The 72089-nt window shown below is 39.2% G+C and overlaps 4 protein-coding genes across 6 annotated transcripts in view; 2 read left to right on the forward strand and 2 right to left on the reverse strand.

The window, feature by feature from the left end:
- LOC115003923 (poly(A) polymerase type 3-like) overlaps positions 1-678 on the forward strand; it is a 6656-nt gene extending 5978 nt beyond the window's left edge. Inside the window, exons 17-18 of the mRNA XM_029425861.1 lie at positions 112-393; positions 550-678. Coding sequence (XP_029281721.1) covers positions 112-393; positions 550-678 — 411 coding nt within the window. The remainder of the gene's footprint in view (positions 1-111; positions 394-549) is intronic.
- A 9924-nt stretch (positions 679-10602) lies between these two features.
- Positions 10603-15804, reverse strand: vrtn (vertebrae development associated). Its single transcript, XM_029425372.1, is given in 4 exon segments — positions 10603-12837; positions 12839-13912; positions 14510-14831; positions 15552-15804. Coding segments are annotated over 3 exon segments (2076 nt in total). The 5' UTR covers positions 14822-14831; positions 15552-15804; the 3' UTR covers positions 10603-12147.
- An 8239-nt stretch (positions 15805-24043) lies between these two features.
- LOC115003717 (mitochondrial basic amino acids transporter-like) lies at positions 24044-30945 on the reverse strand. Of its 3 annotated transcripts, none has more exons than XR_003831696.1 (5): positions 30475-30945; positions 28055-28098; positions 27878-27961; positions 25962-26782; positions 24044-25509 (listed from the first exon to the last, which is right to left on the reverse strand). XR_003831696.1 is itself a non-coding variant. In XM_029425617.1 (4 exons), exons 1-4 carry the CDS (start codon positions 30500-30502, stop codon positions 26012-26014), a joined length of 927 nt encoding a protein of 308 aa, XP_029281477.1. In that variant the 5' UTR covers positions 30503-30945; the 3' UTR covers positions 24044-26011. The 3 variants fall into 3 exon arrangements, 1 of the variants encoding a protein (XP_029281477.1); XR_003831695.1 differs by having other exon boundaries at positions 24044-25805; XM_029425617.1 differs by having other exon boundaries at positions 24044-26782.
- Positions 30946-31218: 273 nt separating this feature from the next.
- LOC115003778 (solute carrier family 25 member 47-A-like) lies at positions 31219-37650 on the forward strand. Its single transcript, XM_029425697.1, is given in 7 exon segments — positions 31219-31641; positions 32145-32188; positions 32274-32345; positions 32637-32816; positions 33069-33333; positions 33536-33633; positions 33635-37650. Coding segments are annotated over 7 exon segments (909 nt in total). The 5' UTR covers positions 31219-31604; the 3' UTR covers positions 33848-37650.
- The last annotated feature ends 34439 nt before the right edge of the window (positions 37651-72089 follow it).

The following is a 72089-nucleotide window of genomic DNA, read 5'->3' on the forward strand; positions in this document are numbered from 1 at the left end:
TTTAGCATGCCTAGTACTGGTGTTAAGATTGAAATCAAAAGTGATTGTACCAACCACAGCCGTGCTAAAATTTCACGACAAAATATCAAACATTGTCTTTGTTCTCTGCAGAATTCGGTGTCTGTGACCAGCGGCTCATCTGTCCAAGCATCCACATCCAGAAGACCCACTCCTGTATCCTCCATGAGTTCATGGGCTGCAAAGAGAGCTCGTTCTCCTCACTCAGAAACTTCCATTAAGAAGTTCAAATCTGAGGAGAAGAGAACCAAAGACACCTGCTCTACAAGCGCCTCGCTCAGCAAAAGTCCGTCTCAAAGTGTGAGCTCACCAAGCACCAAGAGACCCCGCACTCCTGAGCGCGAGACACCGAGCAAGAAACTCAAAATTGACCTGGTATGCAAAACTATCTTTGAAAGGGGTACTGTTAAATTGACATTGTCCTCGATAAATTGAGTCTTAAGAGACTGATTTACTGCCCTGTCCCACGTTGACGTAAAAAATTCTGATATTAATATTTTGTGACTTACCTCACTGTCGGTTCCCTCTCAGGATCCGCCCACTGCCGAGCTGTCAGACACGCCTACCGGCCACACCGAGACGGTTGGAGTTGTGAAAAATGGCATCAAACTTCGGCTGATCGGGTACAGCACAGAATCAAGATTAGACACTTCTCCTTAGTTTCCTTGAGCTGCACACACTTCTTCTCCTTCCATGTGCCCCATATGATAGACATCCTCACATACAGTATTCAGGGAAGGCCTCTTGTCAGGTCGACTGATGGAGCTGGATGAATGTCATGTTTTCACCACAAGAGGACAATGATGTTGATTTGCAGAGCAGATAATCGTAGTGAGGTGCTGATTAATAATTTTGTGTTGCATTTGTGAGGATAATTTATCACGCAGTCCTTTTAAAAACGTATTTGTTTTAGTACATGTACATGCAAAAGCCTAAAATAGACTAGCTGATCTCTTTCTACATACCATTTTAATGTGACCCATCAAAACCCACCTTCTGAGGGAGGCAGAGTGACAAACTACTTTGTAAACTTGCAAAAAATTTTAAACCTATTTTTTCTTGTATGTTTTACCACAGGCATACTTAATTCAGCTCCTGACCAAGAGGAAAAACTACATCATCATCCTCCGTCACCAACATTTATTGTATTTCTTTATGTAAATGTGAATATGAACGCTATGAATGTCATGTTGATTTAAGGAGCGATGTCAGGGGATGTCATTCTCCTTGATGAAAAACTTGAAGAAATTCAAATAAAGCATCAAAACCTAAGATACTTCGTCTTGCACACTTTGAATATGGGTTGCCAGATAACATTTTGGTAAAACCAAATTTAGTACACACACTGATTTGTCATCGTAATTAGGTTGTTTTGGTGTCATTCAACAACTCACAGATAGTTTATTTTCTTTGTATGTAGATAAAAAAAAAGCACATATCACAGATGCTAAATGACCACATACACGTTAAAAAAAGTCCAGAATTACTACAAAGACACAAAATAACTAAGATGCAAAAGCTCCTCAAAAATGACTTGAACACCTTCAAACAATCCAAGATGTCTACAAGGAGATGCAAAATGACCAGAAAGAGCTCCAAGGTTACTAAAAGGAGATGCAAAATGACCAGAAGAGCTCCAAGGTTACTAAAAGGAGATGCAAATGACAAAAAATAGATGCAAAACAATCACAAAAACACACAAAAAGGCTAAACATAGATGCAAACCCACCACAAAAAGATTTAAAACAATACAAAGGCATGTTCAAGAACTACAAAAAGGAGGTGCAAAACGACTACAAAAGGATGCAAAAAGTAGACTCTTTGAGTTTTGGTGTCTTGTTATGTAGACACGGTGGGGGGCCTCCTACATGTCTGTGCCCGGGGGCCCATTGTCTCATAATCTGCATGGGTTCTAAGAAGTACATACTGTACTACCTGGCAGAAGGGCGGTCTCTACACAATAATGTGCAGGGCCCGCAAAGTATTCAGCAAGATGTAAGAGAATTGGCTGACCTGGATGTTAATCTGTCAATATTGACCAATGAGGTAGACTGAAGCCTTAAAAAGACGAGTGAAGGAGAAAACATGGGACCACACAAGACTCTTTGAGCGTAACAGAACCAAAGTTAATGAGCATGAAACGAAAATATTAGCTTAGTGATTCTGACAGTTCAAATGTAGAATATTTGTTAAATGTAACCTGATTTAATAAAAGATTGTCACTGGCATGGAAGAAACATAAACATCTTTCATATTCCCCACAATTTGACCTGATGTTCAGATGTAAATGTTTCCTAGGAACGTCAAAGGGCTTTAAATAGAGTTATGTTAATAATCAAACCATTGACTTAGTTTTGATTGACAGGTGTAAATCACTGTCACTTGTTGTGAGAAACACACCTAATGTGTACCGTTTCTGTAAATATGCAACGACTACTCACGTCCAACTGTGCGGATTAGCAACAAAAAACGCACACAGAGTCCTTGTGCTACATTCTTCAGCATCTGGAGTCAGGCGTTCACGTGTGTCAGCAGAAAACATTTAGCTCTGGGCAAAGCACTGAACCCTCTGAAATGTTCCCAATTTGAAAGCAACCTAAAGGATGTAAGTGAGCCCTACGGACACCATAAGCACAACATGGAAGACCACCTTGTTCCTGGATGGCACCCTGCCATGTGGATGTGTGTGGATGTGGATTGGCGGTTTAGATGGTAAGGGGCGGGGCCTGCGTGTGCGTGTGCCTGGGGCTGCTACAGCGAGTGCTGGACTGTGTGTTGTGCAGGCGGTTGTGTGTGTGGTGGTAGAGCAAAAGTGTTTAGGCTCCATATTCTGCAGTCTGCCGGCATGGTGACATGAAATACAGCTGAAGTTTTAGACAAACAACCAGATGATGTTCCCATAGATGCATAGACAAAGTTCAGTGCTGAGTTCGAAGGTAATAGTCTAGACATGGAGGAGTGTGTGTTTTACTCTTTTAGCTCGACATTTAGTGTGTTTGTTGATCGTATAAAATTAAAAGGTCTATCACACAATACATAACATGCTCTGGTATCTGTGTTGGTGCACAAATCCTACAAGTTACAAGTCAAAATTCCCTAACCCCAAAGGTGATTTGTACATGATTAAGTAGAAGCACCTATTAATAAGTAAGGATTTTAGATTAAATGATAATGTCCTAATTAAAAAGGACTTAATTGCATGCCCAGAAATGATGTGCCAATCTTTTCAATGGGATCAATGTTCTTTGCAAGTCATTATTCACAAACCACTTTACTTTCATTATCAGCAATGCAACATACTTTGACTTAATGAGGATCATCTAATCTCCTTTGATTGATTATTTTATCAAATGGACCAGTTATGGCTTGGTTATGGATTATGTAGCAAGGAATATGAAATAGTACAAAAATATTTTTAGTACAAACAATCCATAACCTTGTATGTGAGCAAACCCTAGTAGAAACCTCTCCATACACAACCTCACACACTAATCACTTTAGTAATAAATCTCTCACAAGGGCAGTTGTGTATAATGCTTAGCTTGTAGGTGTATGTCCCGAAGCACACATCTAAGATCTTCTTAGTTCGCTAAATGTCTTTAATTATTACAACCCTGAAGCGGTCTGACTGAAGCTTGAGACGCTGTATGGCTGAAACAGCTGCAATAATTCAAACTAATATACTCAGCGAAGGACTCAAATCTACACAAGGGACGATTTCATTCAGCCGACTCAAGTCGGATTTACAAAGTGTTTTGTTTCGTAAGTGCAGTAATTGTTAAAGCTTTTAATTTGCATTCTGGAGAAATAAGATGATCTCAGAACAGTACACATCACTATCGATTACCTGAAAATATCAGGTCTTTTACAGCTTTCTTTCTCTAAACACCCGCCAAGAACAATAGAAATAATATAATTAGGGCTGTCAAGCGATTAAAAAAATTAATCTAATTAATTACAAGCTTTGTGATTAATTAATCGCGATTAATCGCATATAACAATATTAATCCGCGTTAATATTTTTAACATGTTATTTTTTCTGTGATTAATTAATCGAAATTAACGCGTTAATTCGATAGCCTAAATATAATATAATAATAATAATGATATTATATAATAATAATAATATATAATAATAATAATAATATATAATAATAATAATAATAATAATAATAATATATATAATAATAATAATAATAATAATAATAATAATAATAGAATAATATAATAATAATAATAATAATAATAATAATAATAATAATAATAATAATAATAATAATAATAATAATAATAATAATAATAATAATAGTAGTGTGCTTGTGTAATCCTTTATCTATGATATATCTACTGTTACTGTCTTGCTGTGACGAGAAGGAGGTGCAGCAAAGACAATTACACTTTCAGTGGCGTGTCCTCTCGGGTCATAAAGTAAATTATTCTGGATTATTTCACATTCTCTACAGTCCATTAAAAGGCCACAAGATAATTCATATTAAGAAGCATGAGGTTGTATAGACACTGGCAATCAAATCTCTGCTGTCACAAATGTGAAAGCTCCCATTTAAAGTGTTATCTCTGAGTTACTCATGCAGACAGCCAGTTATTACCCAAACTCTAATTTTCTGTCCTTCCTTCATAGTTATTCTCATGTATGTCGCTCTTCTTTTCTTGCTCTGAAACTAAATCTAGTAATTAGCGCCTATCTTCTCATTTTGCAGACTGCTCTGGCTGAAGTGAGTTAATGGTTCATAGTCGCCGTGCTTTTAATCACAACCCCGGGCAAAAGACATCAGGGAATCCAACAGCTGTGCTTACAAATGCCCAGTTCACAATAGAGCCCACATGGTCATTATGGGAGATTCATTGATGTTACTGATAAGGCTCTCTTATTAACATAGGGGAATCAAAAGAGGGCATTAGTAGTGGATATGGATGATGGTTTTCCATTTTGAAAAGCAGGGTTATCCGGCCTTCAGCCTTCACTTAGAGTAACATTTAGGCACCCTTTAGGCAGCCGAGGACACGTCATATGATTGGTATGCTGGCATTTGCTCTGCCTGTTTCACATTATTTAATCATGGAAACCAGTGATCAGGTAAAGGCCTCATTGGAAGCTGATATCTAATTTAAGTGAAAGCAATAGTTCCACATTTTGAGAGATGCGTCTTTCCGCTTTCTTGCCAAGAGGTAGGTGAGAACATCACTCCAACGTCTGTGTGGTGAATTTGAACCTACATTCAATAGATGATTGGAAACAGGGGGGAAACAGTTAGCCTGCCTCTGTCCAAAGGTAACACAATCCACATCTTAGCACCTCAATAGTCATGGTAAATCTTGTTTCTTTAATGGCTACCAAAAGATTATGTGTAAAAATTACAATTTGTGGTGTTATTATGGTTATGTGCGGAGCTATTTCTCATCAGGGAGCCGTGACTTCCTGGAGTCTCAGCAGGATGCCTGGAAACCTTTGTTTCAAATTAAACAAATGAGCTTCAAGGTGTGTTAACTCATGAGCTTAAGAAGGACTGGGTTGTCTTCATTGTTTCATTGTTCCAGTCTCAATGCGAAGCTAAGCTAACTGAATGTATCTTGATATTGAACACATTGACTGGTAGGAAAGTGGTATAAATTTTTTTTTAAATCTAACTCTCAAAATATGAGTATACATTTAGGAGAAATTCAAACTATAGCAACAAACCTTGTTTGCAACACACAGTAGGTAATTGTCTGCCTCTTGACTCAACTCCACTCAAACTGGATTTGTTTCCAAAGACTCAAGATGGATGGATGAACAAATGGTAACAGATGTTTCCTTCCTTCCGCTTGCTTATCTTTTTTTCTTATCTGACTTTATTGAACTCCGCAGTCCGACTGTTGCTCTCTGACTCGCAGTTTGGATGTTGCATTGAGGTAAAAAGTCTCTGGCGTACACAGGCTTGTGTGGAGTCGAAATTAAACAGGTTGTACAGCTTTACAAGACCACAAAACCAACACGCGTTTAGGATTACGTGACCACAAACGAAGATCACCTACCAAGGCCTTTATTTACCTGACCTTTGGTCCCGATTACCATCTGTCGACATGCGGTCTGGTGCTTTAGCTGTAACTGAGATCAGAGTTGCAATAACTGCTCTTGTTAGTACACTGAGAATCCCTCATGGCTCTCTTGCTCACACACACATTGTCACTTTCTCTGTCTCTCCATTCATCAGGAAAACAGAATCACAGAATTATTGATTGAGTGCAAAAAATGAGTGAAACAATTAATGCAGGAAAAACAAGTCAGTAGTTGTCAGTCATTGATTTACTTGTCAGTGCGGGTCTCTGATCAGCATGCGTAGTATGAGTGTGTGAATGTGTGTGTTTGATAAAATGGGAGGCGCTGGACGCAACAACAACAACAACAACAGCAAAGCTACAGTAAATCACTTCAGAATGAATGCCAGAGGAAATTTACCGGAGAAATATGAGGCAGCAGTAAGTAAATAATAGTTTTGTTTTTTTATTGAATTAACTAATGCTTTCCTCCTCAGGTTTGCATTAACAAAATGCCTTTAAGGTCTGAGCAATGCTCACAGGCACAGCATTATGCATAATTAAGCATAGAAATTGTACATTACTCATGGAAGATTCTGAAAAAGCTTCTTGTCTAAACAATTTAGAAGCCCATTTCACAAGACATACACCTTGAGGGGAATTCATTCACACCAGCGTCATTCTTTAAGTCAAATATCTGGGAAAAAAGGTGCATCTGCTTTATACAAACACAAGCCTAGATGCACTGCGTTCTGTTTTTGCCAGCTAATGTGACATGATTCTGAATCACATTACGCTGTGCCAGCTGGTAATGATGAAAATATGGATATTATTTTTGATGATTGAAATAAATTGGGGACTCACACTATGAGCAATCCATTGAAGCTCAAATAATAACAATGATGTCGATAAACAAACAAATAAACAAAAATGTTAATGTGTCATTAAATGACTACTTAGTGAGTCCCAATGTTTTCTTCTCTTGGATCATAGAAATGTATTGACTTGATTTTACAACGCACAAAACAAGTTTTGTTTGAGGGATGGAAAATAAACAAATGGGGGGGTTATGAGACAGGTGGGCTGCTGCACATCCTGTGTGCACAGGTTGGACCTATAATAGGCTTTGTATCTAACACACATACACACACACACACACACACACACACACACACACACACACACACACACACACACACACACACATATATATATATGCTGTATATATATACAGCATATACATGTATATATATATATATATGTGTGTGTGTGTGTGTGTGTGTGTGTATGTGTGTGTGTGTGTGTGTGTGTGTGTGTGTGTGTGTGTGTGTGTGTGTGTGTGTGTGTGTGTGTGTGTGTGTGTGTATGTATCCAACACAAATCCTGGTATTTGATGCAAATCATTATTTTAGTTTGTTGTTATTTATATTTAAGGGGACACTACAGGTGAATAGGGTAACCTGTTTAACTAATAGATATCACCAAGAAACTTCCCCAGTTTTTTGAAATGGTATGTTTGAATACGCAAATGAGGCATTATCTTATTAAATATGGGCTAATGTGCATACAGAACATAAATCTGAACATTGGAACATTGGTTCTACATTTTTATATCATGTTGTTCACATATTAGAGTAAACATAGGTAATATTGTAATAAAATGTAACTAATAGATGTCACCATGGAACCTCAGTTGATTCCTTACATTAAGACCATTATTTTTTGTATTACATGTTTTCTTGCTACCTGTTCTTGCCTTGCGGAAGGTCTCTGACCAAAAGCATGTTTAATAAAAATATTTGTTCACAGATTTGAGTGCGCGGATAAAAAATGTCATTAAATTTGTATTACAAGTTTTCTGAAATGTTATGTTAACATATGCAAATGAGGCATTATCTAATGCTAACCTTTCGGAAATAAGACAAAATAGTAAAATAACACCTAAATGAGTATTTTGGATGTTTTCTTTCCACTAGTCTGAAAGAAGACGTGTTATGGAAGTAAAATAGCCCAAACTCTCAAGATTGACTAGTGCAACAATGTTTTCTTCTCTTCCTTAATAATAAAAAAAATCAAATATACAGGGTTTGGTTTGTTTTGGGTTAACATGATCCCTAACCAGATCTCAAAGTTGCCTCTTCTATATTTTTTTATTATTCTTTGTCTTCTTCCTGTAGTCTTTAGTATGTCATTACACAAGGTGTCTGGTTTATACATTACTGGCTGCAATGTTGGATTATGTTTATTAATGGAGTCATCACCAGAGAAATCTGCACTGCACAGCCTGAGTCATGCCGAAACACATTGATTTTCTGTCCAAACCAAAGTGTGTGTGTCTGAAGTGAGCCTTTCTATAACGGCAACCAAAACCATGGAAGCTGTTTTATGAAGCAAACCACTGTCACCTAGTGGACAAACTGTCCACATGCCTGGATAAACTGATGGAAACGAAGAAAGAAATGACTGAGACCATGTCTTACATGAGATGTATTTAAATTAATGTTCTGAAATACATGTGGGATGGGTGACTTTCTGCTAATGTACGGAGCATGATTTTCTTCTCAGTTTGGATTAAGGACTTGTAAATTATGAGTGCATGTATGGATTTGTGAATGTTCCCAAATATTTCAGTTTGAAATTGATTTGCTTTTTCACTTCTCTCCTTCCTCACTTTACCCACACTAAGGTCAAAGTTCAGAGTTCTTCTGAGTTCATTCACCATTGCTCCTATCTGTTGCTAATTGGCAGCAAACCGCGAGCCCAAAAGCGTCCCACAGGTCGGTTTTGTTTACTGAGAAAATTTGGCATCCTTGAGATGTCTCTCTGCTTTATCGCTCTGTCTTTCTGAACCAACTGCAGTATGCTAATCCTTGAAGACTTCCGCTCCCACCTGCCAACCCTCATTATTTTCATGCTATTTTTGAGATAAACAATGTTGAGTAGCTTGGTGCCAGTGAGATTTCCTCCTATCATACAGTAATGAAGATGGAGATGGAGAAAAAAGCCTTTATCAAATATTTGCTCATGCCAAGGTCGGTGATTCTTAGACACTGATCACATGAGTCTATACAATTATAACAAACTTTTTAAAGTTTTAAATCTTGTGATGGTTTAAACAAATGAAGGATAGAATATGTATCTGTAATGTACGCCTTAATAACTTCCTAGAGCTGTGAACTCCTGTTTCAGAGTCAGAGATCAGTTTTGGCTTCATACTCATGGATCTATAACTAGGACTGGACCTCCTGATATGATCTAAGTCACAAATCAAGTGGGGATCTTATAAAGTCCCAGTCTTTTCAGTACAAAACTCCTTCTTTGTGTTACTATTCCTCCAAAACAGCTCAGCAAGGAAACAAAAGGAGAACATTTCACATTAAAACTTTGGAAGATACCGATTTCAATTTGACTCCCTCAGAGTGCTGAAGTATTACATGTGTGTACAGAACAAGGACTGTGCATGTTGTCCCCTTATGTTACACTGGAATCATGTTAGGAAGGGATCCCTCCACGGCCACCGATGGACACGAGAAATGATCACAGCCACAAATAACTTTATATGTTATGAATCAGACAAGGAAAAAGTATATATATATATATATATATTAAAGCACCGATTTATTTAGTAAATAAACTAAACATAATGTGTTGCAATACAATAAATACAGAACATGTAAAAAACATAGAAGACTTGACTGCATTCACACCAAATCATGTAAGTCCTCTCATTCAGTGGGGACAGTGCGTTTTTATGCCGTGGAAAAGTTCAAACAGACAAAACTTTTGGAGAAACCAGACTGTATTAACGCATCATGACATCACGCTGTGGTGGCCAATCACGTACCCTCTATCTGCCAGGGGACAGGGGCTGAAAACGATTTCGGTGTATGAAAAGTAAGGATAAAAAAATTAAACACAAGCACCTACTCCAACTGCCCAGGAGATCGTGTAACAGCTGACAGCATGGATGCTCGAGCAAGTGATTATGTGGGGGATTTGATAGCGTGTTACATGCAACAAGTTCCATCACAAGACACAGTCCCTCCGGCTTTTCTTGTCTAGCTGCTGAGAGATACGTTAAGTTGCCTTCAAGTGCGGTTGGAAATGTTGAAAACATTAACGCTTTGACGGAAAACAATCATTGTGAAATATATAGTGTACATGTGCTACATTGGTGTGTTAAAGTTCACAATAATATAAGTGACACTTACAGCCGCACAACAATGTGGCTAATCACCTGAACGGTGTGATTGGAGCCTAAAATTAAGTTAAACTATTGGAAATGTCTACTCAAACACAATGAGTAGTGCAGTGTAGTGGTCCTCCCCCCTTACTTGTCTCTACACCTCTTGCCCCCTCCCCCTAAACTCTTGGATGTTCTTGGCCTTATCTCAAACACCTCTATCACCATGAATACAATTAACCCTCCCGCTCTCTCTGTACTCCATCCCAACAACTCTTGACCTTCATTAGCATGAGCACAATGGCTAAATAGAGAAAAGGTCTCAAACCCAGTCTCAAAGCTTATTTCTATTCTTTAGCTGCTTGCTTGGTTTGACCTCCTTGTTTGGAGATTTGAATGTGGTTACACAGGTATGTTTTTCCCCCGCTTCATCTTTTGTACAGCACACACGTACACATGAATTAACTTGGCATGGCCAGGCATATGTTTTGGGTCATAACCTATGGTCATAATGCACTGCAGACCTCTGCCACTACTAATGCGATGAATTACACTGTCTAATTTATCCCACCAGAGAATCAAATCAAGATGCAGCCGACGAGGCATGCGATTAGAAGGGCCCACTGACTTGGAAGGAAGGCCAATTGATTCGGGAAAATGAAAATATTTTACTGTTTTAGATATTGTGGAAGCATAAAACAATGTGTCAGGCATGGCCTTTATTAATGAGCTGCAATGAGGAAGCAGCATTAAATACCCCGTGATATGAGAACGTTTCAAGCCAGATTGAAGCAAAGGGTTGATGCTGGCCGATGGTTTATTGATATACATCAGGACATATTTTCTTAACTACTGAATGACTATAATGCAGGATGCAGGTATCAAAAGTACCAATTTAAAACATTTAATGAAAAAAAAATACAAAGTACAAACGTGACCTGGAATCTATTATTTAGCTTTGTTACAAGCGTTTGTCTGTGATGAGAGAAGAGGAACTTCATTTACTGAAAAACAGCAGACAAACGTAGCTTATAAAAGGAAATAGGTAGTTCTGGAATGAAGGATCGTACAGAAAATAAAATATCTATATTTATATTCAGTTTTCAAGTTTTTCAAAAATACAATTGTTGGAAAATGATGACTTAACCAAAGGGGTGTGATGGGAAATATTTCAGTGCAAATACAGTGTATGTGTGACAAAACTCACAGAAGTAAAAGAGGCTTTTTAAAAGTAGGTTATTTGGTAAAACCTTGAGACAGCCACCTTAAACTTTAGTGCACAAAGTGTGTGTACATTCAATAATCAAAAGGAAAAATATGAAAAAAAAAAAAAAAGAAACCCTGTTTACAGATGTTTGAACAAATACTGGTTGCTTTTAACATTCAAAGAAAAGGAAAAGAAACACATCAAACCACCAGGAATCTTCAAGATCAATATCACAAGCATCAACAACAACAAAAATCGTACATTTAAGCATTAACAATCTTACTACACTGAAAACTGGAAGAAAAAAAAAGACCCCGAGTACAATGTTTAGCAAGGATTCAAAGACAAACGGCTTCAAACAAAATACCACTAAACAACAGCTTTGAACTGCTTTTTGCCTGGAGGGCAACATGCAGGGTTTAAACTGACCCACGTCTCAGTTTCTTTTCACACATGTGCAAATGTCCAGGAGGGAGGAATGACCTGTGGTGGTGGGGCAGAGGAAGGACACAATGCATTTAAATGCTAAACCAGTGTACTCAACAGTCTTTTAGAACATGAAAAGATGAACAACAATGTGAAGGTAGTATGTTTACAGAGAAATGCACAGACAGAGCGATGCATGTGAGGGTTTTGGGACAGAGAAGTTCTTCAACAGAGCTTTCATGTTGCTCCTGTGAGCCCATTTCTATGTGATAAAAGCCTACCCTTGAACCAGCGACACCCCATGATGCAAAGCTCGCTTCCACATGTAGAAGGTCGAGCGTGGGGTGAATGGGAAGTAAGACATGAATTCTCTAAACGTGGGGAAGGATTTCTCCTCAAAGCGTTGCTGCAGGAATAGCTTGGCCTTGGCCTTGAAGTTGGCCAGAGCCACAAGGTCCATCGTAAACATCTTCTCATCTATGGGTGCCTTGCCGTGAAGGTTGTGCTTCGGATGTGGGGAATCAAAGGAGGGCATGGGGGTTCTTCCTAGATATTTAGGACTCTCAACAAACGGGAGCACATGCTGACTATCCGTCCTCATCTCCATAATCTTGTTTTCTGTAGCAGTGTTCTCCAGAATTACGGCATGGTTGATCTCCGTGCTCTGCGTGGCGATCTTCTTCTTGAGGTTCTGACTGCTAAGCCACAGCCAGTAAAAACAAGAGGACATGGATGGGAACTTGAGCTTGAATCTTGTCAGGGACCATTTGGACTTCTGGACATGCAGCTTTGCAGCATCTCGGAGCAGTTTTTTACTCATGTACGCCAGCCTGAAACTTCTGTGTTTTCTCCTGCAGATTCTTATTCTGGGCACGAAAGGCTGGTTGGTGTTTGGCAGGACTGGTGACAGACCTTTTGGACTTTGGCTCTTGTCAGCATCTGAGCTTTCCTCACTGCTGCCAGTGCCTACCTTTGTAACCTCTGTTGAACAGCAAGGCTTCTCTCCTCCAGTTGTAGTAGGTTGATCTGGAGATCCCTGGGAAGTTACTTTTGAAGATCCTGAAGGGGAGGGAGGCATTCATGGCAATGCAATTTTGCAGACAGCGCTTAGCTTCCTGCATGTGCGCTACATTTTGGGCCCGCTCCAGATCCAGCTTGCTGAGGCCTAGGCCAAACATATTGGCCACACTGTCATGCTGGTCCGGCTCATCCTGCTTCGCTTCAGGCGATGACCAGGCCTCCTGTTCAGTGCTCTCTCCGGGACTAATCTCTCCGGTCGACGATGAGGTGGAGAAGTGTCCTCCGGATTTCAGGAGCTCGTGCTTCCAGTTGTAGTACGACGACCTTGAGATCTCAGGGAAAAACTCTTTAAACTGGTGCAGAGGGATGAGCCTGCCTTCCAAGTAGCAGGCCTGCAGGAAATACTTTGCCTCGTACCTGGCTGCTGACTTTTTGCAGTGCTCCTGAGTCTGCCTCTTCCAGCGGTAGAAGGTCCTCTTGGTGATGTTGTACTTGTCCTTCAGACCTGGGTAAGAAAGCTGCAAGTCCTGGTTCAGCAGCTCCTCGATCTTGGTCGGCGACGCCCTCTGCTCAATGTCAGGGCTTCCAAACGTGAGGTCACTTGTCTGGACTAGTGCCACAAAGTGGTTCGGCTTGAAACCTGACTCAGACTGCATCTTGCCAGACCACATGATGTGGAGGGTTAATGGCTCGTAGTCTTTAGGCCAGGTCCTTGGCCGAATAAGGCGGTTGAAATAGGGTCTGATCTTGAGGTTGAACATGGGGTAGATGGAGTAGATGTTAAACTGTAGGACTGATGACAATGCATACACATGCCACATGTTGGCGTAGGAGCCGGGGAAGCAGGACGCTTTGACATCTGCATCAAAGATGGCCTCCAAGACGGTTACAGGCAGGTTGAGCATGTCCTCAGACTCTTCAGCGCAGAGGCTGAAGCGAACAGCCTGAAGCATCACTTTTGAGTCGATCATCCCAGACAGGTAGTATCTTTTCCACAGCACCATTTCCATTACTGTCCGTACCTGTGGGGGACAATAATAATGCAATTATGTTGAAGAAGTGCACGTATAAACCACTAGAAAAGAGTCTGTATTGATGTTTTAAAAGGAATACGTCACCCACAAAATGACCATTTGTATATCAATTGCTCACCCCATTTCACCTTGAATTTGAAAAGAAACATTTGGTTTTCTCGTATGCCTCCAAGGTGGACGAAGAATAAAAAATAAAAAAAGTCTTACTGAAAATAATTTAAATGGGGGCTGCGTCAAAAACAGCAAACGCTTAACACTACACTAGGCGTGCTACTCGTCCATGTGAATACGTAGTGTATTAAATAGTACTGTTTTAGAAATAATGCATGCGTTTGTGAGGTAGTGAGCATACGACTGGATAAATGAGACTTGGATTATACTGCGCGAGTTGTGTGAGTTTGTAAATGGAAGTTTTGAGATAGTTTTGCTGTTGTTCAACACAGCCATCATTTGGTTCAATTCATCAAGATTTTCTTTCAATTGATTCTTCGTTCACCATAGAGGGTGGGTAATGTATATACAAAAGTATTTGTGTGGGTGAATTTTTAATTTAAGCGCAAGAGTATACATTTAGACCATCTGTACCTGTAGCTCCAAGCTTAGTCCAGTGTTGCCCACTAGCAGATTACTGACTGCATCAAACAGCAGGTTGCCCTCTCCCTTGCAGTTTAGAGGCAGGAAGCCCATGGGTGCATCGGGTGGGTACAGGCCATGAGACGTGTAATCCACGCCTGCCCACTCAGGGAAATCCTGACAGGGGGTCTCGGGGAGCTGGAAAGGTGCGAGGACCTGGTCCACCTCCAGGGCCACTCTTGTCAGAGCGTCCAGGCCCGAGCTCTCTGTGGCCTCCTGGAGGTCCCCCAGGACAGAGAACACGACCTCTTTCCTCTGAATCATACCTGGAGACCTGACAAGAGGTGGAGGGAAGAAGGAGGAAGAAAGATTAAAGCTAAAGATAAAGGAGGAGGACAGGGAGATGATTGAGAGGTCTAGTGATATAAAACAATAGGGAATAGACTGAGGAAATGTGTTCCTGCCTTTGTGGCCAGTAGAATATATTGTTGTGTAGATTACTGTGATCTACACACTCAAACAACAGCTACGGTTTAATCAGACTTCTGCTGGCACAGTTTTGTCTCAGAGAAAAATAAACACATTTCACATGTTCCCAATGTATTGCATTAGAGTAAAGAGTTTAGCAGATCTATACAAGCTTTTTATCTGTCAATCACTTCCTTCACCAAAGTTTAACATTTCTTTCTATGTTTGTTTTCTATAAATGTGACATCATGGCTGTGTTTATAGGACTTTACAATTAAAAATCAATAAAATTCGATCATAGTGTGTGTTTTATTTTCTCTCTTCATTGTAGCTGCAAAATATGACTAATTGTGTTATTTTAAAGTAAACAAATCCAGAATAAATTCAAAGTTAATACTTGCAAGGCCTACTTTGGGCTGCGCCATAATTTGTTTTAGGTGATTTATTTGCCTGTTTCTCAAGTGAAATGAATATCCCCGTACACCTAAACATAACATAAACTACGCATGTTGATTTAAAATAACACATTAGGCTACTCCTTATTAATCGCAACTTAAAACGATATTGGAAACAATTCTTTTCGTACCTGAACTTTCAGAGAGTGAAACAAAAAAGAGCCTCAAATGAAGTGACTTGTTTGTAGCGGAGGGTTTCACAGCTGATAGTGTTGATCTCTCTCTCTGGGTGTTTTAGTCCATTGTGTGCGTGCCGCTCCAGATTGTCCTGTCCTCCGGTGAGCACTGGAGATGTTGGGAGTGATACGCAGCACCTCCCTTCAGGAAATTGTTAATCGTCGATTCGGTTTTTTGTCTCTGCGTCGAGACACCTCCTTCCTTCCCTCCCCCCTTCAATCCCCCTCCAGTGGACTACAGCCAGGGTCAATTTCAATGTGAAGTGTTAACAAAAGCCAATGTGTCAGGGGCCATCGGAACACAGAGGCAGCCTTTTAGTTTAACAGGTATCGATGCTTTTGGGTTTTATTAACACCTTTTTGCTTTTCCTTTGTCGAAGCCAACTGCAGATGTCAACAGTTCCCTTTCAAGGTTATTTGTCAAAGGGACAATCAGGGTTATTTTTGCCTCACAAATAAACTATATTTGTGGTTACTGTTATTGCTTGTTAGCTTACCTCAATACAAATCTATTCAACCATTAAAACATTTGAAGCAATGGATGTGCTCTTTCTTTTACACAAATGGTGTATTTATTCCCCAGAGACAGTGTAAAGAAGGCCAGTTTGTGGATTAGAGTTGATATGTGCATACATGGTGTGGATATGAGCTTTATACGAGGAGGGCTCCTGAGTGAACTCCATGTCTAATGCTTGTTTCTCCACTGTATCACTTCTAACACCTCTCCTGCCTTTTGCAGGATTTCAGTAATCAAGGCCTTTTGTTCCACAACCGCACAACAATCCCAGTGACTGTCCCCAACCCCCCATTGTCCCTACTGTAGACCCACACACACTCACACACCAGGGGACGGCAGCATTTGGCCCCCACTGATCTGTCCACTCCAAGCACTTGGCAGACAAGTTGGTGCCTGAGTTCACTGAGGTTCAAGGCTTTGACCTGACACTTATCAGCTATTTGGACAATGTGTGAGTGTGTGTTGGGGGAGGTTTACAAAAGAACAGGCACAAATTCATCACGTTTGTATTTCTGACATTGCAAGCTGAGATAATGCATAGACACCCACTTGTTAAAAGGTATGGTAATATGCATGTGAATAAAAACTCCTTTCTCTGTTGATAAAGAACTTCCTTTCACTCGTCTTCTTTGACCTGAAATGTTTTGGAAGTATGTTGAAATACAAGCAGCGAGATTCCTTAAATTTACTGTCGATTTTAAAACGAGGATGATGACATGTTTTTGTAAGTAAATGTCAAAGAAAGTGTCTGAACATCGCGTCAAAGGTGGAAGAGAGGTGACACCTGGAACCATCTGTACACCTTTTCTATTTTAAAAGACACTATGATTTAATTTCAGCTAACAAGAAAACATCCAGTAGCGGGGCCTTTTTGGCAATTTATAATTAATAGAAATGGTTTAATATAACTTCATTACACTGAAGTGTTTTATTTCTGAAATACACAGTAGTCTCAGTGTAGAATATGCCACATTATCCCCATATGAGCTTTGAGTATGAGTTCATAAACATTTGATGTACTTTGATGTCCTTTAAAGCATTTCAAATCTCACTCATGGCTGTTGCTCTCCTACATTCCCTCTTTGCCTTCATCTTCTTTTCACTCTTTCACCTTTATTCATAATGCCTGAAACTAATTTCAGAAAAAGGCAGCCTGTACTTTCATACTCCGCATCCCCGGTTTTTCAAGGATGAAATCCAGAAAATGAACATATTCAGAATCTAGCCTCTAACCCTGTCCTAGTACGGCCTCTCCACGTCATTCATCTCCCCCTTTCTTTTCAATGTGTCTTCACCATCTCTTCAACCCCCTCAGACTCTTGGCTGTAGCCAATCACACCCTTAGGTGTGTAGATTAGCTGTGCTGCACTGCACTGTGAACACAGTAGTGGGCTGGCTGCAAGCATTTAAAATGCAAATAGGGCAACACTGGGACCGTCTCCGGCAGTCTCTCACCTGCTGTGGCTGAGTGTGTCTGTGTGTGTGTGTGCAGATGTGACTGTGTGTGTACTGGCAGGGGAAAGTAGAAAGAGCTGAAGACTGAAGCCAGCTTCATGCTTAATTTAATTATGCATGTTTGCACAGGCAAAATAGCAGTTTTGTGTCCAAAATAAAGTGCTGCATTTGGCTGGGCAGCTTGGCCATCTGGAAGTTTTGCATTGAATGCCAAAACAACGTCAACGCAAAACTACCATGTCACTAAACAATGGCATTCAAACACACACTGGCTGGTTGAGAGTTTACGCAGCAAATCCTGTGTTCTCTTGGCTATGTGTTTCTGTATTTTTAAAGTGAACACACATTATATTTACTAAAGTTTATTTTATTTTATATATATATATATATATCTTTCTCTCTACAACTACTGCAAGGTTTTGTTTTATAAAATAACTGAGGACTTAAATAGCCACGTTTGTCTTCTTTTGTTTTATTATCGACCTGAACACATGTTTTACAAAGAATAAGAAACACCATGAATACAAATTAATGCTGATTTCAGTGAATCCATCCTCTAATAGAGATTCAGGAAATACATTGCTGAAATAATTGCCATACCAAAAAGAGACGTCATTTGAGGTACACTGTTCAAATTCATGTAACATTTTTCCAAAGTTTAAATGCAAAATGACCAACATGACTACCGGCATGGTGCAGAGCCATGTACTGCTGTGGACAGTGGCAGCAGCAAAACATATTTCAGCCCCCTAAAAGAAAGTCTCACCTAAAAAATTCAAAAAACAGTTGAAGTGTACGCTTTATTTAGAATATTTTCACCACTTTATATTACTGTCAGAGAGCCCTTTCCAACAGGGAACTGAAGCCTCTTCAAAGCCACCACGGGACACGGGAGTTTCTGGTCCATCGCTGCCTCGATCGGTTAGTTAGTTTGTGTTATTGGTGTTTTAAAGGGTTGGTGCTGATTCACCAAAACCACAAAATTACTGTTTGATATACTATACTATACATAGTGTACACTTAAACTGATTTTTTTTGGTGGTTAAAATACATTTTGCTGCTGCCCCCGCCCACATTGCACATTGTATATTGCTTTGCATCCGTGCCGGTAGACCTGTTGGCTTCTCCAAACTGGGGGCTTTCCAACCTCCATCTGCTGTAGGTAATGGATAAGTACCTCATACAACCCAACTTCAAAAAACTATCACTAGCACCAACTACACTTACAGTACAGGGATTTAGTATGGAGCAAATCACAGTATGAAAACACATCGCAAAGCAAAGATACAATACAATATATAGTTTGGACAGCAGACTATTTGTATTGGACACAGGCGTATTCAGTGGACTCCCAGTCATGGACCTGAACTCTGTCACCGCCAACGGGAAGAATAATTTCAGCGTAGATCACATCGTCTGCATTTATAACCTAAAGACACACAAGCTTATTAACTTTAAAAAATGGCCAAAAGCACAAAAGATTTTGCTATGTATGTTCTTGAAAGAGAATTGACTTACATTGTTGGTACTGATGGTGTGAAAAGACTCATCCGGCAGCCGGCTTCCTACAATAACAATAGGAATGCACAAATTCATGTTTTACTACAATGATGCTCACATAAACACTATGGCATGATGTACATGTGATGTACAGACTGGTGTAGATGTCTCAAGCTTAGTTATGCCACTCAATTGCAAAATAATTACCATCATGTTAAGAACAAGGAGAAAACAGAACTTGCAGGATATCTGTCGCCTATGCACGTAAGTGATTGCCTCAAAAACCTCAAAGTACAGTTGTGCAAGGCTGTATAGGCTATAGGCCTATATGGGCTAGTCTTTGCACAAGTATGAGACAATTTTCAATGAGACACTTTTTACAGACCCTTTCTAAAGGTTGAGGACGTTTAGGAGGACTTACTTGTTCTTCTTCTGTTCACAACAAACAATGCAACCAACACTGTCAAAACCACACATCCCACCACCCCGACAGCTGCGCCGATTGTGTCCTGGTTGCCACCTGAAAATGCAAATTACAATTATTTAACACATCAAATGATGTTTTGTATTGCTGTAACAAGTCCTCATCTTAACTTAAAAGAATAGTTTGAGAGTTAGATGTGAAGATTGATACCATGTTAGTGTCTGTATGCTAAATATGAAGCTAAAGCCAGCAGCTGGTTAGCTTAGCTAACCCTGTAGACAAGGAGAAGCAGCTAGCTTGGTTCTGTCAATACATAACAAAATCACCTACCGCCCCCTAAATCTCACAAATTGACATTTAATATTGTATTAGTTCCAGACTAAAAACTAATGTAATGTTCAGGAGTATTTCTTTGCCTGGTGCAATTATTTCCTGGAGTTTTGACATTATACTGATATTAGGCAAAGTTATGCTTATCTACGCTAACAATAGCAATCTTCTCTTAGCAAAACATCGAATAAGTGTATTTCCCAAAAGGCTAGTCAGGCTATTATTTTAATATTTAAACTGAAATGAACTGGAAACTATTCTGTGTCCCTTTGTGTTTTGGCAACTCAATAGCGTACGCAAACTGTGCAGTGCATTCCACAATAATCCAGATAATATTAACCCTAACGTAGATTAAAAAAGAATTAGATGGAGTATTAATAAAAATGTCTACCTGTCTTGGTGTGACTGTACATTTAGGCTACATATTGGGGGATGTTCACTGGGAACTGAGCATGGCTTTACAAAAAGGTTAATTTGTATATGAGAATAATGCTGTACCTTGATTTTCAGGTTCTATGATGAGTCCTCTTCCCCTCCCATTAGGAGCTACAAAGAATATAACATTTGTTACGATCAATTGTTTGCATTTAACACCTAGGAGTTTAATGATTAGGATCAATCGTACAGACCTGGGACTCGGACCCCCAACTCCACTGAAGTCAGGACTTGTTTAGTCGTGCTCGCCTGGCACCTAAACTTTCTTGTTTCCAGGACTTTGAAGGGTGACGGTCAGAGTTATATCACAATAAGACTCCTGTATTATCTGGTGTTGTGAGTCCTCTTCTATGTTAGTGCCGGCTTCATCCACCCATGTCAGCCTGACCGTCCAACGCTGTGAATAGCAATGTTGCTTCTCCACGTAGGCGAGCATAACACACCGCAATGACACTGTTTTGCCAGGCATGAGGATTAACTCTGGGATGGCTGAGGGGGTTGAAAGATGAACGATTTATTTATTATTTGTTTATGGCCCAGCTTTGTCATTATCAGGTTAAATGCATCAACCCACACAGCAGTAAGACTTTAATCTTGAGAGTAGGCCTACTCACTGTTGTGAGGAGAGAAGACATCTGGCCTTCGCTGGCAGGGATGACGTCCAACATCTAGAGTGCATTTTAAGTCCTCGTCCTCTGATATAGCTGTCTCTACATTACTGACTATGGTAATGTAATCATTTGTTCGGCTTGTGCTGATCCTCCTTATAGGAAAGCAGACTAAACCTTCCTCACACGGAGATGCATTATCATAAGCTCGTCCAGCAAATATCAGACCATCTTCTCCATTTAGACCTGGAGAGGAAGATAAAGAGGATCAGATTTTCTACTCGATGTCCCAGATGAGATTTTGAAACTATCACGAGATAAGATTGGGTTAATGTTTAATTTACCTGTCATGATAAAAGATAGCAGCAGCAACAGCAGCAGCCTCGTGACAATGTGAACAATTCCAGCCATCCTGTGTGCAAATCTGAAAGCTGTGAAACACTTGAGCTTCACCGCTGTTAACCTGAACATTAGTCAACAGAAATGTCACTTCCTGCGTTTGCCAACATCCTCAACCTACTGATGTGGAAAACTTAAACAGCTATAGGTCGACTGTAGTTCTGAGCATAAGGTTTAACATGTATACAAACAATAGATCTAATTTAAATAAGGATTGTGTCACGGCATGCTGATAACGACTCAAGAGTAAAGAGGAATAGGCAATACTTGCTTGACATTTTCAGAAACTATACTATATTTCCATATAACAAGAAGAAAATGAAAAACAATGAAAGTTTTTGGATCATTTACAAAAGAGTCCCCTTTTCTCAGGAAATAGCTGAAAGCTGTCATTGCATTACGTTACATTACAGTTCATTTAGCCGACGCTTTTGTCCAAAGTGACAATAAGTGCAAACAATCATGAGGATACAACTCCGAACAGCGAGAATCTTGTAAGTACATTAGCTTGAAATAGGTGAAATCCTTTAAGTGCAGAACAATAGCTTCAAATAAGCCAAACAAATGTCGTGCTACAAGTCATGTTCAGCACCCTATGTTAAATTGCAAATGAAAGCATTGATGAAAATGTACTCTCAACTGTGAGGAAATCACTGTAAAAAAAACTACAATTTAGACAATAAAATGTCTTTGTGTAAAGTAATATGTAATTAGGTTAAAACATCTGATCAAATCACAGCACTGGGACACATCATCAGGAGAAAAGCCACTCACATATTTGCTTTTATCCTTTTAACACTTTTTTTTAACACTTTCTTGACCTTGTGTTGTGTCTTTTGTTTTCACAAAATGTGTGAAGCATTTATTGATGAGAGATGCCCTTACAATAGCAGATGTGCAATCTTGTATGAGATGGTAATTGTAATTTTACAGAGGGCTTTTGCATTTATAATACAAACAGCTCTCTATATTTAAATGTGTCTTCTGTCAACAACTCACTGCAACAACTCTGAATTTGCTTGAACTGACCCTTTAAGATGCTGTTGCAGTTACCACTGTCCAACAGCAGAGAGCGCTCTGGTTGAAACTACAGTGACTGCAATATTTAGAATAAGTTATGTGTCCTTCCGCAGCGCTCTGTGAACCTGTCTTTCTCACTTAAACTAGAAGCTGCACTGGAGGTAGATTTTGTATCAATCTTAATCTTTAGCTACTATCTTGAAAAGCTGTTCAAGGACATCCAAAGGATTTCTGTTGGCATTGTATCTGAAAATACAATCTTCATTTGTTGAAGCAAGAGGCCCCTCAGTGTTGGTGTTGAATTCTGTTTAGTGCTGACAAACTAATTGCGACAGCTTCCCCTGCAAGATATTAAACCCAGGAGTACTCTTACACATACTGTGTGTAATGTTATATTCCTATTGTATAAACACTGATTTCAACCATTCTCCATTCACAAGACACAAAGACTGGCCTGCAGTTCCTTCTTTTCAAATTCTGCAATTTTCATAATGCAGTTAAAGCCAGAGAATTGATCAGACGTTTCAACCGTGATGATCAACAATTTATATATATATATTTCTTTTTTATATATATATAATAAAATATAATATATAAATATATATAAAAAATATATATATAAAAAAAATCGGTTGGGTAAACAGAGAGATTAAATCATTGTATCACAAGTTATATATATATATAATATGATACATAGATATAGTGAGATAAAGATAGATAGAGAGGATATGATAAGAGAGATAGATAGATAGTATATAAGAGATAGATAGTAGATGAGATAAATATATATATATATATATAGTATATATATGTATATAAATATATATATATATATATATATATTTATATAAATATATTTATATATATAAATATATTTATATATATATATATATATATATAAATATATTTATATATATATAAATATATATATAAATATATATATATAAATATATATATAAATATATAAATATAAATATAAAATATATATATATATATATATATATATATATAAATAAATATATATAAATATATGTGTTTTTTGACTCATTTGAATAACTGTATAATGTAAAGTTTGTAATGTTTTGTTACTAACTACTTTTGTACACTTTTTTCGTTGGCATGAGGGGAAACGTGGTGTTTAAAAATGACCTTATATGTCGTACATCCTCTTCCCCTTGACAAACTAAAATGATGTATTTAATATCGCTCCCAAAGAGTAACGCTTCTCAGTTTGCCTGCAGTTCTCTCTGCAGGCCAGCAGAGGGCAGACAGAAGTTTCTAACTATACATTTAAAATAAATAAAGTTTATGATAAAATGATTTAATCTGTCTGTGGTTTACCCAACAGATATGCAGCATTACACATGCTTTTGTTGAATGCTCAAATAACCAGATTTGTTAATAAATCTGTGCAGGAGAAAAAACATGACTTTTCATGAGTAAAGCCTGACACACTCAGATAACACATTAAGATGCAGTGTAACGTACAGATACAACTACTTATGTTCTACTTAATGGTGCACTGGTCCCATGTGCAGCATTAACAATAAAACGAGTTCTCACAAATTTATGATGATCGTCATAGAAGACGAGATTAGAGAATAGATTCATCTTTTTCCCAGGGAGCGTCCCATAAATGTCATCATTTGTTAATCGTAATAACTAATGTAACCCAAAAGAACAACATACTGTGTGAATGTGGAATGCTGTATTTATCAGTAAAGTGTAGCGATGGTTGAGTTAAAAACAAACAAGCAGCTGCTGAATCATTTTTATTTAGCCATTGTACACATCATCACTGACAAATATGTTATGTGCAGCTATGTTACAAAAATATATCAGTTTTTCAGTTAAAATCTCTTAAGCGTAACAGCGATATCAAATTGATCAAATGGAGACTTTAAAAATTGCTTCAACTCAGACATTCAGGGAACCACACGACTACTTTAGACTGAAAAATATATGCCATATGTTTATATATAAATATATATACATTAACACTTCAACACAAACTCCCATTAATACAGCTACATCTTGTACATAGTGCATCTTCCACATCAGCTGGACTACAGGTTAGCTGTCAAATGGCAATCAGAGTTTCAGATGTAATCTACTTTACAGTCGAGGATAACAGTCGCCGCTCAAGAGGTGGAATTATTGCTTAAACACAAGCAACTTCTACAGACATACCAGAAACATCCCTTTGCGCTTACATTTCCCATCATCACACACACACACACCCAAACATAGCCTTGGAGATTTTCAAGTTTCTCAGCAGCATTGAAAGATTGAAACTAGTCACATTAAGATTTAAACAGGATTCCAAGAAATCATGTTATCCTTCACCTGCAAGTGAATACAGGTGTGTTACATTCAACAAGTGCCTCTGTGACTGCCTGCTCTCCAGCAGCCTTTCATAGACTGTCTTTACAGTAGTTTGATCTGTTGCTAGGTTTACAAAAAGAGCTCGGAAAAGCATTCAGGGGGAACAGATTTTCAGTAGCACCGACAACGTACCGCTGACACGTTAGCCTTTTTGTAGGAGAGTAACTTTGATTGCTTTACAGCAAGATATTCCACATTCAGGCAGGAAATGGAAAAAAAAAATATATACATCTGATACTGACCACACACATGCAGAAAGCACACAAGGCCCACGCATTACCAATACCTGTACATTATTATGCTAATATAGAAAATAAACAAGTTCATTAAAGCCCCAATCCAGATCAGGTACAGTATAAGTAGACACACATACACTTTGTCAAGTTTAAGGAAACAATACTTTAAAATCTTCCACAGGGACATTTCATGCAGGTCGTTCTGCTCAGTAACCAAAGCTTTTAATTCATGTTATACAAGGAGCTTTTTCCTGCACTCTTTAAGAGGCTACCTAATCTTTACATTTCCCCCAAAACACAACATGCCAAACGGACGAGCAAACAAGACATGAAACATAACATAACGCCATCTCCATCCCTGCGTCACACACACACATTTTACATTCGGCCCCTGAAGAGCCCTTCAAACTGCTGGATTTCTGTTGGGCATCGGGGACTGACGTGTGCTGTACGGCGTAATAGTGCTATAGTGAGAATCTAGAGCTGCAATGTGTCTTTTTGGTTTCAAAGCAGACACAAGTGATAAGAATTCCATCTCTCTCTCTCTCTCTCTCTCTCGGCTCTTCTGGGTTACAGCTCAGGTACAATCAGGTGCTTCAGCTTCCTTACACAATAAAAGTGTTCATATTATAAGGCAGGGAAAATGTTTCCAATAAACATAAAAAATAAATAAATGAAATCAAAAACAATGATATATACACGTGCAGTTAAACACTGCACAGTTTAAGATATATATGTAATAACGATATCAACCTTCAGTGTAACAAGTCTGGATCAGTGTCACACTACACATTTCCCACAAATAAACCCTGCTGTTAAAACCTGTCAAGAATCTCAGAGCCCCCATCCTATTAGAGGTAACACCATCCCCTTTATAAGTATGCTTCTTCAGATGCAAACCTGAAAAGAACAAATATATATATAATAATACAATATATTTTTATGACATGAAAGTAAAAGCAAGTGTTTATATAAACTAGGGTTTTGTTACTCAGAATTGGGAATGACTGGTCTGATGAGACACACAGTGATAAAGGGTTTGTATGTATATTTTACCTTCCATGCTCTTGTAAAGTGCCCAGGTTGAGGACGAGACCTCTGTGCTGTCACAGGCTGGAGGGTTGGGCCTGCTGCTGTAGCTGCGCCTGGTGGCTCGGCTGAACCGACTCACAGTCTTGAGGTCCCTCCTCCACCCCCCGAGAGTACATGAGGATGAGGGTGACGGTCGCAAAGGTGGTTGCATTCACAGGAAAGGCTCGTAGCAGCGTGGAGGTGAGGCCTCGTGTGAACACCATGTAGCCCTCTCTCCTGACGCTCTGTCGCACGCAGTCAGCAATACTGCTGTACTGGTTTACTCCACCCACCCCGTCCGCCTGCAGCCGCGATTTGATCACATCTACAGGATAGGTGGAAAGCCAGGAGGCGATGCCAGCCATGCCCCCAGAAAACAGCAGTTTGGGGATCATGTAGCGGTCATCCGGCTCACAGCCAAGGCTGCGCGTCAGCACATCATAGGCCAGGAAATACACTCCGAAGCCAGGTGTCTCACGGATCAATGTTGTGACCATGCCTCTGTTTACACCCCGCAGACCCTCCCGATTGTAGATGCGTGCCAAGCAGTCCAGGGAATTCTTGTACAACTTCCTAGAGGACTTCTTCTCTCCAGTACCCTGCAATTGCATACGGGTTTTAGCCAGCTCCATGGGGCAGCAGATGACACACTGGATGGCACCCGCTGCTGCACCGGCAAGGAACTGGTTCATGGGGGTGTCATTTCCCAGCAGCCGCATGGTGTTTCCCTGAACACCAAACACTATAGCGTTGATGAATGTAAGGCCCATCATGGGGGATCCGATGCCTTTGTACAAACCAAATGCCTGTGTACAGGGTCAGAGACATCACATTAGACAGCATCACTATAATCTTTTAAATAAACAGAAACATGCAGGGTCTTATCTTCTACTTGCTACACCCGTAGAAATCGATAAAACACAAGGAAATAATCTTTTGCGCTCGTGATTTGAAAAAACAGGTTACCCAGCATGCAATGTTTTCATAACTACTAGCTTCAAAGCTGTCACTATCTTAAAAACAAGTACGACAACAGCATGTGCAAAACTCTCACAGCATGGTTCTCATTGCATCATATGAAATCCCTGTAATATTGCTGTATATAGTATGAGAACTATAAAAAACCTGCTGATAAAATCTAGCAAGCTGGATATAGTGCATAAAAGTTTAAAGACACCATGTAGCCTACTTCATCTTGTTTAGGACAGCCATGTTTGACTACCTGTAATAAAAAAGGTGCCTGCAGTATATAGTGAAGAATTGTGAAACGCCCTGAGGCTCCTTAAATAATGATCCTCGACACTCTGCATAAAAATGTTTTTCTCCCTTGCAGTGATCTGCTGCTGGTAGTTTTTCAGAAACTGACAAAAACATACTCTGTGATTTAAATACACTTCTCAGGCTACAGTTATATGAATATATGTATGATATAATATATATATATACATTATTCAATTAGAAAAGAACAAACAAATCACAATGACGACACCAAAAGTTAAATTAATTAGAAATTAAATCAGGTCAAAAAGGTGGAAAACTAAAATCTACGGAGCCTTAAAACAACCAAAACAAGTCAACCCTCTACACCAGGGGTGCCCAAAAGGTTGATCTTAAGACCAAGAAGGACATCCTGTAACTCCGCTATCAGGTCACTCTGACTTTAAACTATTGCATTGGTGTCATCATGAGCAGCAGGCACCCAGCTTTACAGCTAGAAAGGTAGATGACACATAGCAACAAACCACCTGAAAAACATTTATTTCAATCAACTCCAAAGACTGGAAAACCTTCACATACGTCAGAGCCAAACTAACCACGCAGACATACATTACATACCATAACCATAGTAACATTACTACACACGTTAGCATTAGATTTGCATGGGAAAGAAATCCACATACCGACTCCTGTCGTACGATGGACTGGAAACAGTGAAAGGTCCCACGATACAGAGGCTTGGCAACACTCTGGACCTGCAGCCTCACCTGGAGAAAGAGACACGCAGTAATTAGTGAAACCCCGTAAAACCAAAAGGTTTCCCTTCTGACATACAATCAAAAACAATTAACTTTGCCCACCTTAACTGTGTCAAATGGGTGTCCTACCAAGACTCCAGCTGCACCTGGAGACAAAAGGAAAAAAAAACATGAGAAAATACGAGGAATAAGTCACCAACTATTTCCATAAATCAATAAATTGTTTAAGTATTTCTTCATGCAAAAATGGCAGAAAATGCTGCTTTCTACTTTTCTCTGTTTTATATGATATTAAACTGAATTTCTTTGGGTTTTGACCTGACAAACAAGACGTTTATAGACATCACCTTGGACTTTGACAAACTGGGACGGACATTTTTCATTATTTCCTGAGATTTTATAGACCAAACAATTAATCGATAAATCTAAAAAATAAACAGCAGATTAAATCGATAATGAAAATAACCATTAGTTTCAGCCCTATATACAAATCATATACAGCATTTATGAATCACATTAAATCAAATCAATTGATTTTAGTGATTTAGAGAGCATGAAACATAAATTCAACTCATTTTAACTCCTTCTCGAAGACCCCTCCAAACTTCATAATCATAACAGAGTTAGCACCTAATGTTATCTCAATCATATCACAAATATACCCTGACCGCTACTATACACGACACACATCTGATTATTTTAAGACATCTAAACCCACAAACACTGTGGCTATTAGGTTTGTGGCCTATTTGAGTAGTCTTTGAAGGCCGGCACTGCTGTGTAATTTTAGAGCATGCTGCCATCTTCTCCAGGGTAACAGTGCCTTATCGAGTCCGAACCAGCTCACTGGGCATCATCGCCCTCTAAAACTTTCTTTAGGGCGGCTCCGAAAAGTTACATAACCAAGGATTGTAAAGCACATGCCCATGTTCTCGTCTCAGTCTATGTTTAAACCTGACAGTTCCTGGAAAGACGGCAAACAACATTAAAGTCGACCCTCAGACATATTTCCATACCGTTTATACTGTGGTAGCTGTGTCTTGGATATCTGTGGGTGTGTGAGATCATTGTGGACAATGTTGCCAATCAATGAGTTGGACGGCTTTACGAGAGTATTGGATTTGTATGTGATTATGATATTATCAGTGGAATTTCCAGAAACTGTACTATACCATGATGTATCAATATGGTCACATGAAATATCATACCGCTTAGAAAATTGTATCATTATCTTCCAGAACAAGAGGTTAATAACAACTAAATGTTCATAACATAAATGCATAAAATTATAATTTTCCTAATAATATCAATAAAGAAAATATTGACACAAAATAGACCTGAAGTTACTCTCCCACTGCGTCACCGAGGTAAACAAACCACAGCAAGCCTATTAGTCATAAGCACCTGCTTTGTCACCTGACCTATTTGTAAAAGGATCCAATCAGAAATGAGTCCCAGCTGTAAGCCAGGAAAAGAAGACAAGTAGGCGAGTGTTTGACACAATGACGAGCAGTCATTGACCTCAGTGCACTGGTATGATCCGAATGCAGGGAAAACAAGCAGACGAGGGTGTTGAGTCATAGTTGTTATAACAATTCTCTTCAGTGTGTCACCGCCCATCGTTTAATGACTGACCATGCAGGCTTGAATGTAAACTTCACCGATTTAAAAAAATAATGCTTTGTTTTAAGCAAAGCACAAACTAGGTCATCCTTGCAGCAACCATCTTCCCATTTCACTGTAGATGGTTCCCTGAATTCTACCACACTGTGAGAGAGTGGGATACCACATGGTCCACCATGTCAGTCACCGTTAAGTAAGGAAAGCACAGGATTGGTCTCTGGACGGGGAGTGTACCGATTTATGTCATCACCGGATGGTGTGTGGAAACTTTAATCAGCCAAGTCATCTTAGCTTGACAGCTCACGTTGCACCTGTGTACTGCTGGCATGCTTTCAATTCTCAACAGGGTGTACAAGTGAAGTGACACCAGGGAGAAATGCAGCATGTTGGGGCATTCTTGGTTAGCAAGCACGTGAACATGTCTTTCCCATGTTATCCTTGTAATATGTAGCTTTATGGCTGTACGTTGGATATACTGGTTTAATTACGTATGTCAACATATTTAACTTAACCTTAAGTATTAAGTGTTTAGCTATCATAAAACCTACTGTAGGGAAAACCTCAAATAAAAGAAAGTAAGCATTTGAGAATAATGAACAGCAGCTAAGGCAGAATAAAGCAACTTTACACTCGCTCAAAGTCTGCCACCAGGTTGAATTGGTTGACATTTGCAGCATTTGCTTTAGTGTGACAATTTAAAAAATGCACTTGTAATATTGTGATAGACTTGCATCACATTGGTAAGTGTGGTTTTCTACTGTTATAGGAGAAACAGGGGGCATTTCAACACAGCAAGGTCACGTTATAGTGTCTCAAATCAAGGTGGACCATTGTCAACGTTGCTCATCTAACACATTACAAAATAAAGTGTCTAAAATAAGTGCAGCTGACACACTTACCTCCGATGCATCCAGCAAGGAAGTCCATCGTCGCTTTTCAACGTCACCTGACTTTAGCTGAAGATGGACTAAATGTTACCTACCGCTAACTGAAGAGACTCAACGATTCTATAAAACGTTTGTTTTTCAAAGCCGTTTACTCCGTTGTGCAACTGACAGTAACTGTCCGTAACCGTTTAATCTAGCTAACGTTAATGGACTAATTGACACTTTCAGTTAGCGTCTGTCAGCTAGCAGTGGCTAGCTATTTCCGTGTCCCCCTCTAAGACTTGACAATCCACAAATACTGACAATTTTATTTTATTTGTGTATGTATCATATAGTTCTCTAATTATCCTGACAAAGCTCTCCTTGTGACCTTCCCGTGTATCGCTGTGGCGTTTACAGTCAATGCAGGCACCCTCTCCGCTGAAGCTGTCTATCAAGGAGGTTTATTCTGTAGCACCCAAGCTAGCGTCGCAGGAAGTAACTAGTAAGGGGCGGGATTTACCGGCATTGGGGTTGAGTTTATATCCAATCCGCGTGAAGGGATAACGCCGACACCCCGCTTCAGACGTAAGCCTCGTCATTCATTGGCTGCATACTGCAAGAACGCCCAGTGTTGAAATGCGTCACAAGTGCGTAGGATGTTTTGCTTTGAATGGACTTTCAAAGAAGTCTCGTGTCAGTTGATACAGGCAGTTTTTCATCATTCAAACATTTTGTGTTCAATACATTTATAAACCACTATCGTTAGTATTCATAAATGTGCTGCTTCAATCTTATGATACCTGGCAAAAGGTTTAAGAAGTTCCGCTAAAAGGTTTGAATAGGGACGTTTTTTTATATATAAAGTCTGATATCCAATAAGAAAATCACACGTTTTGTTTTAATAAAAATTTTGTTGTTGTATATCCACAACTTGTTTACTCTAACACCCATTTAGATATAGTATATCTTTCGGCTATCTTCGAGTAGAGTCGGGTAAATTCGGCACCACTGTTTACCAGTCGACGCTATTTGGCTAGTAGTTATCTCACGCCCCTACTACACATCATGTAACTGCAACACACTCAAGGTTACTGCACATGTTAGAGGAAGAATGGGATCACATCTGACAAGTGTATGTTGGTCGGTCACCATCTGACAGGATGCATATCGCTGATTTTGTGTCTGGATCATTTGCAGGTAACAGCTTACGGTAGTGTGTAATGTATCGTTAGCATGAGCTGGCCGGGTTGTTTGCGAAATGGCTAGCTAATGCTTTAGCATGGTGCAACGACAACAGCCAAGATTGAAGCCAGAAGATTAGATTGGACTTGTCCTCTTATACATGGCATACCCTGCTAATTTAACATGAAGAAGTGGAAGTAGTGAACTTAACTGACATACTGTAATATACCTGTCGCATGCACACTTAAGATGTTTCATACATGTACATAGCCTGTGACCAGATCCTGTGATCTGACATTACCTAACTCAAAATCATGTCTTAAAATGACTTATTTTGTCCAGTCAAAGCATTCATTTTTAAATATGTAAAACAGATATAAGCTACAATTTATCACGTTTGAAATTCTTGTCACCTGCACATTGCTAAAAGGGTTTCAGTTAAAGCCTATACACTTTATGATCGCTGTGTTTCCGTTGTGTTCTTGATGCTCCTCTCTCTTTTCTCTGGAAACACACAGGGGCATGTGGAGTTGCAGTAGGCTACCCTCTGGACACTGTAAAGGTACACTACAGTGGCATTTATCTGAAACTTGATGTCAAGATTTCTATGTGACAAATGGACATCATCATATTCGTTATCTTTCTAGGTCCGGATCCAAACCCAGAAACAATTCACGGGGATTTGGCAGTGTGCAGTAGCGACATTTTCAAAAGAAGGGGTAAGTGAAACCGGTGTACACTACATTGTAACTTGATGATGATGATGACAATGATTCTGACGATGATGACAATGATTCTGACAAGTTGTTGAGAGGCAAAAACAACATTGGGTGTGTAGAAAGCATTGTGTAAGTCAGAAGCTGGAATCATAGAATTTAGACTTTCTTTTTCTTTAAAAATAACTCAAACATATTAACGATTATCAAAATAGTTACTAGTTGACAACTAACTGATTTAATCTTTGCAGCTCAAATCTGATCAGAGTGTTGGCATCTAATTTGTGTCATTAGGTGCATGGCTTCTTCAAAGGCATGTCCTTACCCGTCACCACAATCTCCATGACCTCCTCAGTGGTGTTTGGCACATACAGGAACTGCCTGCAATGTCTGAGTCAGGCACGAGGAGCTGGTTGTGGTCCAAACACCAAACTAGAAGTCTTCCTGTCTGGCATGGTGGCAGGTATAGCTCAGGTAACGGATACGATTTTTACAAACCCTCTGAAAGCTGTTGAATCATGTGCCTCAATAATATGTTTAATTTGACTATACATGTGAATGCAATGCATAGTTTACATCCATGTGTGTATTTGATATATTTTGCACCTAAAACACACACAAAATATAATCTCCCTTGTATCTCGAGATGTGTAGAGCCTTGCAGATAGTGAGATATCTGCTTCTGAGACTTCTGCTGTTGCATCTCTCCTTATCTGCCTCCAACAGATGTCCGTGATGTCTCCAGGTGACATAGTGAAAGTACGTCTGCAGTGTCAGACGGAGTCCATGCGAGGGGGATCCAACATGCCCAAACCCAAGTACCGCGGTCCAGTTCACTGTCTGCTCAGCATTATCAAAGAAGAGGGGTTCAGGGGGCTCTACAGAGGAGCGCTCCCGCTCATGCTGAGAGACGCGCCGTCATTCGGCACATACTTTTTGACTTACACAACTATCTGTGAATGGCTGACAGACGGCAGCAAGAAAAGACCAGGTGAGCGACGTTGACTGCGCATTTTCGTTCTATAAAAGGCTTTGAAATATCCCTTAAAAGGCAGACGCCAACACTCTTTTATCTGTCTATTATTACTCCCCTTTATGGCATACATTACTCGAGGAATAAAAAGAAGTTAAAAGTACAAAATCTAAACGTCTGAGTTCCCTTTTTAACATCCGTGCCTTTTCATTTCCTCTAGATTGGAGTGTTGTGATGCTGGCTGGTGGATTGTCAGGAATGGTAGGTTGGACTATAGGAACACCCATGGACGTGATCAAAGCCCGCCTGCAGATGGACTGGAGCGCGGGAGACGAAGCGATACAAGGGTTTCTTACACTGCATCACTGAGACCGTGAGGGTGGAGGGAGCAGGGGTGTTCTTCAAGAGCTTGGGCATCAACTGTCTGCGCGCATTCCCCGTCAACATGGTGGTGTTTGTCACTTACGAGGTTCTCACTGGTTTCCTCCGGAACAGCCCTGACAGTGACCGGCCTCGTTTAGGGTTCGAATAGTATTGCTGATGTTTTACATACATAATGGCAAAGACATTAGGCACAACATGTCTGTTGAATTGCAATAATTTCATGGAATGAGTGTTTCCACATTCGTTATTTGATAAGTCTGTTACATGTATAATATTCAGTTAGGTAGGGTAATGTATCCTAATATGCTCAGGGGGTCATGTATCACTAATGGGCACTGTTGGTGCCATAGATTGGACCACTAATCTCTGACCACTAGATGTCCTCCCTGGCCAACTTGTTTTGCTGTATGTTCATGACAATTCTGCATACCTGCTCCAGTCTTAGAAGAGCAGCGCAACAAGAAACCTCAACTGTCTTTAGACTTCTTAAGCATATGCTCCATTTGACTGTGTTCAAGAGCTTTCAAGGCCTTGAGTTTAGAATGATCAATCTGCTGCAGCACGCACACTTTGTAGTATGATACCCGTCCAGGCCCTCACTGAATGCATGCGTATTATTTTGTCCATAATATATTTTTCTGAAATGTGCTGTTATGCATAGAGTGTGCTTTTTCTTTTTGTACTTTAAGTACATTTTGATGCAAATATTTTCACACTTTAACTTTAAGTAACATTTAGATGCAGAACTGTTAATTATAGCAGAATAGACATTAACTTTATTTATGATCGGATTATTCCATAAGGCAAGGCACTTTTATTTATTTAGCATATTTCAAAAACAAGGCAAATTAAAGTGCTTTACAAAAACATTAAATGCATTAAGACATAGTGCAAAACAAATGCAATATAACATTTAAATACAATTTAAAACAGTCATTAAATAACCAAAAGCATAGAAATAAAAACAAGCTAAAGTAGAATAAGACAGGTATACAACACAAGAATAAAAGTGACAGTGCAGTGCAAGATATGAATAATAACATCATTTATTAGAAGGCAAACAGAAAAGTATTCAGCCTTGAATTTAAAGAAGTGAGAGTTTCAGCAAACTCTCAGTTTTCTGGGAGTTTGTTCCAGATGTGGGGAGCATAAAAACTGAACTCTGCTTCTCCATGTTTAGTTTTGACTCTGGAGACAGAAAGCAGACCTGAACCTGACGACCTGAGAGTTCTGGATTGTTCATAATATAGTAGAAGTTTAGAAATGTATTTTGGCCCTAAGTCATTCAGTGCTTTATAAACCAACAGTAGTATTTTGAAGTCCGTTCTTTGACAGACAGGAAGCCAGTGTAAAGACTTCAGAACTGGAGTTATGTGATCCACTTTCTTGGTGTTGGTGAGGACTCGAGCAGCAGCGTTCTGAATCAGCTGCAGCTGTCAAATCCATTTTACAGATCTGCAACTCACTTCACAACCTTTTCCACTGACTGCAAAACTTGTTGTATAACTTCTTACAATTTATAATTCTTGGGGTTAATTAGTTCAAGTGACCCAACAGAATAATGTGAGAAGCTCACAGCCTTTGATCTACAAGACCATTTGGCCCAACGATGCAGCGCCTGCTGAATCTGAACGTCCTCTATTACGGATCCACATCAGTGCCGAGCAAACTTTTCCACAATCGGATTCCTACTGAAATTCTAGGATTTGCAGACCGTACTGTGAAACAAGAAAACCCCTGAATGTTGCCTTTGTTAGCTGCTTTTAATTAAACCCTGCATGTCTGTCCCCCCTTATGCAACAACAACCCGCAATTATTCAAGCATCCAAATATCTCATTGAATAAAGTTACAGGCTGCTTGGTTGTGAAATGACTAGAATTAAGATATTTTCAATTAAGTTGTTTTACAATGCTTCGATGTTGCTGTATTTTCTCACATAACATGCCCCTGGGCATGAAGTAAAAGCTACACAAGAGACATGACCCGTTTATAGTGTCTGCAAGTGATGAAAAAGATCCATTTCTAATCTAAATTACTACATTATTGGGATCCTGGAAGATCTTCGGATAATTTAAATAGGTTTGGCGACAAGATTAATCTCATTTCTGTTACACAGAGCAGATCATGCAACCGATTATTATCCCAGTCGTGAATATTGTGTTGGTGGCGTTTTAATAAGCAAATCAGTGGGATGAATTCTAGCGCATGACTCACATCAGATGAGCCTTTTTATGTCTTTCAACTGTATCACAGCACATGTTTCTGTGGTGTATGTTGTATATTCAGCGATCACATAGAAGTCCTCACTAATAGCCTCTAATTATTATGCTGTGGGAAAATAAACAAATTCATACAGAATGATTGTTTCAAGACATAATCTTAGGAACTTCCGATGGATCTCCAAAGAAGCCCAAAAACACATTATAAATCAACCAGTGGCATTTGCGTGGGTGGCTCATTAAAATAATGGGTGTTCACATAATGTTGGAAAGCTTCATTTTGTTGTCAGAATCGGTCCTCGGTAACTACCACTTGGGCCCCCATTCAGCAATTGCTGTGTGGGCTATTTTGGGAGCTCTGAGCTCCCCTGTTAGTGACGTGTGCTGCTGGGTAAATTTGCAGCTCCGGTGGCCTGGGCCTGCAACCTCAGATGGCATCAATCGGGAGAACATGGAGGGGTGGGAGGGATGAGAAGGACAGCGAAGATGCTACAAGGAGAGGGACAGAGGAAAGGACAGAAAACATTAAAAAATACAACTATTGCAAGGTGACACAAGGACATGGGTGGGGTTTGAATAACAAGTTGTGATGTTCAAAATGGCAAAAATTGAAATGAACCAAAATAACAATCTAATCTAACAGAAATAGGTGTTTTAAGTGAATCTAATTTGAGAGACAAAAGCTTTTACTTACTGATGACTAACAAGTGAAGGGAAAAGTGATAAGTGATGATGGAGGTGGAGGAGTGGGGGCGCTATTGTACTTCATACTAACTAGCTGTGGCAAATGGAGGGAGGAAAGGACATTCTGAATAAATCTTTTTGATGCTCAATACAATTTGTGCCTGAAATGCTGTGCTTGGTAATGTGTTTGTAATACATTGTTGTGTTTCTTGCATGGATGACTGCCTAATGACAGAGATGGAGATGTTTTTAGTTATCGATTGGAAGGAAAAGAGCACTAAGAAATCATCAATCACTACTACGCAATGAAATTCCTGTTAATAATCAAATCCTTACGTTAAGGAGTCACGGTTAAGTCCTTAATGTTAAGGTTTATTTAAGTGGGAAGTCTAATTGAGATCATAGCCATCACACACATGTGGAGATGCACTGATTAACACAATACAATACTTAATTTTAAATATCAGAAATTAACCAGTAGCCGGTCGCAAACCACTGGAAACCAGTCCGGTGTCAGTATGCTGTGAACTTCTGCCATAGCTGTGATATTAAATCTGTTTCATTAAGTTGTATAATGAAGTTTGAAAACTAACTGCCAAACCAATTTCCGACTAGTGTTATAAAAGTGCAAAACATTTGCTTGAAGAAAACAACATTTTCAGCATTTCAGGGGGTTTGAAAGTGATGTAGAACTCATCATACAGTACTATGACAATGTCTAAATCATGATCAGAGGACATAATTAACCTCCAGAAACAACTGTGGTGAACAGTGACTCAAGGATTTGAGAAAAACAGCACAGATGTCTCTCTCTCCACCTGAGACGATTTATATGAAGAGAATTCTGCCAGATAGAAAAACCTGAGCTTCTGTTTGGTATGGATTTTTAATTTCTCCAAGCTATTCTGGATAAGTAAGGCCTAATAAGTGTACAAACTAAGCATTTCCATTAAAGGGAAGTAGTTTTTGAAAAAAGAAATCCTCCTAAGGGTTTATTTTACTGTATAAAACCAGTGTTTAATAAAGTATAAAAACTGTTTCTTTCAATGCCTGAACATTGCTGTGCAAAAACAAAATTGCAAACAATTCAACATTTCTTCAATGTATGTCATGAATTTCCCTTCTTTCTCCAAACTAGGAGTGTCCTTTCTGTCTGTAGGAACATCTGTCCCACCTATTGGCCTTTGTGAAATGCTAATAAAGTATGATAATAATGTCCTCAAACGAGAACGTCCTAGTTAGCAGCGTCCTAGCTGCTAGAATGTGTCACATGTGTCTGCTATATCAAATATGACTGTTATTAAGCATAAAGAAACAAGTTTCCACAATAACATTTGATGAGGTTTTGTACCGTGTCCACTTCTGTCTCTGGATCGGCTGTAGAGTGACTTGGTTGAGATGACTGCTATCTTGTTTTTACAGTGTGGCACAACAAAGTGTCTATGAACGAGGTCAACAGGTGTAAATTCAACAGAATTAAGTATGGTGCAGCAAACCCAAAATGTAATGTCCCCCTATGAGGACGCAGGGTTAGGGTGGTTAATAAAAAAGTGATGTTGTGATTATAAACATAGATGGTTAAGTTCAAATGAACTATCTGAGCTTGTAACAAGTCTAAATGAATATTTGGTTTTGTGGTAAAAAGAAATATGACTAGGCAGACACATCAAAGTCTTGACGCAATAAAATGTTTTACTAGTGTACAAGTAAGTTATCAAAAAGCTCATTCGATGAAATGAAATGTTTACAGGCTTCAACCACATCACTGTTTATTATAGTTGATCTATATTCACATTGACTACTGGTTGGAGTGTGGCCTTTCATTATTTCTAGTGTTTCTAACCAAAACTGGTGACAGGTTATACACCAGAAGCAGACAGTGTTTCGTTTCCCAGAATAAGATCTGTAAAAATTATTTTTTTTGTATTTAAGATTCTGCATTTCATTGGTCTGCTTGGTTTAGATATCAGCTGAGACAGATTAAACTAAAAAGTTCTGTTAAACCATGACAAGCAACTCAGAGGATCTATAAATTGACCATAAATTCCTAAGACCTTCATTAATTGCAGAGGTGGGGCAGTAAACCCCCATAATAGTGACGTGCGTATTTCCTGCTGCGTATATATCCCGAGAGCCCTATTAAAATGTCTGAGCACTGAAGAGGAGTTAAGTAGACATACAGTGAAGTTTGCATAAATCAATGCAACCTCTCCATTGTCTTCCCCGTCACATCGAGTCACAGCATCATGTCTTCAGTTGAAACACAGTCAAGTTTCTGTGTATACAAGTTCATACATTTGGATAGAATGATATCGCCATCTGATTTGTCTTTTTATCAACATAATGTTGGCTGATTATTAATGCTTTGGATGAACAAATCTGTGAATTCACAAACTGTTGAATACATCTGCTTTCTACTGTCATAGCAACTGAAGCATGATAAACATTTTTGGTTACACTTTCTATGATAATGTACTATAATCACTGTTATAATGCATCCTGTGATTATAAGTTGCTCTAAAGCAGGGGTCACTAACCCAGACGCCGACCTGTCCGGACCCGGACCGGTACTTCTACTTACGTACGGTACTTTTTAGCTTTGCGCATTCACATTCGCTCCGCTCTGCATCACGGAGGGCGGCGCTTCGCACACACTTACACACACAAACAGAGGGGAGGACAGGAGAGGCGTGAACTAAGAGAATCACCGCACTCGTTTTTTACGGCACTGGTTTAGCGGTTCAGGAAACTCACAGACCAATTACATGCGAGTTAAGCTGTCCCACGTGATGCTACGCAGCCAATCAAATCTGTGCATTCCAACCGGCAAACATACAGACAGGCGAGAGCCGAGTGACAGACGGAAAGACGAGTTAGCGATACAGAGAGAGAAGACGGAGAAGGGAAGCGAAATACTGACGAGGAGACGGGTGAGAGAAGAATAACCACTCGTGGCGCTCTCCAAGAGCTTTCAACCCAGAATGGACTCATTCATGTTCATCCTTCCCACTGGGAGCACAACACCAGCGTCTCATATGCTCAGAGACCGTGGTGCTCATTAAAGTGGTGATGTGAAACGCCACTATGAGGCAAAGCACAACGTTTTTGACCAAACATACCCACTCAAGTCTGAACTGAGGGCACAGAAAATAACCAGCCCAATATGATTTTGATTTGTGACAAAATAAAGCAAATAGGCCACCTGTCATCATCATCAGCCACAGAGAACAGTTTAACCCAGGATGTTTTAGCCTGGGTTAAACTGTTCAAGATGTATTGAGACTGATTTATTCTAACATTGGTCGAGAGTTAAATCAAGATGTGAAACAGTTAAAGAAAAAGGGAAACTCAAGCTGCTGCTACACTTTATTTTATGTTTCTAAGATTAAGCACTTTATTTTAAAATGCACAATTTTCAAGCTATTTTATTTATTTTCTAAATTAAATTTTTAAATGCAGCCCGAGAAGAACACTATACATATCTACAGTATTATATATCTGTATAGTTCAATGTTAAGTGACAATAAATATTGTTTTTAAATTGTACTTTCTTTATTATGTTTGACAGTCAGTTGTTGATGACGTGCAGACGTTGATACAGCTACTAGGCTACTTCAATATATATCACACTAATTCATAACGCAAGTGAGACATTATGATGCTCTGGACCTTTGCTTGCGGAAATTTTCTCTAACTGGACCTCTTAGAATTTTAGTTGAATACCCCTGCTCTAACGCTAACGTAAAGAAACAGTTATTTTACTTCACTTAAAGAAAACAATGACCACTTAGGGTAAATTATATTATGGTGGAAAATATTACAATATATTACAATTGGGAATCATAATACACTATGATTCTTGAAGATGCCAGTGGGTGACCAGCGATCATCATCATATTATTATTATGAAAGCATTATATATATTTATGAGTGTTTATACCTATAATTATACAGTGCTATAAGCGGATGATAACACATTATAAGTATGCGTATATAGTGTTATAGACATAGAAAGTCTAAAAATGTTTTTATGAATATGGTTATGTTTAGGAACTCAGAGCACATGGTTAAGGTTAATGATTATTGAAAAAGTCAACACTGACTTAAAGAGCCTAAGAAATGATATTTCGTCAGTGTTATTGGCCTTGGTATAAGATATATATATTTTGAATATTGATGTATTCTTAATAAATCACGATCATAACGGCATAAAAATGACTTCCGCTAACAACAATCGGTCGCTGCGCCGGGAACATCCACTTCGGCAATGTTCGGGCGATGACGTCACATGTAGAACACAGCCGCCGCCAGTGTTTGTTTGCGTTGAAGCGTCCAGCAAAGACTGATGTCAATTATTACGAGAAAGAACGGACAATAATCGATCGCCAAGGATAATTGGCAAGCGATGTGTTGTATAATGATGTATTATGTGGATTATATGGATGTATTAATAACTTTAGCTAATTACACTTTATTAGCTTAATTAAGTATAGGTACAATGTTTATAACAGGCTTCCCCATTTTATTCTGTAGTTTGAGTAAAAGCGTGAGTCTATTTAACTTTTAACTATCACCCTATTATTACAGAGGTATTGAAACATTAGTGAATGAAGCCACTGACAGAACTGAGGATACCTGTATGATCAGCGACCGTCTATTGGACATCCACACTGGGGAGGAAGCTGTGTGGACAGCAGTAAGTATACAGACTGTACGTCATCTGTACGTTACAGTTGTAGTACCAGTAGACCTGCACATGACGTGTTAAACATACAATCACCACATGCATGTACATAATTCATATATTTGTTTAATTTGATATCATTGCTCTCTCAATCAATTCAACCACATCTTTCATTATGAATGTTATTAGATATTTTCTTTACACAGACATGTATAAACATGCAATACAATTTCAATTGCGACACCATTGCTTGCAGGTGTGCTTCCCAATAACTGGTTTCACCCCTCGCCATGACTCCAGGCCTTTTGTCCGACCCTTAGATTGTGTTCGTCAGGATTGTTTAAGCCTAATGCCATTTGATCTGGTATGCAAGATAACAGATGGTGTACAGGCTGGAGGCAGGAACGTGGGCTATTAGCTGATAAGAAGCAGCTATTCAGTATGAGAATCCTTCCAAACAGGATTCGCCCTGAATCAGGCTTTAATTAACAGAGAGAAATAAAATAAGGTAACGATTTATTACGATTTCACACAAAAATGTTAAAAATATAAAATATATTAGGAGCAGAGGAACATGTAAGAAACTGGCTAAGAGTATTACTGTGAGTTAAGCTAAAAAATAATATGTTGTAATCAGATCAGTGGATGAATGGAAGGAATTAACCAGAGAAAGTTTAGTAACAAAGTTACTTAATTTGTCCTGAGACTTACACTACCCACCCAAGTGCAGAACACATCACTTTCCACATATTGCATTGGCTTCTGAACCAGGAAGCCGGACCACTCAACAGCATGTCCAGAGCGAGGGAATCCACAGTACGCCTCACCTCAAACACTGGATTGAGACGTGTCTTAACAGTACAGCATCATTAACTACCCGTTAGAGGAGCAATAACAGGCCACAGAAAGTGAACTGAATTCAACCAAGCAAGGATCTACAGAGTGCATGAAGAAACACGGAGAAAATGAGTGAGAGAGAAGAACGTTTTTAATGAGCAAGCATGAGAACCGAGGAAAAGGCAGCAAGCGAAGGACAAGCAAGCGTAGCTGGAAGAGAGGGGGAAGTAAAGAAGCAGAGAAGAAGCAGAAGACAAAACAGAAAGAAGAGGGATCACAATAAGATAGGGGTGACTGGAGGGAGCCGTCACGCAGTGCTGGGAGCGAGCCTTACAGCAGCCTTGATGTTGGCACATGTCATCGCCTACTCACTCTGACAGCCTGGTGAATCAGTGGAGGGATCAGACCAGGTCGATCGCACACAAACACGCATGAGATTCTTGACTCTGACGACACTTTGGCAGGGAAGGAAACCCAAAATATTCAAACCATGTGTTGGTTTGAATATTTTCAAGCATTCCCCTTTAGTGAGGACATTATTTGCAACACACCACTTTAAAATGTGCTCAGACTTTATAAGATGATGAAATGATTTCATCGTCTCTGCAGCGCAAACTCAGTGACATCAGACCGCAGATTCACATCGTGAACCGACCTAAAGGTAAAGTTGCAGAATAACAGAAACTTTATGCAAAATTCGCAACATAAAAATTAATAATTAATAGCACACAAAGATCATTAGCAATCATTGCAAGCTCCTTTGGATTTGACCATGAGTGTGAAGCTCAGAGAGGAGACAACTGGTATAAGGGTATGAAAGGGCACTACAGTCTCAGTTCTACTGCATGATTTGTGGACTCAACTCACTTTTGGTACCAGGTCCTTTTCTCTATTTCTTTTCCACTGCAGGAAGTACACATTCAGAGTAAGCGGGATTCTCAGCTGATCATATTATCGGCATCGTGTGCTACTGCGGTGACATCATCAACCAACACTCGCTGAATCCTTTCATAGGCAAACAAACAGAGAAACGTCTGCACTCGGTCGATTGTACGTCGTATTGTAAAATGTATTTTGTGGGATGCCATTTAAATAAATAAATAACATTGCAGTAAGACAAGAGCAAGACGAGTTGAGTAGAGCCGTGCCGTACCATGCATCGGAAGTGCAGCATTTGTCAGAGGGATGTTACGCATTAACTTTTTGGAAGGAATGTGTGTGTAATGTGGGCACGGGAGGCCACTGTTTGTTTCCAGCTTTCTAAAAACTATTAAGTGCACATTGCAAAACTAACAGTGAGAAAAAGGAACATATCTGGTGGGAGCCCTCTGGATATGTGTGTGTGTATGTGTGTGTGTGTGTGTGTGTGTGTGTGTGTGTGTGTGTGTGTGTGTGTGTGTGTGTGTGTGTGTGTGTGTGTGTGTGTGTGTGTGTGTGGGTGGGGGATAGTTCCAATAGAGCTCAGGAGGACATTGGACTTTTTGACTTTTTGAAAAAAACAGTCAACATTGGTATCTTTCATCTGTGACCTGATCTTTCCTAAGTTTTAACCTTACCTGTTTTGTTTTTTAAATTGTTCCACAATCTATGACCTTACTATTACCAGATTGGAAAATAGTCATGTGCATCAATTTTTAAATGATTGTTTGTAAAGGTTGAAGAACAATTGGGCCATAAAACTGAAAATCAGGCAAACATGTGGTTTTATGGTAGTTTTTATGACTTGTTGGTCTCTTCAGCCGCTACCCTCTGTAACAGACGTATTATTTATGTTGCAATTTTGTTATTGCAATATTATGTTCCCACACATATATCATTGAAGCGCATATCCATTGCGATCGTCAGCTGGAAAAAGTGCTGTTACATTTGCTTCCTATATTGATATACAAAACTATTCTGACCTAGAATTGTGAATTTGATGTGAACTCAGGCACACATGCAGTTGGACGATCATTAAAAGGACAATGAAGGACAATGAGACTGGATTGCAAGAAAATGTCTTTATTTGTTTGTCTTTGATTCGTCTGCTTTTACTTTGAAATGCAGAAGATGGTGCTCTATATGGAATTGTGCAACTGAATGCTGTTTAAAACATAAAGTCTTGAGATAAGAGGAAAGGAAACTCCGCTGCATGCAACATGCTTCTTTTCCTCTCGTTCTACTATAAATCACTAATATTTTACTAAATGATGATGTCATATCTAATTAGTATTTCATTAGTGTCTACTTTTTTGTTTTTATGATTTATACAGTATGTTTTATAGGTTTGGTCTGACCTGTTTAAAAAGCTGCTAACACTGGTAAACCTGTTATAATGTAATATTAGCTTTGTAGAATACCCATCAAAATGGTTATATTTGATATATATGTTGCACAAACCCTCTCATGAAGGCTATATTAATGTTTCTCCGGGTTGATCCGTCATGTCTGTATTGGTTGCTGTACTGTAATGTCAAAGTACAAAGTGCACAGAGAATTTACACAGTGCACTTTGTTGCTGCGCTGCTACATGGGGACAAGAGCTTAGACGAGTGTCCTTGGCAAGTATGAACTAATATGAAAGTATATATTAAACAAACAATCCCTTATTAGGATGGATGCTAATCACTCCTTGGGCTGAGGTAAATGTTCAAAATGACAAAATCGTCAGTAAACTGTTAATAAGCGTCGGGTTGAATAAACAGATTACGGATTGAAGAAAATGTGAATGTCTCTCACATTTATATGGCCAGCTGCCACAGACCCAGATATATGGACTGCTGAATCAGTGTATACTTGCTTATGCATAAAGTTAACCATTACAGTTTAGGCTGCAAGTAACAGTAATTATTTATAAAATCTGAATGTTTTTTTTTTTTTTAATTAATCACCAATCGCCCAATGGGACATCTTCAGATTTCTTATTTTATCTGAGCAGCAGTTTAAAACAAGAAGAATATTCCGTTTACTGTCAACGAAGACTGAGTAAACCTTCAGATATTCACACTTAAAAAACATTTAATATCGATCAAGTAATCGAGTAATCATTTCAGTTCTAAAACAGTATTATTCAATTGTATTGAAAACACTGCACAAGCTCTCGAGTAAGTGTAGTTTAGAGTTTAGGGGGTTGGATATTAAACATTTGGACTTGCATTAGTAGCTCTGTGTTATCTGCATCAATGACAGTGATCTAGGACAACCGAACGCTGAACAACGCTATGGTAGTGAGCTGCTTTAGTGAGTAATTTACATAAATGGGACCATAAATTACAAAATGAACACCTTGCTGTATTGAATAACACCTGAAACTAGTTATTGAGACCATAAACTCATTAGGAAAATATTTACTGAGGTAATAAATCAAGTCAGAGAGAGTCATTTTGGCATAGACTTCTATACAATCTGACTTATTTTTGCAACCATTCGAGTCGCCGTATTGAGTCTTATTAGTAGATTAGCGTTTAATCCAGTTCACATCATTCACATGTTTACAGTACACTGCATTAATGTGGTGGCTAGGAATAAATACCCTACAGTTCAGCCAAGAGTTAAGTTAGAGAAAACTGTGTTGGTACATATTCTGCAGGGCTATACTCGGGGTAGAAAAGGGGTGGGAATCTGCACTCACATGAACCCCGTAGTTCCAGTAGAGCTCAAGAGGACATTGGGCTTCTTGACAAAGAAGCCTTGTATCCTTTTGGAAGACCGCATGAGGCCATAACCTTTTGTTTCCCTCGGCTCAGCTTCAAATTTCTGTTTGACGTAGAACTACACTCAACGTAAAAGAAAAAGTCTATATATGCAAACTAAAAATGTTGGTTTTATGTTTATGAGAGGACAAGCAGTTAACAATTAAAAGGTACATTGTGTTCTTAAAAGCCCCTAAATATATTTTTCACAAAGCATTTTATAATAGATTGAAATACAGACACAATGTTCTCAAGTTTTCATGGCTCATGAAGCAGAGCATCAGACATATGGAAGACGTATATTGGCACGGTTAATGGGGGACATTCCTTTGGCTTTTATTATCAGATAATGGCGCCCTGATTATAAATAAGACCTTTGCTCTCTTTTTGTCTTTTTGTCTTGTGGTTCAGTCGGCCAACTCAAAGAGAGAAGCAGAGAGAAGCTGAACTGATGATTTAGAGAGCTCTGTAAAAACCCTGCAAGTGAAGCTATGAAAGATTTATTTATGCTCTGTATTTCATTCAGAGAATGGGATTAGTATTTGTTAATTTTGTAAATGAATTTATTGTTGTCTCACAATACGACTTTTAAAACTGTAAAATTGTACAACCTATAGGATAATGTTGAGCAGCAGACATTCCTATAAATGTCTGTGATGCTATGTTTGATATGATGTTGTAATTGTTTTGAAGTGTGGTATGTTCTGTACTTACTGTCTGATGGCTCACAGTTGCAGAAGCTACTCTGTGATGCACTCTGTTCTGTGACACACCTCGCTCGGTGTATGTAGGTGACAAAGGCTGATTTGCAGGGAGCGTGGGAACAGCTGGAGGAGTGTTCGCTGTCTACTCGATCATCCCCTCAGGCTCTACACTTCCTTCTTCAATCCTCAAATTAGTTGAGGGTCAGGTTACTAGTTGGTCCCTCTGAGATTTGTGGTAAATTCTTTATGTTAGGTTGATAGTAAGTAACTAAGTACATTCACTGCCATGTGCAATATTCACTTTTATAATCAACCACTTTGTACTCATATAATTTTTATTCTATCAAATTATTGTGTACCCTCCACTTTACTTCATATGTTCTTTTGCTGAAACATAGTAAATTTACCCCCTTGTGGGACAAATAAAGGATTGCAATGAGAGATTATCAAAACAAAAAATGTTTTGTTGAATGCCTGCATAATGGGGCATGCTATTTACTTGTTTTGTGCAATGAGAGATACCATTTCACCGCTGACACAAATATTTGTACTGCCTTCAGTTCCATGAAGCCTTCATCAGTGGATCAGAAACATAAAACATGGGAATTGGATGCCAACACCACTCCAAGACACAGTGTTCCCCCGAGGAGCGTTCTAACAACAGCTGTGGAACAAAGCATCTAAATTCAACTGATGTCCCATCCATTTCCCCCTTTCCCTGGAGTAGGTAAAGATAAGTGACACCGTTGACGAGGAAAAATACATTGAAGTTTCATCATCAGATAATAATGAGCTTGCTGTGATAGAGGTCATGCGTCATAATGATGAAACAGTAGGGCTTGATGTGAGCAATAACAGGTGTGAGATACTGCAGTACGTCATTGTCTTTCTAAACCCACAACATCAGTTTTTTTTTCCTATCTCTGTCATTGTAGTGCAGTACATAAAATTATAATTTTCACAGTTACATGCAGCCTTGCAGAGAGCCAATGACTTAGATGGAGCAGAGATGTTGGAACACATGATTCAGATGAGATACATCCCTACGTAAATGTTTTGATTTTGTTTTGCCACATTCTGACACTACTCTGTCCTGTTACAGCAACAGATAGAAAGACTCTTTTCCATTGTCAGTCAGATAAAAACTGGCATCAGAACACAAGCGGTGACACGCAGACTGAACTCTTTGTCCCTTTGCCCCTGTTATCCTTTAAAAGAGAACTGATTGACAATAATTAAGTAATTTAACATATAATGAAATTATTTCAACACCTATCCCGGGTCAGCTCTTTCTGTGATCATCCGGGCTGAGCTCTCTACATTTTCAGACTGTAGTTAGTGTTGCCTAGTCAGTAGTCAGCTGGACATATTGTTTGTCGGAGGCTTAATGAGTCTTCTGTTGGATTTTATGCTGCTGCTTTTGAGTCTGCCAGCTGTTTGCGTGTGTGGTTTGGTCACTCTGCCAGGCTTTCAGGCTGTTGTGTCTAAATACCAGGTGTCATGTGCATTTTCTGTTTGTCTTAGTGCAGCCCTGACTTCTACAAAGTATTGTGTTCCCATTCAACTGTACTGCATTCTCAGCTTTGTTTCATGGGAAACATATTTTCTCCCGGATAAAGGTTACAGTTTTAAACATGTGGTTAAAGTTTTAAATTGAAACAAAAACAAAAACACATCAAAACTATTCGGTTAAGTTTAGAAGAATCATTGTTTGGCTTAGAATGAGTATGTTTGTCAAAAATAAATTCAACAGGACACAAACACTGGCGTCCTGGGTTAGCTGACGCTTTTTTCCAAAGCGACTTAGAATAAGTGGTAAAACAATCATGAGGACACAACATGGGTTTTCAGTCTGCGACGGAAGGTGTGAATACTCTGCTGAAAGACTTTTCTGTAGTCAAGGCATGAGATGATAATAGCCTGGACCAGAACCTGTGTCGCCTTCAGGGTCAGTAGTGGACGCATCCTCCTGATGTTGTAAAGAGTATCTGCAGGAGCGGGTTGTTGCAGCGATGCTGGCACTGAAGGACAGTTGGTCGTCCAGAGTCACACACAGATTCCTTGCAGTCCAAGTCAGGGAAACAAACAGAGGTGCCGATGTTGAAAGTAAGGTCTTGGCTGGGAAAGACTGACAGTTTGTTGGTTGGTAGGCAATCCAGATACCCAAACGTATATCTTTCATAACAGGTTGCCTTTAATGAGAGGCTCGCTTACTGCCATGCGCTCACTTCTTTGTGTCCATTTGATTGTGTGTGTCATTTTACATGCCTTTGTTTGGTGTTTGTATTTAAATGTACACTCAGTGGTTACTTTATAGGTTACACCTGTACAATATAATGCAATCCAACAGAGCTGTTCTGCCATAAAGTATCTTCTTATGATTCCTATAACGTCCAGGTTTTAGAGTTGTTGAGTTGTTAATTCCATGAAATGTAGTTACGGTGTTGTACTGGACTGCATTATATTATATTATATAACCAATGAAATGACTGAATCAAAATTCTGAAGTAAAAGTTCATAGTCCAAGTGTTACCATCAGAGTATCTAGAATAAAGTGTCCACTATAAGAATGGGCCTGTTCTGAGTGTTAAATTATTGATTAATTAATTAAAATGTTCTGAGCATTTTAATGTAGCAGGCAGTTAAATCTAAAGCAGTGCATTATATTTTGTGGTTATTGTATGTTTTGTAGTGGCGTTAAGTAGAATATTGACCTGTAAAATAATGTAGAGGGATAAAGGTGGACAAAATGCAAATGTTCACATAAATAACAAGTACCTCAAACTCTTTACTACTTGATTAAATGTTGAGGTTTGTTCTTTAAGCAAACCCAACACTTAATTGATCTAAGAATGAAATAATGGCAGGTGCCTGGCAGGAGGACAAAGACCGGAGTACAGCTGTGTGTGAGAACCATTTCAAGGAGGTCAAGGCATTGTGGCAGCTTGAGGAGCACCAAGCTCAAGGAAATCAGAGGCATGTCAGAAGGGGAGCCAGCTGAAAGCGCAACTCAAGGAAAATGACAATGTGGCCGGCACAGCAACAAAGAGCATGTAGAGAGACCTTGTCCAAGCTCAGCCACAAACCAGCTGACGAAACAAGTTGATTACGTAGGTTATATACAAATTCTAATGCATTACTCTTTGTAGGTGTGTACGAACAGTGTCTGAGAACAGAATGTACTTTGACACCATCACATTTGAATCACAGTGACAAGTTTACATTGTAATCGATAATGACCATCACTGACAGTGTACGCCATGTTCTTTCTGCTAGACACAGTTTGAAGTAAGGTCACCGATGCCTCAGACCAGGCTAGCCTATAATGAGGCCCATGTAGTTAACATACCAAAGCGTAAACAGGTCACACAACCACACATTTCACTCATACAAAGGCCTAACAGTGTCGGCTTGCATCATATTGATGCTGGTGCAAGTCAGCAAAGAGGCAGTATATGCTCCAAAACCTTCTCTGCTCCATTTAACACTTCAAACCTCTGTGAAGCCCAACTGTCATTATAGTGTGAGAGATTTAGCCAGCAGTATCTTTCTGTTTTACCCCGAATAGGGGCGTGAGAACAAACGAAGGGGCCTTATTATTTCTAATTGTCACCGTTATTCTGTTTTGGCACAGCAACGTGCCAAACACAAATGGCAACGTTGATTGACTTTGATTAAATTCATTTGTTTTTGGGGGGTTAGTCCCACTTGCATTAGTCTCGCTCAATGAACCTTCGTCTCGCTGACCTGATTCAACCTCTGCTGCATTGCTCAATTTGCCTGTTTGTCTAACTGCTGCATTTGAACATATTAGGCTTATTTTGCAAATAGCTCTGTACCAGCAACAGGCCTTCTAAATGTTTCAATAGGATTGTACCAACCCATGCCTCATTAGGGCAGAATCACACAGAACCCATGAATTGTAGGGAATTGGATCTCCATTAAATAACCACGTACGTACACCCGTGTAAAAAAAGGTCAAAGCAGGATACAGAGGAGAAGTTATCAGTGATCATTTGCCTTTTTCTGTAGAAACATTTTGCAGTACGGCTTTTCTACAAAAACAAAATACAGATTCAACCAAGATGACATTTATTAACATGATTACAGATTGCCAAATGATACTAACATATTGTAACACTTAGTTTTTCTATAGTCACTCCTTTATGGTAAAGTATGTACAGTATATGCTTGGCCAATATGGATTAAAGGTTCAGTATCTCTTTTAAAAGAATAACAATGTTGTCAATATTTTTCCTATATTCTTGACAGTGTGCAAACCTTTTCACAGATCGAGACACGTGATCTGTGAAAAGGTTTGCACACGCCGGCTGGTTTTGGCTCGTCTGTTTCCAACGAGTACACTGAGATATGTTTCTGAAAACATTTGAGCCGAGAAATAATCGATGCAGTAACAGAATTGTGATTCATATTTGCGCAGCAACAGTTTGAGTCGGAATTTACCAGCAGCGCTTGACACGGTGTTAGAGACTCCTTGGGAGATGGACATCAGGAGCATTGAGGGGAGGCAGAGGCACAGATTCATGCACTGCTGTAAGCATATGACAGTTTGAGCAAATATGACAAAACGTTAGTCTACCTTTAAACTTAGCTTATTCAACATTATGATACAGAAGTTGTCATTGTCTTGTAGTATGGTAGGAACTGTTTTATATTTGAAATAGTCTCCTATACTAAGTTTAAACCAGTACATTTAGACTCCAGTTTGCAAAACGAAAGCTCTCATAATTCAGATTTTCTGGTTCGGAGCTGAATATTTGACATCAAAGAAAGACAGGAAATCATAAAAGAAAAGGGCAAGCACTCATATAAGAGGAAGGACTGAAAGGCTTTTGAACTGCTCATGACACAAGCAGGACACGCTGCAATATCCGGCGAGCACCCTGAAATGTTTGTGGACAACTTTGGGGTGGAAAGCAACGGAACAATAACCCAACTGTGAGATACTGCTTCAACTCCACCTTCAAGTATATCTGCTCTCCTGGTGAAACACATTGCTTCACAATTATGGATTTTTATGTTACAGCTGAAGACAAATCTATACTTATCCATTGTAAGTGGCTTGGAGGATTACGCAACACACGGTTAATTTAGCAAATTCCAAATTAAATAAATATACAAGCAAAGCAGCACCTGCTAATATTGAACGGGATATTTCAAACTGTCTGTCAAACTCAAGGCCCGAAGGTCAGATGTGACAAATCTAAAATCTTGTCAAACGTTGTTAGTTTATTCTGACAACAAAATGCAGCTGTAATCTCTTAAAATAAAATATGATTTCTTCTGCCCTCTAACATGCTTTCAAACACACTATAGCAGAAATATGGAGACGTTTATTATGATTGACGTCTTTCCCAACCTATTTATCTTTAACTGTGCATATACGCTCATTGCGAATATGACACAATCATCAAAGACTAATCAAAGTTGAGAAACATGCACACTGAAGACAGCTATTTGTAATGTGTGACGGTAGACTTATTTGTTAGGAATTGTAAATGTGTGTGTTTGTTTTGGCATGCTAGGTTTATAACAAAACAAAACAATGCTGTGTCAGTTTAAATTCTTTGAATATTACAATAATCGGGTTAGACAAAGCTGATTAATTACCAGTTGCTACTACTTGTCAGCAACCTCAGACCAGATCAAAGGCCATCACTATGAATGGACGGCTGCAGCTAATTGCTTTTCCTTCATATCAACATTTTTCATCTGTAAATGATTTGTTTATTAATTTAACATGTATAGTTTCATCCCTGTGTCAAGTACTGTATTAAGTCTAGTCTGTGTGTGCGTGTGTGTGTGTGTGTGTGTGTTTACACTTGGTGTACGTGAGTGAGAGAGCGTGAGCGGCAGAGTGAGTTCATCAAGGACAGCAACAGCAACGTTGGAGACAAAATGAGATTCCCATAATACCTTGGAATTTATGTGCGGCTTCCATATATAAATTGCGAGATTTTATAGATACGTACAAGAATTTCTACCCTCGCTCCATATACATTCTTTATGGCACTTGTAACGGATGGCGGATTCCCATAAAGGTTTGCCTCACGTGGAGAGAGGTATTCCAGTGGTAAACTATATCCTGGGTATCACAGCAATCTCCGGAGGGTTGAATTTCTGCTGAGTGAAGATGAAAACATCATTTGTGTCCAGCAAAAGTTATAGTGGATGCAGTTGTGTCAATATTATTGGATATGCTATGGCAATAGAATCTTAAAATCCCTGAAAGAGAAAATATTTTACAATAGTCAGCTTGAGAAATTAAGCACTTATGCAGATATTGTCACAAACAAAACATCTCAAAGGTAAAACAGGCCGGTAGGCGGGAGGCAGTGTCAGCCAAACCACCAAATTGTGAATTGTTCATTTCAAATGCGGAAAATACAGCCTTGCTGCATTGAGTGTGAGTAAACACTGAGTGTGTATTGTATAGCAGGCAGTAATAAATGAGTGAACTACATTGCCTGAATAACCTGCTAGGATGCCTCGGGGCAAGAAAGAGCTCATTGGGCCCCATTAACCGCCTTCTTCCACTCTCAAATTAAAATATTACCTTGGCCCAGTTTTTCCATGTAATTTGATTCAACATTTTAATGACAGTAAGCTCTGAGGCACTGTTTAATAATCCAGTTCAATGAGGGAGTTATTAGTCTCGGATGGTCTAAGAGTATTAATAACTTGGTAAAAAGTTATGTTTGAATTTCACATTGACACACACAATTGGATATTTGTACAGAAACAGAGTTAGTTTTCCTACGCTCAGTAGGAAGCAGATAATAGAGGACGTCTTCTTGTCTGTCTTGTCTATAGACACGACTCTCCCGTCACTCTTAAATATACACATCACTCCACCTAAAAGTATCACCTGTTCCCAGTGACAGTTATTCTATTCATCATTGCAGCTTGTCTGAACAGACTTGAAGGGTATACCTAACGGTACATTTATTTATTTATCCCTTACTAACAACTTGGCATCTCATATCACTTCCTTATTAAATTGGCCCTCTGGTCATTATTTGACTCATTCAAGTGATAGTTTTTGTGCTGCACACACTTGGAACATTTTACAACACACACTAAATAATTGAACCTACAGTATAGTTTAACATTTAAAACCATGATTACAAACTACTTTGTTTTTGAGTGTAACTGTTCTCGTGTGTGTGTGTGTGTGTGTGTGTGTGTGTGTGTGTGTGTGTGTGTGTGTGTGTCATTCAGTTTGAATTATACTCTCAACATCTTTGAAAATGATTCCTTGAGATTTAAATTCAATGAATGAAAAATGAAACAGCGTTACGTCAGAGGTCCTAAAAATTGTTTTCCCATTGCAGTTGTTTACTTTTCAGGGTCAGTTCAGGTGAATTGATTGCACTCTGTGATGACACTGATTGAAAGTCACATCAATAAAGGACATTATCATCAACAAATGAATTAACACAGGGGTCATGTCCCCCACTCAACAGATGATGGGATACCACTGCAAGCACAAACATGTTTTTGGGAGCATGTCCTCTTTTCATCTATAACAGACCATCACATATTTTAATGACACATCATTCACATGGGAATTGTTCTGGTAGAAGCAATGAAATGTAAAACATCCCAGAAAAATACCTCCATATAACATTTTATTGCGGCACAGACATAGTACACATAATATTGTCTTACAATGAAATTCTATATGGAGGCCATTATGCATCAATAAACTTTTATGTGTTCGTATGTAGAAGATTCCCCATGAAGCGGAGCTAGTGGTTGAGACATATGTGGGGCAAAAGCTAAGAGGAAAAAAAAATTGGCTTGTGAGGCAAGGCCAGGAAAACAAAGTAAGAGAGGATGTGACCAGACACGGAACGAAAGGAGGAGGCGGAGGAAGAGAGCTGAGAGGAGGACAGAGGACGGGAAAGGAGGACAGAAAAAGCAACAGCATGCTCTCTTCGTAAATGATCACAGGGTCTGCGCGGAATCGTGGTTGTTACAGCTGAGAGATTTTCTGCTGCATTTACAGACCACCTGGCATGACATAGCGCCCCCCCCCCCCCCCCCCCCCCCCCCCTTCCCGTCCATGGTCCATTACATAATACCAGAGAATGACACATGCACCTGGACCGTGTTGTTAATTAGTTTGTTACAGTAGCTGAAGAACAATGAATTGAGATGTAAACTCACTATAGATGACCTCGATCATTTAACGGCTATCTTTTCTTTCGGTTTAACCCTGTTATTGTTGCAAATGGCACAATTAAAAACCCTTTGGATTTAGTCTCATCCAGCCATTAAGGAGATTTATTGCACAGGGAGCGTTAACAGTTGTACTCGGGTGGAGGAGGATGGGTCGTTCAGTGTGGGCCCGAGCTCAGGGGATCCATAAAGTCCAAACGAAGTGACAGATTTACCGCCAGCAGATTCAAGTGAGCTAAGGTCAAGCAGCGATACTGAATAAGCACACGTTTCACATGCTAAAAAAAACAGGACAGTCTGCTCTCATAAACATCAAAACAGAACAAGGGCAGAGTGCGTTGAAGTGTGTGTCTGCTGCATTCCATGACTCATCTGCAGCTTCATTCTCATAACACCTTTTTGAAATCTGACTATTTCATAATGGAAATGAAGTTGCAGTGTTTTTAGTCTAATTCAAATGGTTATTATTACGCAACAGTGGCGGACTCAGGCTGTCTTAAGGGGCAGGGGAGAAGAAAATATAAAGGGCACCAGCTGCATGCGGTGAGGCACCAGCATGCAGAACGTTTTCTAGCGTGTAAGGAAGCCTATATAGTCCAATTTTAATGGAACCCTAGAAGACACTTGGAAGGGCATACTAGAACAGAAACGTACACAGTTAAGACAACCAAAGAGCTGATTGAACAATGACCAATTTGTGTTAGTTGTACAGTTTATCAGCTGTTCTGTACTGTTATTGCTATTCATTAAACATAATATGAAATATCCATATAACATGTAACTTAGTACGTGACATTTTATTAAGTGACCAATGTTACATAACGTGCAGTTGCGTGAGCACATAAGGATCTCTTTGCATCCAGGGGAGCCTGTATTACCCATGTCACACATCCAGGAAAGCACAAAGATAGTGACAGGTTCAAATGTAACTTAGTGACAGACATATATCTCGTCATCTCAGATGTATCCTAACTAAAGATACAGTACTGTCAATATAGACTGGATGTTCTATAAATACACTGTTTGTTATTTGGCGTATGTGACCCAGCAGTTTCTGTTTGTAGTCTGGCATTGAGGTTCATAAAAACTCAGAAGGCCAGCTGTTCCTGACATTGTGTGTCAGACAGACGTCATAGTTTTCAGTATCAAATGTCGATGTGGTTGTCTCATTAACATCTAAATGTGTCAACCATGTGTACTTGGCCACACTGTATGTTAGTTACCAACCTCTCATATTGCCTTACAAGCAAACATGAATACAGTATATACTGTGAGTCAGCTAGACATGCTAGACAAGTACAATACACATTTCAAGCAACACTTGACACTATAGCTTAAGCTAACAGAGAGCCGTGGAGGTGTCTGCCTAACATGTTTTGTGTTGGTTTTACAACTTGTCCATCTCTGTCCAAATCCGTCTTCAAGCACCTCTAAAGCTCACTATAGCCCCTTTCACACATGCACTGCAAGCCTGACATTACCTAGACGTTACCCGGAGGAGCTGTACGTGTGAACGCAAATATCGAAATCATTCGGACCAGCACCAAACAGACTTTACTCTGACAGCTCCCTAGTACAAGGTCTGTGTAATGTCCGATCGAGAGAGGTCATTTACGCAAAAACACCAACGATAATCTCCAACTGGAGAGACAACGAGATTCAGGAACTTTTGTCGGTAAGGGCCGAGGCCGAAATTGTCAGACAAATTCAAGAAACACGAAACTGCTTAGGTGACAGCGACGTAATCCGCATCATGTCACATCCTACCCAGGTGCCAACCCTGGCCTATACCAAACAGAATACTTCCAGTAGTTGAGAACGCTCCACAGCTTAGTGGACACATTGTCCCCACTAACACCCTGTGAAACCACTAATAAAAACACTTCAGTATTTGTACAGATGAAACAGACAAAATGTTAAACGAGTCTTCTGCTTTATATATTGAACTGATGCATGTGAGCATGGTATCAACCTTCTCATTTGACAGCAAATAAGTATATTTCCCAAATTGTCAAACTTTAAAGCCAATCTCTACATGTGTCTTGACCACACGGGTCACAAAACAATGTTTGTGAAGTTAACAGGAATCACCAAAAGCATGTGAGCTTCCTGAAATATCCCTGCACAACAGGGTATGTTTGTTTCTGTTTACGTACAGAAACAAGGGCTAGCACAAGTTCTTAATCTCAATTTTGTGTCGGCCTCGGTCAGGATACACTTCTTTTATGATTGGGAACATGTTATAATCTGTTTGTGTTTCGCCTGCTATGCATATTGAGGTTGTGTAATATATGTGCTGTATGTACGCTGATAAGATACATTATCACCCAGTGACATGTCTTTTCAAGGCTGAGAGAAGAGAGGTAAAGTTAAGACAGGGCCAGGATGTGAGCATCAACTGTGCAAATAGCAAACAAATTAATAATCTAGACGGCACTCGGTACATCAATTGCGTGAAGTAAAACATTTTTTAACAATTACTATTTTGTTTTACGTAATACGTAATGCGTAGGTGGCTGCCCCTCCCTTCTTTGTTCAAATGGCGAAATATTATGTGCTACCAACAGATAGGACATATGGGAAGAAAAGTAAAACCATCACATCTCCGCTGGCAAAGGTGACACGCCTTTAAGGGTCTGTCTACGTCTCTGTTACTGCCATTTACACTGGGCCTAACACTTTGGCTGATTGTGTCCCCCATCAAACATATAATGCAATATAAATATGAAAGAAAGTCATTTGCGTGGTCCAAAGAAAGTAGGGTAAGCCAAAGAAAAAAGAAAAAAGAAACCCCAACTGGCCTACGAACTCTTAAATGACCAGTTGAAAATAGCTGCTGCTGATTCTGGTGCAAAATGATGATACAAATTATACCCAGGACCTAAGATGAAGACCTACAGTACATTATAAACTAAGGCTCAGCAACAGCCTACAACATGTGCAAGAACACTTTTATTATTCATTAGATAATAGATGACATCAGCATACAGTGTGCCACAAAATCCGAATGTAGATAGATATTAATAAGACAATTGCATCTTATTTGTTGCATTTTACGTTACATAATAAAATATGTGACTTACAGTACAATAAATAATGTGTAAAGAAATAAATAACCAGAAATAATTGAATCTGTGCTTCAGTTGAATTCATGTTCTCAAGTATCGATATTTAAACCTTCAGCTTTGAGTCCTGATTGGTTGAAATGGAGTCATGAACTCTCTGTTTCGCTAATGTCTAAAACATATGCAGCATCGAAACAACAAGTCAGTTTAACTTAATATCTAACATTATTTATTCTATCAAGCTGATGACGCTATTCTTTCAGTTGTTTCTATTTTGTCTTTTTGTATTGCAGTGATATTGGATATTGTTATCGCTGGGCTGACTGACATGCGCTGATGCTACAGTAGATGTGATATTGGCATTTTTAGATTGACACGGTGTTGCAGCTGTGGATGTGATGCATACTGTATAGATGAGTATTTTCCTATTGCCGACTCTGTAGTAGCCTGGGCCTTGAGGATGCGCTGTTATGCACATTTTTTCCCGACCTGCCCTAATTTTCTGTTCTGACCTCAAACCGATCCCCCATTGAATTGCCTATAATCTCATATTTTGATGTTTAAAAATGTCCTTATTTCTCCACCACTTTAAAAACAAAGTGACACTCTTGGTTACTTTTGCTCATTACCAATAAAAAAACACCAAAGCAAGAGGCAGTACTACTAGTTAAAGTTGTGTTTTTATGCAATTTGCAAGTCTGTGACAGCCGTCTAAACCAATGGTTCCCAAACGGTGTGCCGCCGTGAGACAAAGTTATCTCCTTACCTTTCCTCCACTCTGTCTCTGACTGTAAGTGTGTGCACGCGCATGTGTGTGTGTGTTCGGAAGCGGAGCTCCGCTCTTCGCGAAGCAGAGCAGAGGAGAGAATGAAACGTGCACATAAATGAGATAAATAACATAAGCGTTTAGTTTATTTAATAAAAGAGCACCTGTTCAATGTGAAAAGTGAGTTGTGAATATATAAAAGAAAACAAAACTTGAATATAAGGGGGGGGCGCGGGGTTCCGTTGGGGGAGGGGGGGGCGCAGGGCAGGGAGACATTACTTTATCGGTACTTTGTCCTATACACTTAGAATACATACAATATAGAAACAATAGGTCTTATATGCGTTGGCCTAAATATAAATAAAACAATCATTAAAAAAATAAATAACAGAAATCTGTCAAAGCGAACCCGTTTTAGTCATTTGTGCATGGTGGGAAATATTAGAGTGTGACACATCTAAGGCTCTCTGCTAGTGTGAAGGAGAATAACTTCTTACAAGGACTAAATAAATGTTCACAGAGTGATAACAGTGATACGATGTGTTAGAGAGGGGATATGAACACAGGTGTGCCTTGAGAGTTTGGCTTGGTCTTTGGTGTGCCTTGGCCACAGAACGTTTGGGAACCTCTGGTCTAAGCTACTACTACTTTTCAACAAATATTTAGTTTGACACCTCATTCTACTGAACACATATTCACTTCAGTAATGCTTAGAAGAACCCAATTGTAGCGCAGCACCGGGTTAAATGAGAGTCAAAAAAGCTAATTTCAGCGGCACTTCAAGGCCTAGTGAGTAGTAAAATAAAAAAAAGCCTTGACATTTTGCAATAAACCAACACATTTCATCCTGAAAACATTTTGCATCAGATTCCCTGAAGTCACATTTTCATCTGTTTCCATAATGTCATGCTCATGACTCAGATGTATACTGGGAAACTTGAGAGTACGAGTAAGAGCATTTCCAATCAACCTTTGGGACGCGGAGTTACGTGGCTCGGATGACACGTGCAGATAGTGAAGGGAGCTACTTCAGCTGACTGAATAACTGGTTGATGAAAGTTGTGTAAGACACATCAACAAACACAGAATGTCCTCACTGAGGTTGTTGATGGGTGGGGGGGATGTTCAGAATTGGGCAATCACAGCACAGGCACAAACAGGCAAACACACACACACACACAGTGATCTCAAAAGTGAAATAATCAGGAAAACACATGACCTCTCAAAAGCAACAGTTTGCTTGCTGTTAGAAAAAGGACACACACGCAGAAACAATAACATTCTAGGTATCGTGACACACTTTAAAGTTGGCAGCATTTCAAAAGGGAAATCCAGGGCAGTGTGGGGCAGACTGCTTTTATCATACCCTTGATAAAGAGGATTCACCTCAGACGAACTCTCATGAAGTTCAAGTCACTCATACCACGAGCACCAACCCACCAACGTAAACTCCTTTCAGGTTGATTATTCACTATGATCTGCAAATGAATGAACGAGTCAGGCAGGCATGTGGAAAATATACAGAGCGTCCGCATCCACCCATTCCACGCATAAAAGAAGCCTCCACTCCCTAATCATATACCACCTGCATATATTATATTGCTTTTTGTTTGTTTAACTGGTGGAAGCAATCATTCTACCTCACCACACATAAGGATCAATATTAAGCTTTTTCTTGATTGTGAAGTGAAATGTTGACCCTTAAAGGGAGGTGTGCTCAGCCAGGAGATTTATTGCCTTCCCAGGATTAGATTGGATGCTTCAATCAGGTGTTCTCTGGAGTGAAAATGGAAAACATGTTTTAATCATATCTGTGTTGATCACCCGTGGACTTTAACAGGTTGCATGAGCTTGCATAGAAATATGAGTGTTGTGTGGCAGTCCCTCATTCTTTGGTACTTGTTGTCATTTACCTTTTCCCCATTCATTTGAGCTTAGAATATCAATGTGAGTTGATTGCAGGGTTATTCAGACCCCCTGTTGTGCAGGGTGTGGGTGCTGAGAGCAGCTTGGTGCATTTCCCCTCCTCAGTCAGGGAGACGTCCTTTCTTTAGGCTTCAAGGGAAGTGCAGCGAGGCATTCTGATCAATCCTTGACTTATAGCGGTGTATTCATGAGGCTTCCTAGTACAAAGAGTTGCTGACATTGTTCAAATTGTTAAAATTCAAAGACATTTCTTAGAATAAGCTCATAAGCTAGTACTCCTAGCTAGAAATGTTTAGGCTAGTTTAGGAGCTCTCAGAGTATTCTCAGAATGGTGTTTCGGCCCTGTCGAGACTTCTTTGCTGTCTTAACTGTCAGATTTGAGTACTACTCGTGCAATGCTTTATGGTTGGCTTAAAATAACGTAACGCCGGCAGGCTTCATTTTGTTTATTGGTTTATTTTTTGTCAAACCCTCCTTCATACACATTTCCTTTTTTATCAAAGAGGGAATTTGTTCATTATCGAAGAGAAATTTTATTATAACTAAAGGCATTTTTTTCAATGTGAAGGCACTTGTGAGATTTATTTCTCCAAGTAAAGACTTTTATTTATTTTTTTGATTTTTATGAGGTTGGGAAATGGTTCTCAGGGATCTTCCCGATCAGCTGAAATCTGCGGAACCAGTGCCGCCACAGTTGCGCGTGTCTTCTTTTTCTCCTATAACTCATTACCACAATGAATGAATACAGCCGAATATGACAAGTTCAAAAATCTGAACTTACTTACAAAATATTGACATTATACCTCACAACTCTAAAAGCTTTTGTAATAACTAATAACATAAATCTTTAGCTTGTCATGTATTCTCTTTCCCATGATTTTTTATTTCAAATATTATTTTTGAATTACTACGATAAGCTTTCAATGTTTGGTGGAAACTGTTAGTGCAGTTTTTTATCTCATGACAATTGTTCCGTTACCAGCCACGAGAAATCCCAAAGGTTTCATTTTATGCGTCAAAGGCTGAACTAGCTGTCTTCATTGACTTGACAGATTCTTAAAAGCATTGAATCATCCCTAACTCAAAACAACTGCAGCTGAAATTGAGCGATTGTCAACACAATTGCAACTGTGGATACACAAACAAGAATGGATAGTAAGAAGGAAGTCACAGCTTGCATGTTAACAGTGAGCCAACAGATCCCCCGCCTTTACACAATCTGCACGATGGACATGAGCCGTGTTTTCGAAAATTGTAAAATTGATTGATTAATCCAGAAAAATCACAACCTTGTGCCAGGAAATCTCAATCCAAACTCTTCTCCAGTCGGTGGTAAAATGTGTTACCGAACACGGTAAGCAGAATCCCTCGCTGGCTTGGAAAAATGTTTGAAGATTCCCGAAAAGACTTCCTTACCTAATATTGTTTTTCACTACCTCATTCACAATCCTTGTGGAAAGGAACACGGGAGTGGTGCGTCACTTATTTGTTTTGCCAAATTAATACGCGTTAAATTTAAATGGATTTCTATTAAAAGTGGTTTGTCATTCATGTTCTCCTCATGATGAATTATAATGACTTTGGTGATCTTTTAACTTTTTATTTCTCAAATACTTAGGTTTATAACTAAATACTTTTGAGATGTGTGCTAATTATCAGATGTTAGCATGCTAACATGCTAAACTAAGGTGGTAAACATTATACCTGCTTATCATCAGCATGTTTGCATTGTCACTGTGAGCGTGTTAGCATGCTGACGTTAGAAATCCACCAGAAAACCGACCTGTTTCACGGTCTAATTGGACTGTCACTGCCTCAAGATGGCCTACATAATATTCCCTTTGTCCACCTGTCCAGACTATGTATGGAATGTGTAACTCGGGGCCTTATACAACAGAGAATGGAAAGTTACGTAATGCGACACTGGTTTTCCGAGGAGAGCCTCTCGTCCTCAAGGACACAGATTCTTTCCATGAAAATAGTGACCTGTCAGGACAAAGAGCACATGTGCTCCACGAAAAATCATGTCTTTAAATATTTGTCTAGGTTACGTGATGTCAGGAGGTCCATCAACCTTTCATTTAGCATATGTAACTCAGTGGGGAAGAATATAAAGAATAAAATGAGACTATTCGATCAGTGTCCTTGTATTTAAGGTGGCCAATTGCTAATCCTGGCAGCATCATTAAGTATTTATAGTAGGAGCAGGCAGGATTGTCCGAGCTATTTCTGCTGCCTTGATCAGGCTTATAGTTACTGACTGTTTTTAAACTCGATGGTATATTTAACCTTACCTTAGTTTAAGTTACCCGAGGCAGGATTTAGCACAATAAGAATTTATCGTGTGATGATCTTGAAGAGCAGTTGGTTCCCGACTGTGTTGCATAAATTTTGCTTAACTACATGGAACAGTTGCACTGTGCTGTGAGACTTAAAATCAGTGACAACCCCACTCCCAATATCTATTTATATTGGCCTAGTTTCAGATTGTACAGTATGTATTTAGCTACACACTTGTATCAAGCAACAAAACCAATAGAGATATTTTTCCTGGCTTTGTAAGGCCTTGTATGTTTGCTCGTGTTATTTGTTTTCTTGTATAGGTGGACCACTCGTGTCCTATTTGTGGGGTCTTTTCTGGTTTATGGTAGTTACATATTAACAGTTCACAGTGTGACTATTCACACAAGAGGGGACAGGTCTGTTATTGCTGACGTGCTCATGAAACCCCACATGGCTCACATGTTGCTTTAGTGTGAGATTAGAATGTAAAGATTTAATAGTTTCAGCCAAATTTAGGACCTGAAAACATATAAAGATGTAAGAATTACCCACCAGATAACAATTTCTTTAGACCTTGAGATTAAATATATAATTAAACGTATTTCCATCGTTATGTAAAGATGGTAAAGATGCAAGAATCTACATGACTGGGAATGATCATTATACCAACAAACCAAGATAATGAACACCTCATCAATCATCAAAGAAATCACTCCAAGACACCCATCCAAACTTAATTATAACAAGTGACACACAAATTATGAGTAGGCTTGTGTGCTCTCACTTCCAAGTTTCCTATACGCCATAATTTCCCCTTCTAGAGGTTTTGAAAGTTCCTGAAAGTAGTTCATTAACCATTGTACAGCCATGACATTTAAACCAAGAAAAATAGATAAAATAGTGTATAGTTCACTGAAGTATGTAGTATGCATCATGGTAATCTAAAATAACAGCCCTTCCCTCTTATTACACTGTAAACAACCTCTCATATAGATACAAGCGTGCTCAGAAGAACACTTGGTGCTACATAGAGATTCTGTTTTTCTATGACGCAAATTCTTCGCTAATCTCTCTGGATTTGTCCGTACATACCTCTTTCATCTTCCTTGTATTATCATTCAGTGAACACTATCTCCACTCATCTTCTCTCAGCTAATGTAACAACACCAGTGTTATGTAAACCCATGCAATAGGCCAGATAAATTAATCTGTGCTGCGACAAGCGTCCCCTGGATCTACTTTTATCTATGCTCATAAATACCCACAAATCATCTAGCATCGTTCCTGTGCTGCCGCATGCTGCTTTGCATATGGTATGTGTGTGGAGTCCTCACGCTCCACACACTTCACAGACGTATGAAATACGTCACTGCAGCTGGCACCATGGGTGGAACTTTCCCTTTCGATAAGATCTGGGGCTGAAAGTCACAACTCTCTTTCTGCCCCATGGAAGGCTACAACAACCTATTCTATGACTCATGTTTTCTCGCCTGCTCCCCTCCTTTAATCTCATGCCACCTACATCCCTGTCAGTTTTATTTTGTTCCTCGTAGACTCCCTGGTCTCATGTGACCCTAGTCTTTGTGCGCAATTACTGCTTCCATGTCTCTTCTCTCCTGCTGCTTCTCCGGAGTATCAGAGCGGGAGCCTGCTGTTAGATTATTTTTATTTTTTTAAAGCTGTCTCCACCTTTATTTAACATTCCACACTGATGTGCAGCTGGATTTAAACCCAGAGTGATGGTGTAAATTACATTACATGTTATAAATTAAACAAACATGGAGCATAAGAAACCTGGGAAAAATGTTCTCATCCTCATTTCCTTGCACTGAAAAGAACATGAATCAATCATTTACTCCCCAGAACACTGAGTAATAACTCTTTAACACTTGAACTGCTGCTCTGTAGCTTTTTAGTGACCCTGTTCCTCTTTAACATGTGATAATGTGTGTCCTACGTGTGAAAACACAGGGCCTCCTGCTTCCCACAATAATTTAGACCACCAGATCTAGGTAGCCAACATGTTTTGATGAAAATACAACAAATACTGATTTTAAGAGGCCTCCAACCAAATGTCAAAAGAAAAAATTAGAAATGACATGTTGAGCATATTCCTTGGATTGTATTTTTGATATTATTCCTGCACAACTTCCTTAAAAAGATTTTGCACACTAAGCTACTCACTTGCCACCTTCATTATCTGCAATACCAAAGTGAGAGATTCAGGCTGCTTTGGTGTTGAATAGATCTTGTTTTCAGTGTGTTATTAGAATCTTGCTCTAGGCCTTTATTGCATGTCATCCTCCCAATCTCTCTCTCTCTCTCTCTCTCTCTCGCTTCCGCTAAATTCTCCAAGGAATATTTTGAAGAATATCAAATACACCCTGTAGGCTTCAGAGATGCATGGCTCTGAAATGTTTGTAGTTTGCTCCTTGAGCACGCTGTCCATAGAACCATCTCAAACCCCTCATGCAACATAATCCTCTCTTTCCTGTTGTACACCATGTTCCAAACACCAAAACAAATGGCAAATATGTTGCTTCTGCCGTTGATTCCTACAGATATAAATCTATAAGGATACGATTTCAAGGCAACAAATTATTCAATTTGACCAAGTGTGACAAATATTTGGTATATTCCTCAAACTAGCAAAGAACAAGACATTAATGTCTTTGTAACTACTGAATGTTTTGCCTTCATCCTTACCAGATACACTAGCTCTGATCCTGTGTCCATTGTTTCATAAATTCCAGGCAATGAAAATGTGAACATATTGGGATAATGAGCATGAAAGCAAGTTATAAGAATCCTCAAGGTTGTTTAGATCATAAATAACCTTGAGTCACGTTCCCGCCCGCGTCTCTAACTCTTTGTGTTTTCCTTAGTTTCCCTGTGTGTCCAGTGTTTCCTTGTTTTTCTGTGTGGGTCATGGCCTTTCCTACAGGCAGCCTCCTGATTGCTTGCAGACACACCTGTCCAGCCTCCTCAACTGTTTCCCAACAGTGAAACTACTCCGGTTCCCCAGTCACTGATTGCCTGATTGTTGTTTCAAGTGGTAGATACTCGCTCTCAGCCGCACATTAATGGTGTTCATCTGAGTTTCTCCGCTGTAAAGTTTCTTACTAACGTGTTTTCCCTGTGCCTCCAGGATCACATCTCACCCACCTTCTGACCTGCCGGCCAGCTCGCTTTCCTTACCGACAACATCCCCGGCATGTTTGGCTCACAGCCTCACCTGCCTGCCCTGCCGTTCACCCGCTCATCCTGGTGTTTTTGGTCAATAAAACCCTTCCTTCACTCAACTTCCTGTCTGTCTGCTTTTGGGTCTGATCCAACTCCGACCGTAACACCTTGGTGGCTGCAAGAACACTTTCGTTAACGCCCTCTCTGAATCTCTCCCCCTCTCTCTAAGGGGTTCAGGCTCACTGTTTTTTTTTTTTGTCTTTCATCCTCAGAAAAATGAATTTTAAAACTTTATTACATAACAGAGTGGAGAGGCATATCTCCATAGTAACAGCAGTATAAACACCCTCTGGCTCGATGTGGTAACTGAAGTTTGTTTAGCATTCAGCCCTCTCATTTCATAAAGGCACTGAAAATCTGAAGAGCCTGTCCCTGATGCCCCATGAAGGTCAGACACACAGCATGATTACACGGAGCGCTTGCCAAAGCTTAGTCAAAGATTTTCTGATGAAAAGAATTTAAATCAAAAAAGGGACACACTGTTTTAAAGACATAAGAGACTCTCTGTTTGCTTTTGCATTATGTGCCAAATGTAGGTACGGTGTTCTTTAAAAGCACAATGGAGCAAACCGCTGAATAAAGAAAGAAAATGAGACTGAAGAAATGTAATATGTGTTTTTTGCACTGCAGAAATCAATTCCAACTTCAAAAAGAAAAGAAACCAGTTATCCTTAGTAATGGAGAGTAATGGAACAAATTATTGCATAAATCATAACTTTGCATCAAACATAACATCCGTGCAGACATTTTAAGTGGCATGAATAGATAATAAAAGTGTTCAAATGGTCATTTTGTACATTTTAACAGCTAATCCAACATACTGTAACTTTGTATTTATTGTGCACATGCAACTTTATAACAGTATTACTACCCATAATGCCAGTGATGCGATATAACAGTTTACCAAAAATGGAACAGCCATAAAATATTACAATTTTATTTACTTTAAATGTTTGTTTTTGCCTTACAGTTGTGACATACAGTTCTGTCACCATTATTGGCACCCTTGAATTTTTTGTATAACCTGTACAATATCTTCAGATATAAATGGAAATGTACAAAGTTTGTATCAGAATATTTTAATAGGATGTCCAAAGTAATTCAACAAAAAAACATTTTTCAACTTACATGTAGTAATTTGGAAAAGGAAATCGAAAATATGACCTGGACAGTAATAAAAGCAGTGTCACGTGGGGAAAATGTGAGGACCCAAACGCAAACGGCAGACGAGGAAGTTAATAAAGAGGGCTTTATTCAAAAAGCTTACAAAATAACAAAAATACAAATGGTAAAAAGTAAACGGAAAAGACAAACCAGGATGACACGGAGAGCATGAGGAAGCACGAGGAAGCACGAGGAAGCACGAGGAAGCACGAGGAAGCACGAGGAAACACGAGGAAACATCAACAAACAAAGGTGACACATGGATGACGAACAGACAAGGAGCACTGGGACAGACAGGGATATATACACACAGACACTAAACGAGGGAACGAGACACAGCTGGGAGAGAAAGGCAAATACACAAGGGCAGGAAGTAATACAAGACATGACACAAGTGGAAGGGAACATTTCAAAAATAAAACAGGAAACAGAACCAAGATCATGACAGGCACCCTTCCTTAATATTCGGTTGCACACCCTTTGGGAACGATGACTGCATCCAAACGTTTCTTGTAGCCATCTATAAGCTTCTTGCACTTGTCAGCTGGTAGTTTCTCCCACTCTTCCTTTGCAATTTGTTCAAGCTCTTGAATGTTTGCAGGATTCCTTTCCCCAATGGCAGATTTCAGCTCTCTCCAAAGATTTTCACAGTTTGCACCAACCTTCGAAGACTTCTCGCATTGATTTTCTTCTTATCCCCACGTACAGGGAGGTTCTTAACTGTTCCATGCTTAGCAAACTTCTTAATAACGTTGCGCACTGTTGAAACAGGGACACCAAGGTCTTTGGAGATGGCCTTGTACCCTTTAGAGGTCTTGTGTTTGGTGTTAATAGCACTTCTGATGTTCTCAGACAGCTCCCTTGTCTTTACCATTGTGAAAAAGGAGCAGGGAATAACAAGTGGCTTTTTTAAGCATTAAAGCCATCATTCATTGATTAATTCAAGTCATGTGGGCACTGATAATGTATCACTGGCAAGTCAAATGTTATTATTTCTTTCAAAATAATTTGAAGGGTGCCAATACCATAGTCATGGCAATCCTTCAGTTTCTTTTGTTATTGTTTCATCATTTGCTGTTCTGTACCAAACATCAGTGTCTATAGACCAAAGCTGGTTCACTTGATTCATTTCTTTCCAGTAGATATTCTACATGATGTATTTAAATTTCATGGGTGTCAATAATGGTGACCAGAACTATATGTGAATTTCACATTTTTATATATTAAAAAAATAAATAATCTCATCTTTGAAATTCTATCCTTTATGTTTCCTATTCTACTTTTATTCTAATTAATATAATTTTATTTCACAGTGCACACACTTTTATTTTTTAGAAAGTACGCCCCCCCCCCTGCATTTTATTGCACATATTGTATGAGCTGGTGACAAGTAAGGCCTATGACTCTTGAATGTACAGTATGCTATGATAATATGTCCACAACCCAGAAATAGCAGGGGAGGGGAAAAGAGGCCGTCATATTTATATGATTTAATGTTTGTGCTCTTAAGTTAATTTTAGAGCAGTGAAACATAAACACTGAAGAGAACACAACAGTTTTCTCTAAAGTGAAAAATGATGAAGGACACAGACTGAACTTAACCATGTGAAGGCTGTCAAATGACGGCCTGTGGCTGCCGTGATGAATGGTAGCCAGGTTCGAATTAAACAAGGTCTGACGACATTGGCACGTTAGCAGTAACAGATGTGCCGGAGGCCGTGACAGTCATGTTTGCACTCTGATGAACTAGTGCTTTATTAATGAACTTCAACTGTGCTTCACTTTATTTCATTTTATTTCACTTCCATTAAGTAGCAGATCAAGAATCTCAGTGTGCTTAGTGAGTTGACAGACTGAACTCCAAGCAAGAAAATCTTCCTGCTACTTTTGAAAGCTTTTTCTTAATCCACGATTTGCTCTGGAGGACTAATTTACAATCCCTTGTACAAACCAAATTAATCTATAAAACACAAATAACACATTTAATTCAGTTGAAATGTAATCCCAGGACTACAATCTGAAATCAGAATTTTGTAAATGGAAGACAAAACGGTCACAGGGGCTGGAGGTAAGTATGTATGATTGTTAAGATAAAAAAGTAAATAAAAACGTTCCTAAAAGGAAAAAAGGTTGCGAAACACTACACTATGTGAAGCATGCCCATCATTCATTTAAGCGGGTGGGTGTATGTATAGAAATATTAACCATGGAGGCTCTCATGTTCTGGTGTTGCATTGTATTCCAAGGTTGGGAAAAACAACTCCACAGTGGCTGCACTTGTTCCACTGTGTCCATGGGTGCCTAGTTATAGTTTAAAGTGGGGGTGCAAGACAAGATAAGATGATAAGGGCTAAATTAAATATTAAATATTCTGCATGTAAAGGGATGCAGGGGAATAGTGGATGTAATTATACGCAAAATCAGCCTTGGCAGTGTCCTCATTCAGGATTCGGACAGCCTGAGGGAAGTTGCTTCTCTTCAGCCTCTTCGCTCTGGCCATGACTGTGGTAGTGCTTCCCTGACCGAGGGCACAGTTTGAAGAGGCCATTGCTTAGATTGCTTAAATAGTTCATGGTTATTCCAGCCCTGGACCTGTGCAGTGATGTCCCCTGACAACATACTCTCCACAGTGCAGGTGTAGAATGTGATTTTCTCATGTGTATTGCTGACTGCTTCGCCTATGCCTTAAAGCAACGGTCTCCAACCTTTTTTGCGCAACGGACCGGTTTTATGTAAGACAATATTTTCACGGACCGGCCTTCAAAGTGTGGGGGGATAAATATGACGAAATAAAATGATATATTTTATATAGGGGTATAAATTCTTCATCAATAATAAAAGGTTTCTTCGCCTTAGCAATACGGTTAGTCATTATGTATGACGCTCTCAGTGCACTCGCATTTGTTGATGTGGTGACCATCAATAATTGCATCTGTCCTTCTTATTCATGTTTTTTTCTTTAAAAAAACTCCAAGGGCTTGTCTTTTAATGCCGGGTGCTTGGTCTCCATGTGCCTCATTTGCGAGCCTGTGTATTATGCAGAGCGGCGCATGAGAATCACCTGTAGCGATAAACACGTATTTTAAGTAGGACTCCTTATATTGTCTTTTAAATGCAGCTTTCTTTTTCTTGGAAGTCGTAGGCTCTTCTTCTTCTTCTGTCTCCTCATTGGGTCTTTTCCCTTTTCCAAAAAAGCTCTTTAAAGACGTTTGTTTTCCACTCATTGTTACTTGTGGGCTTAATTTTTCAGGAAAAGTATCACGTGACTGAGACGAGCATCTTGACCTATGGTCTTGAAATGTGTCAAGACACACAGACGCACAGACGGATGTATCTGTTACACATAATACAGTTTCTGAACACTTTCCAAATTCCCCAGCCTGTGACTCTCAGCCCCAAGCACATCTGTTCTTACTGAATCTTTAAAAACACATCACAAATATATACTTTCATTTTAAAAAAGGGTCCAAAACAACTGGGTACTGTAGTTTTTAGCAAATGTTACTCAAACGGGAGGAAATATAGCATTTTTGAGGGACTTTTTGAAGTTGTGGACATTATGCTCCAGCAGCAGGACGGGATGTGGGGTAGACTCTGTGAGTCTGCTGTTCTAACACCGGTGGTTCAACGAATAAGAACCTTCTTCCCTTTCGCACACTTTAACATTGAGTGTCTCATGTGCTTACAGTAAACAATGACTCCCTTACAGTACTTACAATGATGTTTCCAGACACGTGGTAGGTAAACCCCCGTCCATAATCAGCTTACAGCCTTTTTTTTGTATTTCCTGAGCAGTCCCTTATAACTATTACTTTCAATTTTTATGTAAAACAAATTGACTAAATATAAATTATGTTTATTGTATAAAAACACTTTATCATCTCATAAGCGGTCTTGTCTGTGTTGGTGGAAAACCCCTTGCTATGGTGGCTTGGTATTTAAGAGTATTTAAAATTGTATTATATGGTGGAAAGTCCCAAAGTAGTCTTGTTCTATTTGGCCTTAAACAAGATCTAATTAACTTCTAATCTCTGTCAAATAAGGCAGTGAACTTGAAAAATGGAGCATAAACTGAAGTTTGTGTTTAAAAGCTATTATAAAAAAGCAGCTGTGATAATATCGCCAATTTAAAAAATGTGATTGAGGTACATTGTTTTGATATGCTTTTAACCAAAACGTTATAGTCACGCAAGAGCGAGTACCAAGTGTGTTGTGTGTTTTTTTATCTTGATTAAAAATAGACATTAACACGCTCTAAAAAAATACACAAAAACATTAATAGAAATCCTTTTTGAAATTGTTTTGTATCACAAGCACAGACAAAAATTCTTCATGCAAGAGACTGCTTAGCGGCTCAGCTTCAACTCTGTGTGAGTTAATGACGCCTAAGCCACATGACACATGACATATGACACATGACACTGGGGTCATGTGAAGTGAATACTTCTCCTGACCGCACACGAAAGTGGTCTCTCAATTATGCCAAACTCTGCTCAGCTCCACTCCTTAAAAAAGTTCATATATAAGCTTTTAAAGTGCAAAGGTTTCCGGGAGCACTTTTAACTAGGCCCTGTGTTTCTTGTTTTTAATTGACAGGTTATAGTTTTCACATGGTCCATTACATGGTAATGCCTGAGAGATAGCAGTAGGCTACTTTAGGTTAAGCTGATACACACAAGCAAGGATTTGCAGAGACATTTTAAGAGCAGCTGCTCAATTTGAAAAAAATAAATGTATATATCATTTCTCATATATTTTGAGTAATGTGCATGTGGCAGTACATGCTCACATAAATTCACTCATGGTTTGAAGGCAAACAAATGTTTTGTTTCATTTTCTTTTTTACACTTCAGGATAACACGTGTTTGAGCATGCATAGTCTCACCATTCATTTCACAGATGGCAAAGAAATATAGTTCCCTATTCTAAATATCCAGT

The sequence above is a fragment of the Cottoperca gobio genome, chromosome 24 (assembly GCF_900634415.1).
Source record: "Cottoperca gobio chromosome 24, fCotGob3.1, whole genome shotgun sequence".
In the NCBI taxonomy this organism is placed as follows: Eukaryota; Metazoa; Chordata; class Actinopteri; order Perciformes; family Bovichtidae; genus Cottoperca; species Cottoperca gobio.

Coding starts and splice junctions, on each gene's coding strand:
- LOC115003717 (XM_029425617.1), bottom strand. CDS start 30,502: ATGGACTTCCTTGCTGGATGCATCGGAG. Junction 28,099..30,474: donor CCTTGCTGGATGCATCGGAG/GTAAGTGTGTCA, acceptor TTTTGTCTCCAG/GTGCAGCTGGAGTCTTGGTA. Junction 27,962..28,054: donor ACCCATTTGACACAGTTAAG/GTGGGCAAAGTT, acceptor CTCTTTCTCCAG/GTGAGGCTGCAGGTCCAGAG.